Source organism: Bacillus rossius, chromosome 17 (assembly GCF_032445375.1).
Source record: "Bacillus rossius redtenbacheri isolate Brsri chromosome 17, Brsri_v3, whole genome shotgun sequence".
NCBI classification, from domain to species: domain Eukaryota; kingdom Metazoa; phylum Arthropoda; class Insecta; order Phasmatodea; family Bacillidae; genus Bacillus; species Bacillus rossius.
The window spans coordinates 22,012,845-22,084,933 of record NC_086344.1 but is presented as its reverse complement, the minus strand read 5'-3'; the positions used below and the strand labels follow the sequence as shown (position 1 = coordinate 22,084,933).

Genomic DNA, 72,089 nt, shown 5'->3' with positions numbered 1-72,089 from the left:
ATATATATATAGTAGCACTGCACTGCACGATTTACGTGGGAAAGCGACTGGGCATTCACGAACGGAATGAAATGAAATGATCCAGTAATGAACGATGTCGATGTTTTTGGACTTTTTTTTTAGTCGATGCATCAGCGATGTATCCGCTCTTCAAAAACATCGAACCTAACGACGATGTTCATAATCGATGTATCGATGTTTGCGTCCCTACTTGCACTAGATTCCCTTAAAAAAAAAAAAAAAAAAAAAAAAAAAAAAAAAAAAAAAAAAAACGCGCCGTTGAAGCTTTGAATATATATACTGTATAGAAGTCGCGAGTGGATAGTATTTACTCTACGTTTTTCAGAAGCTTATGATGAGCAGCTTGGGAACTTCACCGCTGCAGTGCGCTGCCGTAACGCCCTGTATCGTCTTAGTTGTTATTTACACGTTAGAGCGCAGCGCTGTCGCCCGCTGTCATTCCACGCACCCCCCACCCATCATTCACTGCAGCTCAATGTCGTTCAACAAGAGGGGGAAGGGGTGTTTGAAGAGTTTGACACTTGTCCGCTAGGGACCACCACAAGTCGATGCCCTAGAGATGGTGGCGATTGCGGCGGTGAATTAACCAACTACCTCAAAACCGTATTAGAAATCTTAACCTGGGCTGGCGACTTCTATACAGTATATATATTCAATGGTTGAAGGTTTGTCAGCCGACTACACAGACAAGCGGTCTCATCATGCGCCAAAGAAAACCACCGCGCGCAATACTGCATTCTTTCCAGCGAAACAGAGCCTCAAAGTTCTCGCGCTAAAGTGAACAAGGAAATGAATGAAAAAAAGAGCGTGTGTAACTCAGTACATATATTAGAAGTGAAACTTGTTTAGCAAATTCAAACCTCGACTCGTAAGAATAACGCAAGGGCAGAGAGAGAAGGAGAGAAAGTAAAACCTTCTTTCTAAATAAAGATGAACTGACAAAAATTATTACTCACTTCAAAATAACTGCTCAGGATATCAATACTTATTGATCAATCAGAAATAATTAATAATTACAAACAGATATTACATACACTCTGTTGAAATAATCGCAACATGAAATGTTACGTTTAAATTTTCAGGACCCTTACTATAGCATGAACACAATTCTAACTAAAATTTATAAACGTTTTAAAATGTAAATCAAGTTCGAAATTTTTTATTCTCAACCACATTTTTAATATGACATATTATTGCTCAGCAAAACTATTTAGACAATTTTATAACAGATAACACAGCGCGGGATGTTTTTTTTTGGAATTCATTTCTTTTTCAAGTAATAAATAAAACTAACAAATTTGTATTTTTTAAATTTGATTAAAATAGTAATAAATAAATAAACATTAAATAATGAAATTACTAGTTGCTTTAAAATAACAGCTCAAAATATAAATATTTATTAATGATCAATGCATATTGATTAATTAACAATAAATATTACTCACTGTTGAAATACTTACACCATAAAGAAAATTTGTTTAGAAAATATCCACGTTAGGTATAATTAGGTATATTAAATTAGTTTTTAATTTCTATTATATTACGTATATGTTCAATGTGATCAAGTATTCTAATATAATGATTTTGTAGATCTGCAAATATCATCTTAACAACAGGTTCTGCCAACAGGCTACATAGACATACTGGAATGCATTAATAGTAATTGATAATGTTTTGCTGTCGAATTAATGAACAATGACAATATGTCCATCGTTCTGTGACGCGTAAAATAAAATCCACGGACCTATTTCATGGTAATTCTTTACATTATAACCATATTGCCGCGAAGTGAAAATTAAAGCAATTAATGTCCCACGCACGGGATTTGTTGAAACACTTTTTTAATTAGCTTATTCGTTGATGGACTTAACAAGTTTACACACTCGTTGGCTCATAATTATTATAATACTGTTTGTAATTATGTTAATCAAATATTAGGTCGTGACAAATAATTACCCTGTCAAACTTAAGCGTGAAAAGCATTATAACAGCAAAAAAAAATATTAGTTACACAGGTAAAACAGCACTCATATAACACTGTAAGACAATACTGATTTACGCAAGTAATTAAAATTATACATACGTACTTGAAAGAACAACATTCTCTTGTGGATATGGCCCGTGGCGTGGTGCACAACAATAAGCTGAAACCTCTTTGTGTTGCCCTCTGCCCAAACACTCCCCTACTAGACGCCAGCAAGTCAGGTGCAGGCGGGTCACTATCCCTGCAGCATGGCGGGGTTCAACCTGAGCCGCACGCCGCCACGTGGAGCCCGTGGCCCGCTAGTTCTCTGCACCGTCCGCAACCTACTAGCGTCAGAACTCGTGTCAAATATCTTAGGCTAGGAAAAAAAAATAATAATAAAGTTTCACGAAAACGTTACATTTAAATTTGGTCTTGAAATTTAACCCCCATTTGCGCCCAAAGAAGATCCACTTCAAAAATTAGAAAAGTAATTTATTGAAATAAAATTTTTTAACCTCGCGACAATATTGTTACGAACGTAAGCAGGGCTGCGGCGCGCAGGTGCAGAGCTAGCTGGCTGACATCACGTGGCCGCCGCAACGTGAGACGTGCCGCACGCGTCTGGTAGATTACAAGGGTCGCCGCTTTCCCCCCCTCCTTCCCACCGCTCCCTGCGTGGCGCTTGACATGTGGCACCTGACAGCTGGGGAGTCCCGCGCGCCACCTGGCAGCTGCCGACGCGTGTCTAGAGAATTCTCGCGTTGGGTCGGCGCGGAATGACGCGACTGGGCCCAGCCGCGCTCGTGAATTCTAGAAGTGGCGTCTGTGATATATAAGCCCGGGACGCCGGCCTCCGAGTCAGTTCAGCTGGGAGCGGCGAAGTCCTTGGACGAAGGTTCCAGGGCGGTGAGTCAGTTCAGTGGAGTCGTGAGTTTTCCCGCGGCGGAGATTCCGGGCGATAGAGCAGCGAAGTGTCTGGACAAAGGTTCCAGGGTGGAGAGTTCAGTTCCGGGCGATAGTGTCACGAGCGCGGCGGAGTTCCGAGCGAAGTTCCGAACAAAGCGTCGAGTGGGATCTCGGCGAAGGCAAGTGCGTCGGTGGCGGTGGAGTTCGGCAACGGAGTCCCGCGGCGGAGGTCCACGAGGGGTGCTGCGGCGAGAGTTGCGCCAGAGGTGCGGCCCAGCGAGGTGTGCGGTGTGTGAAAACGAGTGACCGGGGAAGCAACAATTTTAAGTGCAATTAATTATTAGGCAATTTTGAAGATTATTTGTTAGTGACGTAAATAGTGGCAATAAATAAAACTGTGTAGTAAAATCTTTAATCGGGATATCCATTTATGAACCCGGTGGTTTTTTTTTCCCACGACGATTTATTATTTTATTTTCATTTTTAATAAATCGTAACAATATTAAGGCACTTGTATCGTACAACCACATTTGTACCCCATCCAATTAGAAATCTTCCACCTGATTCAACAACCACTGCAGAACTTCAGATGACGACAAAATCATAACACGTTTGTACTATTTCAACTTTTTGTCAACTTTCTGCATCATGTCATCAGTAAATACATAAGGTCACCCACTTCGCTCTTCATCACACAAATTTTTGAAGCCATCTTTAAAAGCTCAAACCCATTTCCGTAACATAATATTGGTCATCATTTTTTTCTCCATACACTTCACTGATCTGAAGATGAATTTCAGCCGCTGCTACGCTTTTCGCACTAAGAAAACAAATCACAGCGCGAATTTCACAGTCGGCGGGATTCTCAATCGGCGAAGGTGTTTTGAATATTCACAAACAAACGTAAACATGGCCGAGATTTTTCTTAATGGTGTCTGTGGCTTGACAATGGATGTAGGTACACATGTCGATCGTAGCGCTGCAGCGACCGAATTTCAAAACGGTACTTACTTTAAAAAAAAAATACCCCTCGTATTAAGCAACCCAGTGAAAGATATTTTCAATGGCCTCCACACACACACACACACAAACAAACACACACACACAATGCCTGTGTTAGCCAATCAGTTACGTGTCAGAACCAGCTGGCCCGAAGATCGATATTAAATCGATACATCTCGTTCGCGTCCGTCTGAAAACAAGAAGTTGTGGCTGTTTCTGTGCTGCTCTCAGGATTACGTAACAACTATGCTCCTGTCTCCAGAATATTTAGAAGAGAACAACGTTCATCGATTAAAATCTCATTGAGTTGGTGCATTTATCTTCTAAAAATTGCAGCAAAGAGTTTTCCGCTGTAAGAACATAGAATTTCATAAGATGTGATATGATTTAATTCGTACACATGACGGGTCTGAATGCGATTGACAATTTTTGACTGCAGGTTATTAAAAAAAAATTTAAATTTCATCGAGTACTTTCAAGGCTGGCATACGATTTTAAAGTTACAGCTAAATCAATAGATAATTGAAAACAGTAATATATTTAAAATGTAACACTTAGAGTGAAGATAATTTTTAAAGGTCTATGTCCTGTTCCAGATCAGTATAATTTATTTATGTTCTACAAGATTATCTTGCCGGCCTTTTTGTATGGCTGAACTTTAACGAAACGAACAAAATAAATTTTGAACATTTTTGCTTATTTAACTGGCAAAGTTGTGTCCTGTCGTTCTTGTACAGGATGGCTAAGGAGAGTTAAGTGGAATATAAAACTATAACTTTTTAGGTTTGAAGTCAATTTTTCTGTTTGTAATATGATATGGTTTAGTTTCTTTCATAAAAATTTTTTACTTTTACTTGGCCTTTTAAAATCATCAGAATTTTTATCATTTTAAAAGCCTATGAAAAATCAATATTTTTTTTTCTTAATAATTTTAATTTATACTACTCAGAAGCCATCAGCATTGCCTTTAAAAATCAAAATTTTGAGTTATTTATTCCGTCTGGTTCTCCTTATCCAGGTTGCACAAAAATGTTAAAACATTCTTTTTTACCAGCAAACTATGCAAAATATATGCACTATATTTATTTTTCATTTTGTTGGTGGATTTCGGTCACTCAAAATGTCCAAAATTTTAACCGTGTTACACATAAAAATATAATAATGACCTTAAAAGTGACATACGCCCTTAATTCTACTGAGTTTTCTATAATCATTGGAAAATTTCGATATTGTAAAAAATTTCATTTACGAATTTTTTTAGGAAAATGTTGCGACCTTTAGTTATGCAATAAAATAATATTAACGACAGAGCGAAGTTAACAATGGCTACATAACTTTGTTCAATTAACCGATATTCATACTCTTAGTGTTACGCCTTAAAAAATTATATTTTTTTATTTGCAATAAACTGGTTCAGTTCCTACTGCAAAGACGCAGGCCTATACCAGGCTTGGGAAGCAATTTATAACACAAGAAAAATAAATACATCAATTCACTTTATTCCATGCTTTTAAACATATACTCAAAGTTTTACAGGTGAAATCAGACTGAAGAAGTAAACTTAACTCAAAATATGTTCATACGAACGCTATTGCCCGACTACTGAAACAAATAATCCTTACTGTGCGTTAGTATATTTAATTTTTCCAAATGGAAGGCTTGGCCCAGCGCCAGTAACTTTTAATATCCAGTTGCCTCGGCTAGATAGCTGGACTGGGAAAACTGCAAAAAAATAATAATAATAAAAATAAAATTAAAAAAAGAGTAGGCTAATAACACCAAAAAAAAATTAACCTCCTCAATAATTTCATGGCAATTTCGTGTAATCTTGTTTGAATCCAATATCAGCTATTAAGCTAAAACGAAATGCAATTTTGCACTTGCACCAGTAGGTTAGTTAATGAAAATGAATATCAAGGACATTTATCTCATGTCCAATCAATTTTAGCTGATTGTGAATAAATCAGCAAGAACATTGTGTATTAAAAACACACGTTTCAAAGAAAAAAAATTGTATCAGATTCCTCTTGGAGCAAAAATCTCAAATTCAAATAAATATATTTTTGTTGTGGTTTATTTGACATATAACAATAACATTTCAAATTATTGCGGCTAATCATATTCAAATATTAATTAATAAAGCGTTTTTGAATAAGTGTTAATAGTATTTAAGATGAACGTGATAAAAGATAAATATATGTTTTTTTAATTTAAAGATAATTAATTTGGTGATGATGTTAAAATACAAAGCAAAATAAAATGTTACTAGTTTAATCATTAAAATAATATTAATAAATATTTTAACTTTAAGAGTGAATACTAAGATCAAAATAATTGTTTTTGTGTGCTAAAATTATTTTTTTATTCTAACGTAAGTTTTTTAATTGGTTTAAAAACGGGAAAACACAATGGATGGTAGATATTGTGGTTATTAATTTTACTTTATTTTACATCGCAAGTTATTTGCTTAAATGAGCCCCATATTTTCAAATGGTATTTTAAAATGTTCACAGTATAAGAAATAAAAGTTACCCGATTAAAAGTTTGCCAGTTAGGTTGTTAAATAGGCCCTTAATCCTCCCCCACCCCAAAAAAAAAATAAGTATAGCATGTTAGATTTTGCTCGTATTTTGTATTTTTATCATCAGTGGGGATTTTTATGATTGCGAAACAAATTATTTTTGTCTCTTTCTAATAATTTGATGCAGGGCGAGTATTTAGGAATTTCTGAATAAAAAAATCATGCAACTCAGAACTACACGTTTTAATTTTTTTCTTTCAAATTGTGGATCGTAAGTAAAACACGGTGATGAGGAGACGCACTAGAAGTTTCCATAATATCTCATTTCAGGGAAAAACTTGTAATTTGCAATAAAGTCAAATTAGTGGTTTTATGAAACATACATTACATATATTGCCGTATCTTATAGCAATCAAATATATTTTAATTTTATGTAAAAAATATTAATTTCAATAAATATGGTGGAAAGTCCAAATAGAGGCCTAAATTACTCTACTACCAACCTCCAGTAAGCCGATTATGACTAGAGACCGGAAAATTCGCGGATTCATTTCACGATATGATATAATCCAAACAACTGTACCTTAATATTGGTTCTCTGATTGGCTCACAGTTAATCTGAAGGTCTCGAGCCAATGAAAAACGTTCCACCACAAAAGTATCGAATCGAAAGCGTCCCAGTTGACAGGTGTCACGAGTCAGTAGCCAATGAGCAGGAGGAATTTGCCCGAGTGTGTAGGGGATTATGTAGTCTATCCTAGAGATCATCAAAAGCGCGAATTTTTGTAGTCTCTAATAATGACATAGTGACAACCATCTTGAAAATTTTAATTAATTGCAAGGATGTTGTCATAATTAAAAATGGTGGCCATTACATCCTAATTGTCGAGGTCATGACCTCGGCAGTTTATGGCAGCTTGCTTTTTAGGAGTCTTAAGCCATTTTTAAATGTAATGTTTCTTTCAAAGGCAAATGTATTTTGAGGCATTTCAAATTCCTAATTTTTGAGTTTTTTTGCGGGATTTTTCCGTCAATAATAGATTTTTTAAATTTCTATTTTTTTTTTTAGATTTTTTAGTGGAATGTTTTACAAACAAACTGAAAATTTTGGTTGATTTTGGCAAAATATGGCAATTTTTGGCTTATTTTAAGTAATATTTTGGCCAATTCTGAAGATCTAGATCAAAAATCAATATAAAGGCCATCCAAATGGCCGCCGTGGCGTCACAATCAATTATTGATATCCTGAGCAGTTATTTTTAAGTGAGTGATAATTTTGTAGATTCATGTTTATTAGAAAATTATCTCGTTTCTCTTTTCTTTTCTCGGTGCTATTTTACCCCTTGCGGAATACTTACAAGTCGATGTGGGAATTTCCAAAGACGTTTCACTTCTATCACGTGTCCTGAGTTACACGCGGTCTTTTTTTCGCTTTCATTGGGAGCATTATTTAACAATTCTTTCTGCTAATAAAACAATTTAATATTCAACGTAGCTGCTCCGGCAGCGAATTATAGCTGTGGGTGTGGAGATTACGTTTGACTACGTCAAGAAATGTAATTTTAAACACAATTTTTGTACGTTTATCACACTCGGCATTATTTTAATGAATTCTAACTTAAATTCATGTCCGATTTGTGCAATATAAGTGTATTTGGAACATGAGAACATATGAATTTTCTCGTCTGGCGAGTATTGAAAGACTCACTGACATTTTGTTTGTTTTTGTTCAATATTTCGATTTCAAAATACCTTTTTTGTTGACGACATACAATAAATACCAAGGGTGGCTTTCAATGAGCTATAAACTGCCCCTTTTTATCATTTCGCATGTCAGATTATTTTATTAAATGTAAGTTCCTTTAAAATCGTAAATTTGATGTATATTATCCTTTTATTGTGGTTTGACAGAAACGCGCTGAGAAAAGTTTTTTATAGTAATATAAAGATTTGATCACTTACATATATTTTTTAGAGTTTTTTTCTTCTTTTTTATCTGAAATTTAAGTAAAACAATATTTTCCTTAAAAAAATTTACGAAAATTTATTAACATTTGTAACAATTTGAAAATCACCAAAAATAAATAAATTTAATAACAAAACATATATTCAGAAGAATATTTTAAATGCCGCATTTAATTGTATATGATCAAATTTTAGTGGTATGGTTTGTCACTATGATTTCATGATGACATATTTATCCCCGAGGCAATTGACGCAGAAAAAAGAAACAACGGCGGGTGCTTTGAGTGTGTGTAACGGAAATGTTTATAGCCCCGTAAATTTCATTTGAATACCGACGTAAAAAGGGTTTATGTTCACAATCTTTCCTGACAAGACAGCTAGCAGTTACGTTTACGACGGCGCTGGCAATACATTTTCAGATCACTAGCTCAAAATGCTTCCTTGAAGAACAACAGCAATTCAGAATGATCAGAATACGAGGCAGTGCTTTCGTTGGTAGACGAGATGTTTTTTTTTGTACATTTTGGGCTTTTGCGGTGATTAAGCAATAAATCTTCTTCGCTCTTGATGTTAAACCGTTTAGCAGTGGTTGCGTGTGCGAACGTTTCGCTCTACATTGCAGCCAGAATCTTCAGAGGCTGAAGAGTTAACCGAGATATGAAGAATCTCAGGGACCTGTGCACAGTAACAAAAAAAAAAAAAACGTCAGCGAGTATTTCAGTATTCGCCAGAGATGTGTTACATCTAAAATAGGTAACGAGCTAACTCATGTGTTTTCATGTTTTCAGATACACTTACTATACGAAACTCGGACACAAAATTTAACGTACAGTTCTTTAAAATAATGCCCAGCGTTAAAATATATAACCATATATATTGTTACGAACGTGAGCAAGGCCGCGACACGTGCAGGTGCAGAGCTGGCTGGCGGCTGCCGCAACATGATATGCGCCGCGCGCGCCTGGAAGATTATCAGGATTGTCGCGGACGTTTCCATGATTAAAAAAATTAATTAAATATTTATGATGACTATTCGGGCTGAATCTACACGGAATGACTAACGCCTAAACACTACCAATGTGGGAAACATACCTTGTCTAATTTGATCACATCTTGAAAGAAAAACGGAGAAGCGTCCAGATCCGATGCAGTCAGTCCCAAATCGCGGCGCGTAGTAAGTTTGGGGCGGCAGAGATTCGTAATTAAAATGTGACGTTAAAGGAAGAAAGGGGGGAAGGCTTCGGCTTCTGGACCGAAAGGTTCCGAAGATTACCGAGGTGCTTGTCGAGAAAGGCAGACTTCGATATCTCGAAGTTGGTGGTACTGGCAGATGTCAGCGCGACCTACCGAGGTGTGTCTGAACCGAGTAGAGATCGACTCGCACGAGGTGACTGCTAGCAGCATGGGGCTTATGGAGTGGACTAGGCCAGCGCTCTGGTGGCCTGGGAAGGAACTACGGGGTACTGGTTACTGCGGGAGACGCCAGAGGGCAGGCGTTCCGCGGGCGTTCAAACTCCCAGGGGAAGTGGTTCGCAAAACTACCGCTAGGTGGCATAAGCATGTACATTTGGGACTAGTGTCGTGGCCTTGGGGAGAGGCCGACCCTGGCCGGGGTTAGTGGCCGGTCAAAGCTCTGGGCCGGTGTTGCCAGGAAAACTTGCGAGAAATGGGTGGGGGGTGGGGGGGGGGGGGGGGGGGTTAAAACTGCGATTCCATTGGGAAAGATGCTCTACAGGACCCGGAGGCGTGACTATACTTTGGTGAAGATGGTTCGTGATCATGTGAAGGAGTGCTCGCGTCAGGCGAGGTCTTGGAAGTAACCTGCCCTGAGAGCGTGCAGGACATAGCAGTTCTCGTCACGGATCGGAGGCGAATTACACGCGACGTCCGTGCGCCAAGGCGGGGTAAAACGATACTGAGTCTGACTGGTAAAGGACTCGACAGAAATCGGATCTAGTGCTGGGAAAAATTGGGGAGACAGGTATGACAAAGTTTTAATGGGAGTGTACAGAAGGAGGAACAAGTTTAAGTTCTTGCAGCAGAGGAATGACTGGTGACAATATTTAATTATAAAAAAAATTAATTTTATAATTGTGCTAAAAATACTAGTTAGCGGCACATACTTTAACCAAAAACATACTTCTCATAGTGCCGGTTTCACAAGGCTGGTGATGGTATGATTAGAATCCGATTAAAATTTAAGTTTTATTTTAGAAAATTTGACGTTTCTCAAACTGTAGTTAACTTTTAAACAGTGGTTAACAATCAGCTCACATGTGGTTATTTTAATCAGAATATCAAGAAATGACTGAATTAATTTAATGTAGATTGGTGATGATGTAAAGAAATATTAAATATATATTCCCAAACCATGAATATTGAGAGTCAAATACAATGTTCACGTTTTTTCTAACATACCATATTAAACCATCCAAACTTTTTTTACCATATTATTATTGTAGTTCATCTACAATAACAAACCGTTCACCAGATTTTACAGTGATTAGAAGACAACTAACGTAACATAACTGACCGTTCATCCAATTTTACAGTATTTACAATGTAGCTTAACTAACCTTACCTAACCTAACCGTGGTAAAGAAAATGTGAATTACATGTTGAAACACTAAGCACCTTTACAAAACTATTTAAATAATATTATCAAGTAAAAAAATATCATTTGTAATTATTAAAATTAATTTGATGGAAAAATAGAATTGTTACAGATTTACAGAAAACGCTCGTCTCAGATAAACTGCTACATGTCAGGAAACAAAATTTTACCTTCTTATCAGAGGCATACAAGTGTGAGAAGAGAAAATAAAAATTGTATTATTTGATGGGGAACGACTATCACTTAAAATATATTAATTGTTTAATCTAAAATTTTTGTTTATTTCGCTCAAACTCGTATCATGTTTTTGTGTACAAGGGAGAAAATTATCTTTTTGCAGTGTCTGTTGGTTCAAAAGATCATTTATAAAGCTGCAAGTTGACTTTTATTATCACCATGCGTCATTACAAAATGATAGCTTTCAATTAAACAGCTCTTGTTCTTAGCAACTATTGCGGAAAAAATGGGAAATATTTCGGAGTATTGGCTTCCGAGAAAATTACACATGTTAAATAAAAAATCTTCTCTCAGCTTTTATACTTTTGTCGTATTGTTTTTTTTTCATAATGTTGGCGTGGGTTTTATTTTTTTGTGTGGTTTTCATGGATATTATCCACATGTGTCTACCGACATGGCAGGAATGTAGGTTAGGTTATTGATAAAGGGAGGGCGAAAATGATATTTATTTTGACATTACATTGTAATTGAATTAAATTTGAAGTACATTTGAATTCGGGAATTCGTCTACATTTTTTAAGTCTAAATATTCATAGCTTATTTATAAGCTTGATGCAATTCAACACTTGACACATGTTTCAATATTTAGTGAGAAAACAGAATTGGATTATACGAAAACGACTTAATATTACTTACCGCAAAACACAGTTTACAAGTTTAAGCCTAATTCTACACATTTCCATAATTATGAACGGGAGGTAGCTTCGTAATTTTTTATGTATGACTTTTCTTTTATATATAATTTCTTATATATATAATATATAATAGGTGCTTATTCATGGAAGAGCAGCTGTTATATTATATTATTTTAATTTTGTAATGCTTTCAATACTGTTCTTGTACCTGTTTATGTGTTTGTATTTATGTTTATTTGTATTTTTTGACATATTCTATACCATTGTATGGTCTATTGAATGAAATAAAAAATCAAATCAAATCAAATCATTCCACAGTTCCATATTATTTTTTAAGTAACGAAACTGTATTGAAAAATTGAAAATTTTTACTTCTATCCCTTTAGTTAAAATTTAAGAAACTGTTTGACATTACTAAGCACATAAATCATTGTAATGTCCTTAAAATTTATCTTAGAAGCGTTAATTTTTTCGCAAGAACACACAAATATTTTTGGTAGGAAGGACACTCGTGTTGCAATTATTAAACGCAGTAAATTGCCCATATATTTAAACTCATCACATTTAAACTTAAATATTAATTATTACTCTTTTGGAATTAATTTCAATTTCAAACCAGTACAAACTACAAATTGGATTTTGGCCTACCTACATTTTATCACATTGCTACACTACTTGCACATACTACACTATTTGCACATACAAATGTTCAAATACAGTGGATGATTTGAAATTCACTTCAAAAATATCCAAAAAAAAAAGACGAAAATGGTTGAGCATGTACAAATTTCATCACAGTTGATATCTGATGTAGTCGGAAACACTATTTGAATAAAATTTAAAACTTGTAGGAAACCTTCCATAGAAATTCGTTCAAGACCAATGACTAGAGACTGGAAAAATTCGCGCTTTTGATGGTCTCTAGGATAGACTACACAATCCCCTACACACTCGGGCAAATTCCACCTGCTCATTGGCTACTGACTCGTGACACCTGTCTGATGGGACGCTTTCGATTCGATACTTTTTTGGTGGAACGTTTTTCATTGGCTCGAGACCTTCAGATTAACTGTGAGCCAATCAGAGAAGCAATATAAAGGAACAGTTGTTCGGATTCTATCATATCGTGAAATGAATCCGCGAATTTTTCCGGTCTCTACCAATGACCAAAACTTTCATGAAATGGTCACAGATATACAAATACTTCTGTGCATACTTGCAGGCATGGAAGCTTAACTATTAATTATTTTTCTCTGGAATAGTCTCGACGAGAATGCTAGCATCAATGTTTAACCAAGATTTTAAAAAAATATTATTAATAAAATACTAGTCTCTTTAAATTCATAGACCCATAACCAAGGCAATAAATACTGTATGTACTTGTGTGTGTGTTTGTGAAAGAGAGAGAATGACAGTATCATAATAAGAATTGTTTAATATTAATAATATTTTTCTTTTTAAAACAATTTTATGTTTCAGTTAAGTATTTATTACAACAAATTTTTTTATATTAAATCAAAAATTTTATTTGGTTAAAGTTTGTACTAAACTTTGAAGACAAATTGGTAGATGATTCATCATTAACTGCTGTAGTTTGTAATTTGTTAGTATGTAATTTTACGTTTGATTCCTAGATGTAGCTCATTATACGTGGTTTGTCTCGTTTTTCAGTGTAAGAGAAGGCGTACACGCCTTAACTGCCCCAAACATAAGTCAAGTGAATAAATAATAAAGTATTCCAAAGGTTTTCCAGATTGATAGTCAGTACACAGAGACCAAGTTATACGCTTCAGGTAACCAGAACATAACAACACAGCCAACAACTATTCACAACTTGAAACGTAACTGTATTGTTGCCATGTTTGCCATTATTTTCTGTCAATAAAGCGATTGAATCAAGATTTAAAGCACCCAAAAGCAAAGTAAATGTTATATGGAGTGGTTAAATTTAGATTTACGTTACTTGACCATTACTTGAAACTGACTTTGTGAAAACAACTCTTAGAAGCTATTATTTTGGTATAAAATAATTTTAGCTATCGATATATGGAATTTGGTCAGAAGTCAACGAACGGAAATGTTTAACCAAGATGGCGGACCCACGTGTAGCAACATAAACCCGTATATAATCACTTTCGTAAATATAAGGTTACATACCAAACGTAATGGTGTGCCAAATGAAACTATATGATAACGAAACTACCCTGGAATATATTCGGCCAAGTGAAATAGTTATCGTAAAAAGTAATCCCAAGTTTTAAAATATGAAAGAAAACTGGCATTGCACTGTTTAAAATACATAGTCTCCATTCCAAACCGTTACAGTCTACATAGCTAGCTGACATCCGTAGAGTAGTCGGGTGCACGCGGGTATACGGTGCGAGGGGTGCTGGGTTCGAGTTCCGGGTAAAGCACGGGTGTAAATTTGTAAATATTTAAATTTGTCATTAATTTGTAGAGACCTATAAAATTCGCGGATTCATTTCGCGTTAGTATAGAGTCGAAATACTTTTTACATTATTTTGCTGCAGTGATTGGACCACAGTTAATCTGAAGGACTCTGGGCCAATGAAAAATCTTTAAAAGAAGAATTAGCGAATCATGATCATTCCAGTGAACAGGTGTTATGAGTAGGTAACCAATTAGCAGATGTTATTTGCTCGAGTCATAGATGATCATGGAGTCTATCCTTTAGGGATTTGAAATCGCTAATTTTACAGGTCTCTATTAATTTGTCATAGTCATAAAACTGTCATATTAAACTGTCGAACAATTAGAAATAATAAGTAAATAAAGGAGGGATGGTTGCTTGGTTGGCGACTAATAACACCAGCTAGCCAAACATTAAAAATTAAATAATACTAAAAAAATAAATAAAATTAATATAGCGCATTGGGGAAGAGGTCAATTTGTATGTCTTTCAAACCTCGTTGTTAAAAAAAAACACTTTACTTACGGTTTTTAAATAAAAGTATAATGGATTATACAAATTGTACGTTAAGAAAATATATATGAATACATTTTATTTGTGTATCTTATTGTTTGAATTTTATTAAAGAACCATCTGAGTCTATTGGATTGATTAATTTATGTTAGGTAGTCCTAAAACCATGTCCGCGAATTCGCATATAAAATTTAAAAAATAAAACTTCATAAAACTACAACTAACATTTAATACTTTGCTAAAATTTATAATCAGCTAACGTGTGCAGAAATATTATAGAATTAACTGTTTCGTGAAGTTTAACAAGATGGAAAATGTTTTAATTTAATTATTTGTTGAATATCAGGTCCAAAGCCAGGATTTAGTAGTTTTAAAGTCTTTTTCACTTTTATTGGAGGCGTTTCTAAAAGTTAAAAAAAAATTCCATCTTTTTCGTGTTGTTCGGTGCTGCTACCTGCAACTGATGGTGGCAATCAACGTTTACGATCCAGGCAGCGAATTCTAGCGGCGGGTGGAGGAAGTACGTACTTGAAAAGCGAATATTAATCACGCTCGCCATTGAACAGCGCTATGCATCACCACGTGGTTTTTAATAAGGGCAGGTTCGTAAACTACGCAAGAAACGCAATAACGTAAGTAACTCATATTGTAAACGTATTTCCAACATGAGAACACGTGGAATTGCCCGTTACCAAAGCTTAGATATTTACATATCGCTGTAGAGAACCTGATGTGTGTTTTAAGCACTTGAAAGACATTTAAGGTGCCCTTCCCTAGTCAGGGGTGTATTTTTGCTAGTGAGGCGAGATTATAAGTGCGACGCTCACTGGTTCTTATAACGCCGTATCGCCTCTAAACGCAAGGATCTTAACTTTCTCATCGTGCCTACGCAACTGTGATATTTCAGTGGTTACCATTATAATAAATGGCGGAGAAATGAAGATAACTTTTAATGCGAGTCCCTTAAGTGTTTTAAATAATCTGTAGGTACCGTATGTTTTCATGCCTGAAAATTATTCTGAAACTACGCGTTATTTTAGCTGTTTTTCGCTCTTAAATCAAAAGAGTTTAAAAACAAAACAAAGCACGGAAAAAACCTACTCATGCACCCTCACAGCATCCCTAAATGCTTTTCGCTAACAAACCTAACTTAATCTCTGGAACCGTTTTCAAATCGCGTGGGTTTATTTCTGAAGCTCTGCATACTCTGTATGTGCGCTCAGCTAGTTGGACCCCGAAAAAGATTCTATGTGTAACATGAGCATCAGTGTTCCGATCTTTGGATCACGAACCATCTGCTCAGATGCTGCCTAGTATGCTTTTTGTTTATCTGTAAAAATGATCAGTAACATCGTTACGTCATTTCATCTCTATATCTTAAAAGGTAAGTTCCTTAATTTATGTTGGTTGTGCAAAGTTGTTATTGACAAAAAAAGAGCAAGTAGCATAAATATTTGGATTGCAAAAGGAATGAGATTATTAGAAATTCACTCACGAGGAACACTTAAAAAATAGTTTCGTGAATGTTCGTGGTTAAATCTGGAAATGCGAAAAGTATCCAAATTTTTAAAGACGTAATTTTTTTTTCAAGTTATGAAACAAGTTTTCAGTAAATTTATGAATTTTTTTTTGAAATGTTCTACAGTGAATGACATTTAATAATTATACTTTAATATAGATTTCAAAGAAAAACTCATTTTTGTAGCCGTTACCATAGTGCGACTTTAGGAAAATGTTTTATAGTTTTTGTTTCATGGTCCATAGATCCCAAAATCATCGTCAACTCTAAAATTTAGATATATTTATGTATCTATATATATCAAGTTATTATGGATACAACTTCTGTAATTTTCCCCAAATCACTTCCAAACTGATAAATAAAATATAGCAATGGAATAGGTCGGTCGAGTTCTTTAATGGGAGAAATTCCACTAAAAAGGTATAAATACGGAAGGTTTATTTAAAAAAAAGAACAATTACTTGAACTCCTATAGTATGTCAAATATCCCATTCTTTTTTAACGTAATATAACTCGTAGGAGTACTACCAAACCTTAAGTCTAAACAAATTTTGATATACCAATCATAACTGTAAGAGGTGGATAAAAAAAGGTTGGAGGACAAAAAAATTCATAACTCCCTTAGTAGGCACACTATCAAAATACGTTTAGGTTCTCTGTAAATCGTATAGTTTTTATCTAAAACCTTTGTCTGAAACAATTTTTGACAAAACGAAACATTGCAGTAAGGGGATGAAAAACACGAAGGTATGATTAAAAAAAATCGTTATTTTCGTACCACATACACTATTAAATTCGTTCTTGCTAATTATATAACTTTAATAATTACCTATAACTTTCGCCCGAAATGATGTTTACACATCGAAAAATTATATTTAAGGGTGGGAAAAAAAACAAGAGTTAAAGACCAGAAATTCCATAGTAGTAGGCACACTTATAAATCTGTTCAGATTAATTATTAATCTGAACAGATTTAAAAGTGTGCCTACTACTATGGAATTGTAAACCTTAAAAATACTTCATAACCGTTTGTCAAAAAAAAATTTGTAGTTCAACCAACTATTGCTGTAAAGGTTGGAAAATAAGGGTTAAAGAAAAAAAGCTCCCCTTTTAGGTGAACTAGAGAATCTATAACCATTGATTGTAAATTTTCAAAACATTATATAAATTATTGGTCTGCAAGGAGTTGAAAAAACCAGGGGTTGGATTAAAAATAAAATAAATCTTCCGTACCATGTGCACTAAATAATTCGTTCTTATTTATTTTTAATTCCAAAATTTGGTCAAAATTTTATATATTACAAATTTTCATGTAACTAACCTTTAATGCAGCGGGCGGAAATAACAAGCGTTAAAAGAAAAAAAGAAAATCTATTTTTAGTAGGTATTATCAAATCCATTATAAGTTATTTTAGTAACCCTTAAGATTATCTAAAACCTTTGGCTGAGAAATTTTTATGAGATGAAATATTACAGAAAAAAGGGGGAGGGGAAGTTGTTGTAATTAAAAACATTTCATACTTGGTTACTATCAAATTTGTTCGAATTTTGTTGAACCTTGTAAATATTATCCTAAGCCTTGGTCCAAAGCAATGTTTTTTACTCCCACTTATTACATCAAGGGATGGAAATTGTGTTTAAAGGTCAATAAATTTACTACTACCTTAGTAGGCATATTATGAATATTCTTTGTTAGTTATTCAGTGCTGGGTGCAGTGAGTTAATAACATTCGAAACAATTTTTGCTGCACGGAGTATGAGGAAATATTTTATCGATCATTTTGGAATATTTGATATAGGAAAACATATAGGATGTTATGTACAATATGTTTTAAAAATTTCCAGAAGTCCGTGGAAGTTCCCAGAATAAGTAGGTACTTCGAAATCTTCCTATGCCTAAATGCTGTGCTGAAAAAGATTTTTTTAATGGACTGTTGTCAGACTTGTAAATAAATTTCTGAAATTCAAATAAGAACATCATTTGTCTGTTACCTGTTACAATTTAAAACATAAGAGGACAAAAATTTTAATAGTTAAATGGCATACAGAGTGAATGAAATCACATAATACATGATTAAAATATAGTCTTTTAGATATTATAACTATATGTAAAGCAGTACGTATATCGTATTTTATTTTCTCTCTTTCGAGTGATACGTGTTTATCACCCAACTGCTAAAGACTACGTCTGGAAGACTGGGAGTGTGAACGTATAGTCTGTTTCACGTAAATTGCCTCAGATTTTGTAGATTTCAAAAGTAGTACCAAGCGGTCTACGTATTTTCAACTGCTGTTTTTCTGCGAACATTGTACGTAAAAAATTTTTATGATTTGTAGGCGACAGTTAGGAAAAAAAATAATGGGCTGACATTCGAGACAAGTTACATTAAACGGACCATATAGACGCTGAGATAAAAATAAAAAAGAGGAAAGAGCGGAGAAGAGAGGAAAAGAACCATCCCCCCTGGAGGGATAGGGGCTGGAGGCGAGGAGACAAATTGAATAACGCCACGGTGCTGTAGGTTTGTGGGGCGAAATGGGGGAGGCAAAAAAAAAAAAAAAGAAAGGGAAGAAGTGACGGGAAGACGGGCGAAGGAGGGATAGGATGCAGACCCGACTGGGCGCCGAAGAGACGCCTTCTACGATTAAAGGAAGAGGGAAGGAAAGAGAGAGAGAGAGAAGGTTAGACGCGGGGGTTGGCGGAAAGACGCCCTGGGTAATAGACGCGCGGAGGTCGGCATCATCCCCCACCCCTCTTGTCGTCGTAGGCGCCTGGAAATTATCCCGAAGGCGTCTGCTTATCCTGTCTGTTGCCGAGGATTCTTTTTTTTCTTCTGTCGGACCTCATTGAGTGCCTCGACATTCCGATTTCCACAGGAAACGCCCCGAGGGGTTAGCACCCCAAACAATTTCGCTTCCATGATTACATGTTTGTTTTTGTTCAATAAATTAAATATAATTCATAAATAAAAGTATCTTTAAATGTTTGTTCAGTATTGTATAAATTTAATACATAACTATACATATATTTATTTATAAATATTCCATTATAAAACTGTGGTTTGTTTATTTGTTTGTTTGTTCGAGGTTGACGCAAAAAACTGCTGCACCGATTTTGACGAAAATGCTGTGTTTAATAGCTTATGATTAGACGTAAAAACTTGTGTATATTTTATCTCCTTACGACGACAGGAGCTGGTAATGTATAACAAAAAAAATAATAAACACAATATTTTACAACCAAGCGCAACAAATATTTCAAGTTCATTTATGTTATGTGGGGGTTCAGTTTCAAGTGGCCCTTGCACCAGATGCCACGCGGGCCAATGAAAATGGCTTTGGCGACTACAGTGGCGTACCCGCGAGGAGGAGCATGTGTGTTGAGCAGTGTTGAGTGTGCTCTAACTGCAGACTGCCGTAACGAAGCACGGGTACTCCGACTAGTAGTTTCACGGAACTTTAACGCCTGAGTTTGTGTCAACTCTGCCATGAACAAATCGTGTAATCGTGTGGTATTCTGTATGAAATGAATCGTTTGTGAGTAACAATTGTCATGTATTTTAATTTTTTTATATAGTTCATGAATAAACTAAAACTTTTATGTCCCATAAAACCCCCTGAAAACCTCAGGATTAACTTGCAGGATTGTGAGAAAACCATAATTTTTTATCTGTAAAATGATATAAAAAAAAAGTAGTACATGTAAAAGCCACACTAAAGTGATTAAAACTATGTATTATGGAACACGATTACATGCTCTTGCTTCATAGATACTAGGGTTGGCATAGAATTTACCATTTTAAGTTTCTAAAACCCATTAATTGAATGTATATTTTATTTTTAAAAAATTAAAAAAAAACATATTCTATATCGATATTAAAGATTTATTTTAGATATTGAACCAAAACACGAAATTATAGAAGTAAAATAATTTAGGATAATACTTCCTGAAAGTAGTATCCTAAACATATTTTGATTCAATAAATTTTTCTCATTAATGATTTCAAATAAATTTGTTTATAAAGTCATCGATCATCTTTTAAAAAGTACTGAAATTTGTTTTATCCTATAATGAACAAAAAAACACGTAATCGTGTGTTATAAAGTTTTAAAGTAACCGTCTGGGTTTTTCCTAAACTCTTTATTCGTTATTTCGTTATATATTTATTTCGGAAACTCTTTATTGAGGATAGTATCAGCAATTAAAATATTTAGTATACAAAATTAAAAAAAAAACCTGGGATTTATTTGGTATCCGACATTGCTTGTATTTTTTAAAATAAATTTTAGTTTTACTGATAGTTATTGTAATATTTGAAAATGCTGTATATAATGGACTCTGACAATAAAAAATATATATTTATTTTCAAATAAAACATTATCTCAAAAAATAAATTTAATGTTCTTTTATATGTTAAAAATCTCACATTCTAATAAAACATGTTAAAACACACATCTCTATACAAAATAGATTTGACACAGCCAATTCATGCACTTGAACAAAACATTCAAAACTTCAATTAAACTGATGGTATACTTAATTTATAAGATCATTAGCAAGAGTTAAGAATGACAGATGATCCTGTCTGAGGACCATGCATATTTTCTGGCAAAACAACCAGTGCATTAAAAATTTCTTGAAGCACGTAATTTTAGTCGTATTACAATAACACATGATAGTCATGGTCAATTAATTATAGTATATTAAGAGTAAAGAGTATTACATTTCAAAAGGTACGAATTTGTTGAAAAATTCATTAAATATCTTAGCTTAAAACAAAGATATTTTTTAACAATTTATTTTGTCTACCTGATTAAACCACTGTTAAACAAAACAGCTGGCAACAAGCAAAAAAACTAATGGAGCCTGGGTACTTTAGCTTCAAGCCATACGGTGAGAATGAACAGTATATGTTAAAAAAAATAAGACAATTTTACTTTCATAAAATAGCAACACTGATCGTTGCAAAGAGAAAACATTGCTTTAGCTGAAAATGTAAACACACATTTTTCATTGGCATAATGCCAAAATGTCATAAGCTCCTATGTTCCTAGTTTCAAAAACAGAAAACAACTTTGAGCAAAGCAAACCTATTGCATTATTTCTATACTTTTTCGTCTGTAACAATGTTCACCACATTGCAAAGCATGTTCCTTCTTGTTTTGTCTTAAAAACCTAAACATAGCCATAACTCAGCGAATGAATAATTTAAAAGAGGTCAGGTCTGTTACTAAAGAATAATTTAAATTTTACAATTCTTGTCGAACACCTATCTGTGGCAGTATCTCAGCTCGTCTCGCAACACAGTCAGTGGCGGCTATTAAATGATTATAAGTCTTGCTGGTTTAAACTGAGGTCTGTACCGAGTATATTCCAGGTTGAACGATACCGGAACCCGCATAGCATGTAAATTTGCGGCAAAATTGGCACATACTTGAATTAGGCTTCCTGTGCAAGCCTTCTTTGAACCATGAACCACTTCGGGAAGCTTGTAAACATGTCGTGGCAGGCTTGCTGCAAGATTGTCATGTGTAAACTAGTTAGCTACAATAAAGCTTGATTCAAGATAGCACACCTACCATGGCAAGCTTAATTCAAGCTTGATTCACGCCGTTATATTTCTATCTAGGGAAGATGAAGGAACCGAAATATGCTTTATTGGTTTCAGCTATTTTAATTCAATAACAATTTGTTAGTCATGACTATTAAAAATTCTCCTTCGTTTAGGGCAGAGATGACACTAAAATAGATTATTTAAAACATTATCGCAGTGTCTACTTACATTATTTTAACAATTCCCTAAATTTAAATACACACGTCAATGACTCAATAAGTTACAATAGTAACTTCAGGGATTCCTTTTTACGAAGCCAAATTTTGATAAATTAGCCGATAAAAAATTGCTATGGCCTAAAAACTCTTAAAACCAAGATAGCATCTTAATGTTCCCATCTCACAATATCAAAAAGCCATAATCAGAGACCGGAAAAATTCGCGGATCAATTTCGGAATATACTAAAATTAAAAATATAAATATGTAAACATTTTTGCTGCTTCTGCTATTGGTTCACTGTTAATATAGAGGACGCTGGGGCCAATTAGAGACCCTCAATCAAATAAGTATCGAATCAAATGTTACCAAGTTGAGACGCCTCACAAGTGAACAGCCAATGTGCAAGTAACGTTTACCCGTGCATTCAGGGGATTGTGGAGTCCTTCCCGGAGATCAATGAACCCGCAAATGTTTCCAGTCATTAAGGCATAAAGGAACGCAGATCATTGTCCAACGACACTCTCGCCTCCGCTGCTTCGTCGATGTTTGGTTGTGTGCTGGGAGTCCGGAATCCCGATCGGTAGCCAGGAAGTTGTGACTTTTTTTCTGAAAGAGCAGTCAGTAACGAGCTCTACCAAGCCGTCATCGAGTGCGATCATCACGTCGCGGCGGATTACGTCAGTCCGAAGGAGACCGCGCTACGTGCTCGGCCTATAGTAGGAGATGACCGACGACCTTCCCTTCTCGACGTCCTTCTTCGACGGCTGATCGTCCGTCGACGGGTCGTCCCAGTGCTGCCGCACACCCGAGCCGCAGATCACGTACGTGGTGGCGCACACGATGTACACCCCTGACGCGATCAGGAACACCTCCCTCCACGCGGCGGCCGTCGGCTGCGAACAATAAGGCTACGGTCACAGAGTCGCCGACGTTGGTCGTCAGATTATTTTAGTCATACGTACACCGCTGACGCTATCAGGAACACCTCCCTCCACCCTGCTGTCGTCGTCGGCTGCAACAATAAGGCTACGGTCACAGAGTCGCCAACGTTGGTCGTCAGATTATTTAAGTCAGACGTACACCGCTGACGCTATCAGGAATACCTCCCTCAACACGGCGGTCGTCAGCTGCGAACAATAAGGCTACTGTCACAGAGTCGCCGACGTTGGTCGTCAGATTATTTTAGTCAGACGTACACTGCTGACACTATCAGGAACACCTCCCTCCACATGGCGGTCGTCGGCTGCAAACAATAAGGCTACGGTCACAGAGTCGCCGACGTTGGTCGTCAGATTATTTTAGTCAGACGTACACCACTGACACTGTCAGGAATACCTCCCTCAACACGGTGGTCGTCAGCTGCGAACAATAAGGCTACGGTCACAGAGTCGCCGACGTTGGTCGTCAGATTATTTTAGTCAGACGTACACCGCTGACACTATCAGGAACACCTCCCTCGACATGGCGGTCGTCGGCTGCAAACAATAAGGCTACGGTCACAGAGTCGCCGACGTTGGTCGTCAGATTATTTTAGTCAGACGTACACTGCTGACACTATCAGGAACACCACCCTCCACATGGCGGTCGTCGGCTGCAAACAATAAGGCTACGGTCACAGAGTCACCGACGTTGGTCGTCAGATTATTTTAGTCAGACGTACACCGCTGACACTATCAGGAATACCTCCCTCAACATGGCGGTCGTCAGCTGCGAACAATAAGGCTACTGTCACAGAGTCGCCGACGTTGGTCGTCAGATTATTTTAGTCAGACGTACACCGCTGACACTATCAGGAACACCTCCCTCCACATGGCGGTCGTCAGCTGCGAACAATAAGGCTACAGTCACAGAGTCGCCGACGTTGGTCGTCAGATTATTTTAGTCAGACGTACACTGCTGACACTATCAGGAACACCACCCTCCACATGGCGGTCGTCGGCTGCAAACAATAAGGCTACGGTCACAGAGTCGCCGACGTTGGTCGTCAGATTATTTTAGTCAGACGTACACCGCTGACACTATCAGGAATACCTCCCTCAACACGGCGGTCGTCAGCTGCGAACAATAAGGCTACGGTCACAGAGTCGCCGACGTTGGTCGTCAGATTATTTTAGTCAGACGTTCACCGCTGACACTTTCAGGAACACCTCCCTCCACATGGTGGTCGTCGGCTGCAAACAATAAGGCTACGGTCACAGAGTCGCCGACATTGGTCATCAGATTATTTTAGTCAGACGTACACCACTGACACTATCAGGAACACCTCCCTTCACATGGCGGTCGTCAGCTGCAAACATTAAGGATACTATCACCAACGCCGACATTGGTCCTCAGATTATTTTCATAACATGTTGACCGATGTATTCGGCGAAATGTTTACACAGTGCCTCTGAAAGTTAATCACTTTGTTTCGGCGAGTGTAGGCTAAATACCTGTAATTCCATTGTTTTTTTTTTAAATTTATTTTTTTATAAGAAGGGGAAATGACACGTCAGTGGCGTTTTTCTGATGATATATAATAATGGAGAATCGCATAAGTTATTTTACCAACACCTTTAACAGGATGACAAATTTTTTGAGTATATGAAAATGAATAAAGAAAGTTGTTACTACATATTGGAGGATATAAGAAATAACATTTATCTGGAACGACAATTTTACATTTCACACAATCCATACTTTCATGAGAATAATTTCGTTCTTAAAATAACTTTGTCGAACGAATCGGTAAAAAAAAAAAACAGAATTGATATTTGCTCAATGAGTACCCGATACCGGTGTAATCGGCAGATCCTGTCGAAGGTACCTGTGTACCTTTTGTTTTGTTTGAAATGATCGGGTGAGTTCGGTGATGTAGGGCATTGGTCCAATTCTCTAATATCGGTTCCATTGTGACGATACCCTAACATTCACCATCATATGTACGAACGAAGGATCTTGAACATAAAATTCATCGGAGACGCAAAACGTTTGAAAGCATTGTAACCCTTCTTCCTCCTTAATTGGAAGAGGGGTTGCGTCCCCGACTCACTCTGGGCGCGAAGGGAAAAAATAAATATTAAAACCAGGCATAAAAAGCTAAACAATATAAATTCCCCACACCACTGCCCAGGGGTCAGGCCAAAAAAATTCAAAGGATATAATAGTAGAGTAACCATTAAACAAACAAGAGGCAAGACTTTCGACGTATGTTATTAAAAAATAGAAATTTGCAAAAATAATTTTTACTATACATAACCATACAAGCTTAGTTACAAAAGCTGACGTTAATAATGGCAGCATCTTATCCCCATTTGCGATACTAACAATAACCTTTAAAAAATCGTAAAAATATAAATACTGATAACAACAAGTATAAAAATATATAAGGGCGTGAGGCGTGGCCACTATAAAATATCAAAATATACTGACTGCCCTAATACCAAAAATCAAACAAGACAATCAATATAATATATAAATATATAAAAAAATATTACAATAATAAAACTGAAGTACAAAAAATTTATTTAAATAAAGTTCTTAAACTCTCAATCAACGGTTTAGTCTTTCTTCAGATGTTCGTTGCTAAAGACTTGCCAAAAAAACAAAGTTAATATCCTAGGCGTGCGCTGGCTTCCTGACCTTCCTCACCAACTCCAGAGTCTAATGCCACGCCGGGCCATAGGTACGAATTCACAAAGGCGTGAACGATGATCAAAAAAAAATTATCTTATTTTTTTGGGAAATGTAGCAAAAACTCTTCACGTAACATAACCATGTTACCACAGAAGTATTTATCATCAGCTTCAAACAAAGTCTTACTTCTTTATTAACTTGCCAATGATTTTATTAAAACGTAGAATGGCCGCACCAACCAACATCAGGCTGCGCATGTAGTCCAATACCGATCGCATACATTTAATAATACTGCACAAGCTGATATATTAGCTAAATGCCAACTTTACGTATGCAAATTCCGATGACAAAGTCTCAAAAACAAATTGCAAAATGTTCGTTTCTTCCAAACTTATACTTTTATTGCAACTACAGGCAAACGGGCGACCTTTTTTAAAAAAATCCCACACTGGAACAACGTGTGAAAACAAATGGGCCTCTTCACCAAACTGGCTAATAAAAGTTCCGTCCAAATAAAATTTAGTATGGGAAAATACACAGTTCACTAGGTTTGCCAAAAACCACTGCAGCACCACGAGGGTAAAAATCAAAATTGCGGCCTCTCTTTACCTTGATAAGTTCAGTATCACAGGGCAATCCATTGCCCTGTCACCCAGCGTGGAGCCTCCATCCCAATACTCTTCGTCGCCCGTTGCCGTCCGGCACACCAGTCCGCGCCGTCACATGGCTCTGTCCTCGACGGTCGCTCGGCACGCACTCTCAGGGCCCCAGCTGATTTTTTTCTTCCCGGCAAGCCGAATGTCTGACGTCATCAGCCAACCGCCGGGCGCTCGCCAAGTGGTATTTACGTGAAACACAATCGATGTTCTTAAACTCATAATCGATAGCTACCAAACGGCATATAACTAATTAACAGAAACAAATATAATTAAAAAAATTTACAGATAAATTAACATTAATTAAAAAAGGCGTAAAAATACGTGAAATAAAAAACCATATAAAACTAGAGACCAGCAACAAAAATAAATTACAAGTAAAAATGTGGCCCTGCCGGCCACAACCTCCGCCTTGAACAAAAAAAAATTTAAACAGCAACCTTAAAAAACTAAAACGTCAAAAAAAACCCTTGGACTTGGAGACAAAGTATTCTCAAAAACTTCTAATCCAACAAACCAGCCCAAACTCAAACAAACAAACCTGCAACAAGGAAAACTTGCCTCCAAAGCCTCAGTCAAAATTTCAACGCTCAAAAAAAAAAAAAAAACAAGAGAAGGATTTTCCAACAAGTAACGGAAAAGACAAACTAAACTCACAAACCGAACAAACGGGATCTAAGTATGCCAAAACAAACAAACAAGCTCCAAAGTCAAGTCCGAAACGTATTAAACAAAACCTTCTCTTTTAAAAACAAAAAAATCAAAAACTAAAGACCACTATAATTCCTGGTGCTGTTCTTGCTCCCGCTTCTTTTTAAAGCAAACTTTTTCGGAATGACCATTTTTGCCACAAAAACCACAAACAAATTTCTTAACCTTCGAAACCGAGCAATCCTTAGCAAAATGCCCTACCTTATTACACTTAAAACAAGTCTAATCAAATTTTTTCATTACCCGGCGTTTTAAAACAAACCGGTTTAAAATTGATTTTGCCTTTACACTTATCGAATTCACATTTAGCGTAAAAAATATTATCAACCTGGATAGCCCAAGTGTTGAGTTCCTCCACACTATTAGGTCTGCCAATAAATGCGCATTCGTGTCTGATGGCAGGATTTAGATTTTCCAAAATAATAGCTACAAAACGGTGATCATCTAACTGCAGACCAAATACATTAACGTGATTTCTAATATCCTGTATAAATTCTAAGGTGCTTTCATTTTCCCGTTGAAAACGGAAAATCAATTCCTTAATTAGATCGTCCTTCACCCTCTTAGGGCACAAATATTCCCACAAATTCTCTTTCACTACCGACCATCCAACAGACTTATTTATACCTGACGTAATCACGTCTCTAGCGATCCCGCTACATTTAGTCGAAATACACCTTAACAATTCTTGCTCATTTTGTAAACAACAATTAGTTTTCAAACTATCTACCCCCAAGCAAAACTTTATTAAATCTCTTGGCCCACCGGAGCATAAAGATGGCAACCTATCCAGTTCCTTAAAAAGCAATTTACTTTGCATAGCAGTATTCAATGAATTTACTTGGCTGATCTCCGAATTCTCCACATTTTCCTCAACAGGTTTTTTCCTCCCTTCTTTAATGTGGGTACTTAATTTCCTGCGTAAGGTATCAATGTCATCCTCCAGACCACTCTCTACTCCCGCTGCTTGCAAATTAGCGTAAACCTGTTCTTTGGGAAGTTTATAAATCCAAGAAACTGCCATTATTAAAAAAATCAAAAAAGTCAGCAAAATCGCAAAAGTCCAAAGTCTCTGCCAAGCAGAGTGGCGCAGGTTGTAACCCTTCTTCCTCCTTAATTGGAAGAGGGGTTGCGTCCCCGACTCACTCTGGGCGCGAAGGGAAAAATAAATATTAAAACCAGGCATAAAAAGCTAAACAATATAAATTCCCCACACCACTGCCCAGGGGTCAGGCCAAAAAAATTCAAAGGATATAATAGTAGAGTAACCATTAAACAAACAAGAGGCAAGACTTTCGACGTATGTTATTAAAAAATAGAAATTTGCAAAAATAATTTTTACTATACATAACCATACAAGCTTAGTTACAAAAGCTGACGTTAATAATGGCAGCATCTTATCCCCATTTGCGATACTAACAATAACCTTTAAAAAATCGTAAAAATATAAATACTGATAACAACAAGTATAAAAATATATAAGGGCGTGAGGCGTGGCCACTATAAAATATCAAAATATACTGACTGCCCTAATACCAAAAATCAAACAAGACAATCAATATAATATATAAATATATAAAAAAATATTACAATAATAAAACTGAAGTACAAAAAATTTATTTAAATAAAGTTCTTAAACTCTCAATCAACGGTTTAGTCTTTCTTCAGATGTTCGTTGCTAAAGACTTGCCAAAAAAACAAAGTTAATATCCTAGGCGTGCGCTGGCTTCCTGACCTTCCTCACCAACTCCAGAGTCTAATGCCACGCCGGGCCATAGGTACGAATTCACAAAGGCGTGAACGATGATCAAAAAAAAATTATCTTATTTTTTTGGGAAATGTAGCAAAAACTCTTCACGTAACATAACCATGTTACCACAGAAGTATTTATCATCAGCTTCAAACAAAGTCTTACTTCTTTATTAACTTGCCAATGATTTTATTAAAACGTAGAATGGCCGCACCAACCAACATCAGGCTGCGCATGTAGTCCAATACCGATCGCATACATTTAATAATACTGCACAAGCTGATATATTAGCTAAATGCCAACTTTACGTATGCAAATTCCGATGACAAAGTCTCAAAAACAAATTGCAAAATGTTCGTTTCTTCCAAACTTATACTTTTATTGCAACTACAGGCAAACGGGCGACCTTTTTTAAAAAAATCCCACACTGGAACAACGTGTGAAAACAAATGGGCCTCTTCACCAAACTGGCTAATAAAAGTTCCGTCCAAATAAAATTTAGTATGGGAAAATACACAGTTCACTAGGTTTGCCAAAAACCACTGCAGCACCACGAGGGTAAAAATCAAAATTGCGGCCTCTCTTTACCTTGATAAGTTCAGTATCACAGGGCAATCCATTGCCCTGTCACCCAGCGTGGAGCCTCCATCCCAATACTCTTCGTCGCCCGTTGCCGTCCGGCACACCAGTCCGCGCCGTCACATGGCTCTGTCCTCGACGGTCGCTCGGCACGCACTCTCAGGGCCCCAGCTGATTTTTTTCTTCCCGGCAAGCCGAATGTCTGACGTCATCAGCCAACCGCCGGGCGCTCGCCAAGTGGTATTTACGTGAAACACAATCGATGTTCTTAAACTCATAATCGATAGCTACCAAACGGCATATAACTAATTAACAGAAACAAATATAATTAAAAAAATTTACAGATAAATTAACATTAATTAAAAAAGGCGTAAAAATACGTGAAATAAAAAACCATATAAAACTAGAGACCAGCAACAAAAATAAATTACAAGTAAAAATGTGGCCCTGCCGGCCACAGCATAATGGGTCACTACATGGAGAGAGTAAATGAGAAAGCAACTAGAGCAAGAGACCTCTTCTGATCATTCTACTATCCTATATATTGATGAGCTTTCCATCAAAAAAATTCCATAATGGGACATTTCAGTACAGATGTGGCTCCCAGCATTCAATGTGCAATTGTGTTCGCCACCGTGCTATAAGAAAATATTTGAAACAATTGTGCAAAGGCATTTTTGAAATAGGTACAATGTTATTTGGAAAAACTTCGAAGCGAGAAAAATTTTCTCATTAGCTGCCTGTTCCATGTTTCTGTTTCTACAGATTTCACTGTTAATCTTCACACAATTTCATTTTCGCAGTAAAAATCTACAATTATAATAGTTTCTGATTCGAACCACACCATCTTCTTGAGTAAACTGAGCACCACATGTTTATGAACCAGCTCGCTAGTTTTCCTCTATTATACTGCACATATTCACACAGGTAAATTACATGGGCTGGTGAGTGTGTAGTGGAAATGCAATGGTGGGTGGAGGAAAGTGGGCCAGTTACTTTGCACATGTGGTATCTAATTATACTCTTCCAACTTCTAGCTTTAATACTTTCCCAAATTCCTACACGAGGATAGTAGCGCGAGTTTTCTCACTTGCTCAAGTAATTTTTTTTTCATTTACTCTCCCATTGTAATCGGAGAATTTAAGAAAAGAGGGTATGCTGTGACACAGTATAAATAATTTTCCCCTCACCAGTGCTGTGTTATATTTTCAAGCATGAATTCTTCAAAGCTGTTTCTATAGATGCGAATAGCACATTGTTGCTTATGCATAGCAACAGCCGCTGATGGGGTAATTAATATAGAAGTATCCATTAACTCAGCCCTTCACATAAGGGAGTTGGGAATTGTCAGGAGATGTCATGGTGTTAGATGTTTAACATCTTTTTCCACTTCGCCATTGCCAAGCTGAAACACCCAAATCATTGCGGAATATGATGCTTGACCATGCCTCATAATAATTTATTGGTTTTAATTCGAATTTCCATTATTAAACTTGACCACTTCCAAAAAAGCTAAGGACCTTTGAAATTGCTTCCACAATTCAGACACTTCATTCCAGCCAATGTTTTGGGTGCTACACAAAACATGACCATTAGACCTTAAGCTAGACACAAAGCGTCTGCACGGAATGTCCATGTAGTGATTCGTGCAAGATAAGACCTTGTGCGAGACGGCGATACGGAGCAGAGACGGAATGTACCGATGGTAGGGTGAAAGGAGGCTCCTGGTAGCATCCAAAGCATATTTTTCCGCATGCCAAGTCTAATCCGGGTTTCTACTCGGATGGGAATCAAAGGCGATTGCATTTGCCAACCACCACAGCACTCAAAGCCTATGGTTTTTTCCATACTATGATGATACAGCATTAAACGACACAGCTTTAAAATTCCAGGCATAGTCTCCTAGCTGTATGTTTTAGGGGCCCGGCTCGTCAGGGGTGTATCTGTGTTAGTGAGGCGGGATGATAAGCGCGACGCTCGCTGGTGCTTCTAGCGCGGTATAGCCTCAAAGCGCAAGACTATGAACTGGCGCGCAGTCTTCTCATCATCACAGGATAACTGTGAAATAAGAGCGTGTGACCGTAACATTATATTGCGTAGAAAAGAAGATAAATGTTTAATGCAAGTCTCTAAGTGCTTTCAAGAATCTTTACCGGTTGCTTTACGCCTAAAATTTACTCTGAAAACATGCGTTTTAGCCATTTTAACTGTTCTCAAATTACGGTTTTAAAAACTTAATCCAAAATCAAAAGTACTTTTTAGCCCTCAGCGAACTCTTACATGCTTTTCGTAAGCAGACCCCACTCTGATATCTCGAGTAGTTTTGAAATGGCGTTGTTTTTCCTGAAGCTCTGCGCACCGTGTGTGTGCCCGGGCAGGCGGAGCCGTTAACGCACCCGGTCGTGAATGATGTAGCCGGCGGTGACTGGCGCCAGCAGGCCGGCGGCGTTCGCCAGGCAGTTGGTGAAGCTCATGAGGATGCCGGCGAAGCGCGGGGAGATGTCCAGGTGGTTGATCTTGAAGCCGGAGAAGATGCCGCCGTTGAGCCCAACGCCGACCGTCAGCAGGGCGACGGTCAAGTGCGCGTTGTGCGTGGAGTAGGAGGCTGCGATGAGGCACACCGCCGGCCCGTACTGGCCTGAGGGACAGACACAGGCACCTTGCTTGTCAAGAAGATGGTACTGCCATTACCATGAATATGCCATCAAGGGGCCCACCTCGTCAGGGGTGTATGTGAGTTAGTGAGGTGGGATGATAAGCGCTACGCTCGCTGGTGCTTCTAGCGCGGTGTCTCCTCTGGACTGGCGCGCAGTCTTCTCGTCGTCACAGGATAAAAGAGGAATTTGAGCGGTGAACGTATCACTATATTGCGTAGAAATGAAGATAAAGGTGTAATGCAAGTCCCTTAAGTGCTTTCAAGAATCTGTACTGATTGTTTTACGCATAAAAATTACTCTGAAAACATGGGTTTCAGTCGTTTTAACTCATCTAAAATTCCAGTTTAAAAATTTAATACACAATCAAAAGTACTTTTCGGCCCTCAGCGAACTCTTAAATGCTTTTTGTAAACTAGGACCGCTTGGATATCTCGAGTAGTTTTGAAATCGGGTTGTTTTTCCTGAAGCTCTGCGCACCGTGTGTGTGCTCGGGTAGGCGGGGCCTTTAACACTTATACAATGATTATCTGTCAAGAAGATGATTCTGCTGGCACCATAGTTGTACCATTATCTTATACGTTTATGTCCTGTCAAAGAGATGGTATTTCTTGCACTAAAAATGTGTCATTAACTTATATTATGATGCTCTATCTATAAAAGGGTACTACTGACACTATAATGTGCGTTTTGTATTTAAATAATGGTCTCTCAGTGAGACAATTCTCCCGGCACCATTAACTAGCCATTTTCTCCTATGTGATGATGCTTTGTCAAGGAGACATTTTTGCTGGCACCATAAATGTGTTAGTTGTTTTAATATAAAGATTCTCTGTCAAGAATATTATACTACCAGCGTCATGAATCTGCCATTATCTCATAAATAATGTTGTTCTGTCAAGAAGACAGTACTGCCAGTACCATTACCATGACATTTACTGTTAATATTATGATGCTTTATCGATATTACGATACTCTCAGCAACGAAAACAGGCCTTTTGTTCACACATGATTATTAATCTGGGGATGATAAAGGTGGTGATGGTGACGATCTTTAGTAACAATTGTGATGATGATGGTGGTGGTGATGGTTGTTGTGGTCATGCGATTTCGGGAAAACTCTGACATACAAACTCAATATAAACGGTCTTGAGATCAAACCAATACTTCTTGGAATGAAAGTCCAATATATTATCACTATATAAACTTGCTCGTTATCTATGAAGATGATCATCTTCGTGGCATAGGTGAGAAAGTACACATATTAATAAGACTCAGTAGATGCAGATTACAAAATGTTTCGAATGAGGTGAAGAAGTAGAATGGCTAAAAAGTGTACCAAAAAGTATCCCATTTAGAGATACTTAAATTAGGAACCCATTAAATAGTTGAAACGTTGACTAACTGAACTTGAACCCCGAAAGCTAGTACTTGTCGATGTATTGTACCCATTTTCCATGCATTTCTTGCTACTAACGAATAGTTTATGTCCCAATAACTCAAAAAGATTACCTGTATATGTGTGGCATATTATCTGAATTGTGTGGCATTACCTGTATATGTGTGGCATATTATCTGAACTATTTTGAATTATTGTTGTAGTTATATTTGACGAAGAGGCATGCGTTTAGTTAGTTGAAACTGATATAGGAAAGACTCAGTCGTTACTCCAGTGGTAAACTGTGTGTTTAAGCTACGTCGAAACATAGAATTATAAGTACAATAGTACACAAGTAATTTTTTTTTAAATTTAGGATTTAATTTACCAGCTTACCTATTGAATTTATTATCTTCCTGGCCTGGGTGTGTGTAAACTTCTCGCTGGTTATCATCCAATCAGCAAGAACACTGGCTACCATAGAGAACAGCCACATGGCCAGGTACGGTAGTGCCGACAGAGTCCCATTCTGAAACAACCGCAAATAAAAAGCTTAGATAATAATAACAACTTTTTATTTTAAAATGATTAATTTTTTTAAAATTATGAAACTAATTTTAGCTTTTCATGGCCTTAACTTAACTAATGTGTTATTGTTATGCCATTAGGTGTTCTGAGGTTATCAAGAATCAGAAGAAAAAAAAGCGTTCCTTTCATTCCATGATGACCATAGAAATACTTGAATTAGGCATACTCTAAAGTATGTTTCAATAGTTACTGATTCTGAATTTTTCAACTACATGTTTATGTTAGCATTATTTTTATCCCGTTACTTTACAGAACTAAGTTATATATTATTATATTTTTTTTTCAGATAGTTTTCTACAGAGTTACCAGTTTGAGAACTCCAACAGGCAGACGGACTAACCTCTTTGATGTCGAAGTGAAGAATTTGCTTCATGAAGGTTGGCAGCTCAGTCATCAAGGTCTCGTAGCCGTAGTTCTGCCCCATGTGAGCTATCAAGATAGCCCAGAAAGGCACGGACTTCAAGATGGACATCCATGGAACACGTGGTGTCTGTTGGTACATATTTATTTGTACTAGTATGATTTTTATGGTAAACAAAAAAATCTTCACAATTTGTTTTAAAATTTCATACAACTTAACAAAAGAAATATTTCATGATACTCTAGTTTACAATTAAATTTCTCAAAATTTTTGAATTATTTCTTTATAACCGATACTGAAGTTACATCATGATTTTTACTTGCATTAAAACACTGAACACAATTAAAGCACTTTATAACAAATATGTTAATTTTCTTTAAACATAATGAAATGTAATGTTTTATTAATGCTAAGGTTTTATAAAATAAATTTTTATTACAATTTTATAAATATATGAAATTTATTTATTGGTCTTGGGAAAAAATAAATATTTTGGTTTATTGTTAAATAGTGGCAAACATAGGTAGGTTATCATCATGAAAAATAATGAGGCAATCAAAAAATATTTTCCAAATATTATTTTTATGAATAAGCAAAATATATTTTTACAAAAGGTGAATTTAATTTCAGAATTAATAGACTCAGTAAAGTTATGACAAATATAGGCATGTATATGAATATTTTATAACTTTCATGTAAACACCACTTTATACTTAAATTCCTATGAAATTGTATACTATTGTAAATTAAAATCAATAACATTAAAACAGCTAAGTAACTAGAATATCAAAGTTATCATTTAATATGTCACAAAAATAACTATTTAATGAGCTTACTAGTATGGTAGAATAAAGTCAATAAACCAGTAAAACAAGAATATGTAAGTGGTAAATAGATCCCAAAAATATCTCAAGTTATAACTCAATTTGTATTTTCTTACATATTTGCGCACTTGTATACTTGCGCTTTTTTGTAGTTGCTTATTTGCATGATTGATCGGTTTTGCTGCAAAACCAGCTAAGTCAAAATTAAGTCAAAAGTTAGTTAGATTGTGTTTTACATACAACAGCTTTCCTGTTCTGGTGCAAGAACCAGAACTGTGCACACTTATCTGAATGAGATATGTCTCTTTGTCAATAAAACCTATCATGTGTTTTAGAAAGGGTTAAACTAAAAAAAAACAACTTTGCCACACAAAAAGGTACAATTCTGGACTTAACTGGGTCTTGCAACGAACTTCACAATCGCTCATTCACACACTTCCGCACTCGGATACTAGCACGCATTCTTACACACTTCGCCCACCTGAAGACTCGCTTGCACTCTGGTACGGTTGTGAAATTATGTACGTGTTCCCCTCATTGTTCGCGTACCTTGCACAGTAAGACGCCCTTCTGGTCAGGGGTGTACCTGTGTTAGTGAGGTGGGATGATATGCGCGACGCATTGTGGCCACCAGGCCATATTTATATTTTTTTATTTTGGCTATTCTGATTTTTCTCAATTATTTCTATTTTAAATTACCGTTTCAATCTTTAAAAGTCAGTCGCAGTATTCTTAATTATTTAATTTTTGTGAATAGTTCTTTATTTATTTTCCATTTGTTTGGTTTTAATCAGTTTCTTTAATACTGTATGTCGATATTAGTTCTATGGCCGGCTACTGGGCGCGGTATCGTCGCTTTGAAGTCTGACGTCACCAGCGCCATAGCGCGGGTGTTGGAGTCAGCTGTTAGCCTCGAGGAGTGATGGACTGCGAGTCGCCGCCGACGGACCGCCGCGGGCAGAGGTGTACAATGCTTCGACACAGCGCCAGGCAGTCCGTGCCTGGGTTGGCGTGGATGGAGCCGTACCTTCAGCTGCTACCAAAGGAAGTGCCTCGCAAGAGAATACTTCGACAAGGTAAAGAGGCGACACGTAGTATTGTTTGGATTTGGCACATAACTAATTTTCATGATAAGTAACAGTTTGGTGCAAAACGTTTGAACGAACTTCCATCTATGGAGCACTATTAGTTCACGTGCGTGTGTTAATTAGAAGATACTCTTTTTGTTTGCAAAACTTAACTGTGTCTATTCTCTTTACAATTACTTTGAGCAAAGTTAAGCTGTCCCGCAATTTCGCACGAAGTTAATCTACGTCAAGAATCTTTAAAATAGGAACTTTGTATTTGGAAATAAGTTTGTCAACGGAACTAAATATTTTTGTCTCGGCCCCCTGCATTTACTGTGGCGGCACACGGCACTTTTGACTGGACAGTGTTATTTTGGTGGTCAGGGACACAGCTGTTCGTCTCGTCATATACCAGGAAGGCGAGAAATCGCGTATTTGAGTGTGTCGACGATTAAATCCGGCTCCAGTAGGGCACAAACTTTATATATGTATATTTAGGGATTTTATATAATTTATCTTTTTATATCATTAGGTGTTATTATTGTATTTTTATATTAATCAGCGCTGACTTATAATGTTTCAGTGTGGTTGTTTATAAGGGCGTTTAAAAGGGTATAAATGTTATTATCTGTGTAATTTATGGTTAAGCTCATACTAAAATCCAGTAACTGTCATTATTACCATCTGAAGCATCGTGATAAAGTTTAATTCAGTAAAACTCTGCATATTTGTACTCTGCATTTTTATTACTATTGGCCAAAGACTAGCCTATAATTTGTTTGATAAGATTTCCATTTTTGTTTCGACACCGTGGGTAAATAGAGGGGTTGATTTTTTTGAGCTCTTTAAATTTTTTGGGTATTCCATATTTTTAATAATATTTACCCAGACTGTGTCGGGGACGCAACCCTCCTTCCATGTTGGACGGAAGGCGGGTTACAGCATGCTGGTGTTCTAGGGGGCGTCCATTCATTACGTGAGGCGATTTTGGCGATTTTCTAACACCCTCCCCCCCTTCGTGAGATGTCGTGAGGTTTGGCTTGACCTCCTTCCCCCCCCCCCCCCCATAATTTACACGTGATATTTTTCAAAATGCGAATTTTTAACGTAAATACGTTAATCTGTGCTTGATTGCGTTGTATTTATTAAAAAAACATAATCTGCTTGATTATTATTATTTAAGATTAGTTAAACCTATTATTTAAGACGGAACGTATTCTAAAATCAGAGTGAGAAAATCGAACAGTAAAATACTGAAATAGGAACTACTAAAATTCTTTAAAAAAATATTCATTGGAATTAAGTCCACAGGGGAATCGCGTGTGGTCCGAAGAGTGACTTTGTGGCGTTCACATATCCGCGATAAATATTATTGTGAAGGAGTTAGCCGTATTTAAGTGGATAAGCATGTTTCACTTAATTTAACCCAGTTTTTTTTTCTCGCAATTTTAGACTGTTACTTGCCGGGAAAAAAAATTACGTGATATTTTCCAAGACCCTCCAAAACGTTAGATTGGGTGATATTCGGCTCGAGCCCCCGCCACCCTAAACCCCTCACGTTATTTATGGACGCCCCCTAGCGCGATACCGCCTCTAAGGCCCTTCCTACAATGACACGTAAACGGAGATAGGCTAAGTATCAATTAAACGGAGAAGGATCTCATGGCACGGAGTTTCCACAACGGCACGCAGACGGAGACGGACCCGTAACGTATCAGCTCGGCAATGCTGAGCTCTTCCGTTTACGTCGCTCCGTGCGACCAATAGAAGCCGAGTACTGGGCTGCGGTGGTAGCCATGTTTGTTTATGTTCTAAATACGTTAAAAATTGTTTCAAGTACAAGAATATCTAGCGTTCTGTTTCTTACTTTATTTTCACTATATCACATATAAAAATTCTGCCCATGCTATGAACTCTAAGCATTAAGTATATAGGCTATTTTTTATTAAATTTATATTTCGTTACCTTGAATTGTAATTTAATTTGTTATGTTTTCGTGCATTGTGGAAGCAGCAGAAGAGATAGTGAAATGTTCCCGAAGATTCGTTTTCGTTTCCTTGCCATTGAAAAACTGTAAACTGGCGCGGATGGGGTAGCTATGAAATTATATCGTTGACCGTTAAATGAAGATGAAGTTGTAATGCCATGTCCTTGGGTGATTTCAAAAATCGTTACCGGGTGTTTTGTGTATATAGATTATTCTGATAACACGCCTTTAGACCTTTACTCTCCTAAAAATACATTTAAAAACAAAATACGGAGACAGAACTACCAATTCGCCCTTGGGGCGTTCTGGAATGATTTTCGTAAACAGACGCCACTCTGATTTCTTGAGCAGTTTTCAAATCGCGTGTTTTCTTCCGAAGCTTTGACCTCGCTCTACAGAATGGGGCGAAATGTATGTATCGGTTTTGAAGGTCTATTAAAAGAAACGGATCTACTTACAGAAATGAGATTTATTTTATTGGAATCAGTAGACATCCCCATTTTTTTTTATCAAGTTCTAAAAATGACATCAGGAAAATGGGGTCCATCAGGAGCGATGTATTGATGAGTTTGATTTTGGAAATCTTCGACCGCTTTTCGGCAAACTTCGAGGTGTATAGCAGTAATTTCCTCCCGAAATCGCATCTTCAGCTCTTCCAAGGTTAGACAAACGATGTTTGAAAACCTTTTCCCTTGTGGTAAAACTCCACAGGAAGAAGTCGGAGACCTTCTGAGGGGGTGAAATGAGTTGGCTCTCGCTTTTCAACGGATCTGAGCGTATTGCGGGTTCTTCCTGTAGAGTTACCTCAAGGAAAAAAGGTTTCCAAACGTCCTCTTCACACACAAGAAGAGCTTGAAACGGCCAAATCGGGAGGAAATCACAGCTCCAACCCTTCTGAATGTGCCGAAAAGCATCGCTGTTTTTGGCCACCATCATCCTGATGTTATCTTTAGAAATTGATAAATAAAAGAAAATGGGTATGTATACTGTGATTCCAATAAAAAAAATTGTTTGTGGCTGTGTCATGGACACGGCCGTGTGTTGTTAGTGCATACGTGTACGTAACACATAATGTTATCTATACAAAACATAAAATACGTTTTTTTATGTAAATTATAATCACGTTTGAACACTAAGACATGATATTTTTCTGATTTTGCTTTTATTTAACACCATATATAATCACTGTAACTATTTTACAATAATGTTTTAAATATGCAATCGATAGATTTTGAGGAGAGCTGACGATTGAAACTGAAATGAATGTCGAAGCTTATCCGTGTCAAACGTTATACCAAATGTAAATCTTGAAACTTCAGCAAAATGACCTCAAAATGGCGGCGCTTCCCCCTCCAAAACACGTGACGCGTCACAGTTCTCACTTAGCGTTACGAATTCTTTGATCTTTTAGCCATCCAGTGGTGCAATTAAAATTTTGGACTGGAGACGATAGATAATATGTAGCTGTTTCTCCCGGTTTTTTATCATTGTTTTTTTTTTAATTGCCTCCCACTATGGAAGCAATTTTAAAGACGTATTCGGGTCAAAAACTCATCTCTGTAATTTCCTTCTTTTTTAAAAAAAAAATAAAGGCATTTAAAACAGACACGACACACCTTTTGCCCCAGACTGTATCATCTTCCCATGCGTCTACGCAAACTGTAATTTGTGAGGAGTGGGGATGGTAAGGGGGAGGTTAAGGGGTATTGGGAGGGGGAGTGTGGTGCGGTGAGGTGTGGGAGGGGGAATGGGGTGGGTAAGGTGGATGGGGGAGGGGGAGTGTGGCATTAGAGGAGGGTAAGGGGGGAGGGGGAGTGGTATTGGGGTGGGGTAGGCGGAGGGGAGTGTACGGGTGGGGGGGAAAAGGTTGGTAGGAGGGGGGAGGGGGAGGGAGATGATAAGACGGTAGGGGGGGAGTGAGGCGGTGGAGGAGGGTAAGGGGGAGGGGGAGTGGGGTGGGGTGGTGGAGTGGGATGTGGTTGGGGAGGGGGTGGGGGACAGGTGACTTGGGAGGGGGGAGGGGGAAGGGAGTTTAACGGTAAAAGGAATAGAGTAAGGGGGGAAGGGGGTTAAACCCACCGACACTCCGGCCGCGCCCCAGACGCTGCTGACGATGTAGTGCCGCTCCTCGGCGGAGATCCTCGGGTGGTCCTCGGGGCTCTCGTACACGGTGAACATGTAGGCGACCACCCAGACCACGCCCACGGTCCCGAACACGTAGAATATGGACGGCCAGCCGCCGGAGAAGCCGTACTCCGACAGCAGCCCGCTCAGCGGCATGGAGACGATCGTGCCGAACTGCGCTCCTGCGCACAGTAGAGAGCCGCGTGGAGATCCGCGCTGGGAACGAGGACGCCATGTTGGTTTCAGAGTTTCTCCCGTCTTTACCAATCGTTCCTTTGCGAACCAGTCGCCGAGAAACAGTTTGTATTATTACTACAATAATTTTTTTAACTTTGTGTAACACATGGCAATGGTTATTATTGCATATATGAAAAACGTTTTTTTTTTCGAGATAATACCAAGTAATTAGGTAGTATGGAAATTGACCCAAAATTTAGGATTCTAATCTGTGTTTCATCCTACATAATTTTTTTTTTCAACAAATGGAAAAGATGATCGGATAATCCATAATTGGACCCTTTTTTCTAAGTAAGTTTAACTATTGGCGGTACTGGGACAACACAAAGCATAAATACTCGGGTAATAATCCGTACTCAGTATTAGGTACTGCGAACACTATTCATTATGTGATTCATTTGTTTTCGTGTAAACGTAAAAAAATTAACACCTCTCTGTAATTTTACATGAATATTTCTGTTCCATTTACAAAAAAAAAGTTGTTACAGTGCAGAGTTTAACATAAAGTACGACGACGTGGTGTGGGTGGCTCGACGACATGTTTGGGCTTATAGCACACTTGCATATTTGCTCAGTTTGCGCACTCTCATTCTCGTACCTACTTGCTCGCTCGCATACTTGCACTCGTTCTTAAACTTATATCGGTGGACTTCCACCACGAAACAGTGTGTTAACGTTAGTTACAATTGTGTTGGTCTTGGAAATTTTTACTAATCTTAACACCGGGTGCCTGTCCTCAATAAACTCAAAGTAACTCTTGTTAGCAACCAGTTAACAAAAAAAAAAAAACTTAAGATTTATAAAGGACACTGCTATAAGCTTGGCTAAATCGAAACAATATTTCGTTGAAAATAATCGCCAAAATATCATTATTCATCATGATTTGAGTGATTACAAACAAAGACATTTACATGGAAACAGTCATGCAAAACCTTCCTTTGGACACACGTACTTGTTTGCTTTTTTATGTCATGGAGAAAACCAGAAGAAAGTACAAAGATATATGAATACACAAACAAAGAAAACCAGTCAAAATAGGTAAACCGATTTTGAATGTGAAATGTGTACACACAGAAATAGTTTGAACGAACTAGTCAAAACTAAATCACAGCCCACACGAACACTGAGGGCTGAAAACGACGAGACAGTTAAAAAAAAAACCGAAAATACGGACAAACAACCACCATTGACAACATAGCGACAGACAGGGAAACCCAAGGACGATACTTAACAGATAATTTAGAAAAAGTACCGACAATACAGCGACGCATAAGCAAACCCAGTATTCGACATCAGCTGATTTTGGCTTGTGTTCTTTGTTTTTGTAAACATCTTCCTTTGTTTGTTCTTTGGGTTTACTCCGTGAAATACAACGTAAGCTAGCAATGTCGTAAGTATAAAATAATGATTTGATTAAATCTTACCCATTTCATGATTTATTTTAACAATGCGTTATTGGTAAAGATCGCAGGCTTTCACGGCCATTGTCTGAAGTAGCTTGGCTTCTTGGTTGTAGCCACGTCCAAGGCGAATATACCACCGACGTTTCGGTCGATATTGCAGTCGCCATCATCAATGAGTTACACATTCTTATTGTCTTGTACCTCTATTTCTCAAGTTTCTCTTCTTAGGCGTAGGCTAAGCACAGTTTTTTTAATCTATAATTTTTTTTCAACTTAACATTTATTAAAGAAAGTAAGAAAAAAATGGAGTTACTTGTATATAGAGTGAGTATATATTCTAAATTTAAAGTAACTCTGATTTGTAGCCAATTAGCGAAATACATCGTGGTTATGTAAATGCTACTGCTATAACTTTGTTTAATATCTTGAAGAAAATTCGTTACAAAGAATCGCAAGAATGTCAAAATTCATCATAAAGTGGATGTTGTTTAACTAATATGTAAAAACACATCAACAAGGAAATAGCGTAAAGTTGGATTATAAACTATACGGTGTTTTAATTTTTAGATGAGAAATTTTCGTAATGGGTTGATATGATTTTGGATTCGATTTTAATTAAAATATCTAAAAATTACACACACAACTCACACAAATCTCTTAATCATGGTTAGTCCTAGCTCTTTTTGGAATTTACTTAAATGAACCAATAATTTTCTGAAAAACTTCAAAAATAATTTCTATTTAGTTTAACAGGGCAAATATACTTCGCTTGCTCACATATTGAAGTCAGTGTTTAAAGAACAATTGTAACCGTTATCACAGTTGTAGTGAACTACATGGAATAAAATTCGACGCTATTTACTTAAGAAAATAATAAACATAATATATGTTTAAAATGTAAAATCTCCGAAATAGTATTAAGTAGTTTAGGAATGGGCATACGGCGCCAGGCTTCAGGCTGTGGTGTCTGTGGTATTTTCCGCCATCTTGGATTGTGACGTCACAGCGGCCATCTTGGATGATTGTGACCTTGACCTTTGACCTTGACCTTGACCCCGGCGGCCATTTTGGATCCGCCATCTTGGATCCGCCATTTTGGATGACGTCATTGTGTTCTAGAATATTCCGGCGATGTGTTTTCCGCCATATTGAATGATGACGTCACCGTTGCAATTTCCGTTACGGCCGCCATCTTTAAATTTTTTATTTATTATCCGATTTTAATGAAATTTTTTTTTTAAAATTATAAAAAAATTCAAATAATAACATTTTAATAAATTATTTATAAAAATCATACTTTTACGACACGGAGCTCGGAGTCCTCGGTTCGAACCCGGTGAGGGTAAAAAAAATAAAAAATGGTGACCGATCCTTCCCCCGTGGTGGCTGCAGGCAGACTGACTCCCACCACTTTTTTTAAAGCATATATATATATATATATCGTCACCTAGTATGACGTCATGTCCGCCATCTTGTCTTCGTTGCTGGAGACCACCATCATGTTTTCGTCGGCGAGAGTGCGCTGATGACATGTTAGTTTAATTCTTATCCGCTAGAGTGCAGTAAACATTTATTACCGAGGTATCCCCGCCATCTTGAAATTTGGACGCCATCTTGGAATCGTGTAATTATTTAGCTAGAAATTCGGGAAAAGTTCCAAAATTCATTAAACAAATCACTCATTAATTTACATATTGATTCTATGGATTCCTGTCCTCAGTTCGATACCCGATCGATGCAATAATGTTTAAATTTATGTAAAAAATAATAATTTCAATAAACCATGTTCAACATTCGTAAAGAGACTTTAAATCCTCTACTACCATCATCCTATCAGACGTCAAGACTACCATATTGGAAATTCGTAATTTTAATGCTTTAGATTCGGGAAAAAGTTCAAAATTCATTAAATAAATTTGTAATCTATATACTGATTGATAAGATCGACTAAGGTCCTTGGTTCGATCCCTTGTCGATACAAAACAACATTAATATTTTAAAAAGTACCACTAAAGTGTAAGGTTTGAGAAAATAAAAAACACTGCAAGTTCTTTTAAAAAAACTTTTATTACATACATACTACACTACTACAAGTACAAAAAAAATACACAGACAAATTACTAAAGTTTTTTGGATTCCTCGATTTCCGCATCAGCCACCCAGGAATTAAAGCGAGGTGGAAAGCCCCACCACTTGACATAGGACCGTCCATTTCTTCGTTTTATAATCTTCTCCACCAAGTACGTATCGGGATACAACGTAGGCTGAATCTCTTCGGCATAGAAGACTCCATGGATAGGTTTGTGGTCCAAATCTTCGAGGTAGTAGGTCCTAGGCTCTGATTCACGAACATGTGTCACACGGAAAAGTTCGGAACTCCAGTTTGCAGTGAAACCTTTCTCGAAGATACCTTTCTGCTTGGAGATTCGCACAATGTCACCGACGTTAGCTTTACGCTTTCATGGATCTTTCTTCTTCGTGTTGGAAAACACTGTTTGAAGCAAGCGATTGTCCGTTACGTCCTTTGGCTTCATTTTCGTGGTAGAATGCACCGTGGAATTATACTTGCTTATTAGTTTCGGCAAGATGTCAAGCCACTTGTAATTTCCGTTAGCCGTGAACTGCCGCCACATCTTGGAACGCAAAGTTCTGTTAAACCTTTCGACAACGGAGGCTTTGACGTTACTAAATGTAGAGTAGTGTTTGATGCCATACTTCTTCATCAAAGCCTTGAAGGTTGCATTGTAGAATTCTTTCCCGAGGTCCGTTTGCAGGTGCGACGGTACACGTCCATCACGCAAAATATTGTTCATGGCCTTGGCTACGTCAGCTGCAGTCTTTGATTTGACAGGTCTTGCCCAAGCGAACTTGCTATAAACATCGATGACTGTCAACATGTACTTGAAACCTTTATTCAATCGGGAATACGGTATCATCCCAACAAGGTACGCCTGGAATAAATCGTCAATTCCACGAACTATGACTTTGCGATGTTGGTATTTCCGTCTAGCAGGAGCATGAAGTTCGCGAGCGATTCCGGTTCGACTCATTGCATGTAGCCAGCTTCCCTCAGTTCTTCAAGTATGGAGACTATTTCGTTGATGTGCGAATAGTTTCCTACGCTAAGTGAAGCATGTAGAATTCTAAGGCGATCAACTAATTCATTAGGGTCGTCCCAATATACATAGTCAAATATCTGACTACTTTCTAGCTTTTTTAAACCTTCGCCATGTATTGTTAGTTCACTGAAGAGATTAGCGAGAATGTCGATTTTTTCATGATCTACGTCTTTATATACACCACTATCTGGATCGTTATCGCGAAAATATGCGTTGGTTAGCTCTAGCAGTTTTTTGTACTCTTGTAAGTCTTTGTGAGAATATCCTTTAGGCTCCCTGCGAAACAGCAATTCGTACAGACCCGGAGTCCCGCGCGTTTTGTACTCTGCTACGCGTACGATGTTTCCTGGTAGAAAGTCTATTTCTTTAGCACCGAGGAACCACTTATTATATTTTCTGTACACTCCATAAGTCGTGTCATTATTCCGGCTCGTAAACGATATCAGGTATGGTCGGACCATTGCATTAACTTGATGTCCCTTTTTCGGTATTTTTTTCTTGTGCATGGACTCTGTACTTGTTAAGTCCTCTTCTTCTCGATCCGGTTCATACTTTCTCTTCTTTACAGTCGGCATTTCATCTTCAACTTCTGTCTTCACAATGATGGCTGGTTCTTCCTTGTTTTTAAGTTCGTCGAGGCGACTAGTGATTGGTTTAAATATCTCCTCATTTTCCATCTCACGTGCAAGTCTGGTTCGTCTAGCAAGTAAATATTTTTCACGAACAGACTGTATAGCTCGATGAAGGTCACTGGCCAGGTCCGACATTGTACTGGCTGAAAACTTATTGCAAGACCTCCTTATATACTTTTTTATTCGATCGCAGAAACTTCTTTCTTGTGTTTGGCCAAATCTGAATTTGTTGACAAGTGAGATAGTGATGCTTTCAGACTACTTTGAAAAGTCCTCAGATCGTCACGTCTTTGTGCATTCGATACTTCGATCATGTCGCGAATGCGAGAATCCGAGGCTTCCACACGCTGGTCGATGGCAACGAGATACTCTAGTAATTCGTTTTTCACACTTTCCACCTTTTGAGCCAGTAGCGAAATGTATTTGCGAATATCGCTGTCAAGAGACTTGAGAGCAGTACGTAAGTCTCGACTGCTGCGTCCAAATTTAGAAATGCTATGACTCATGTTTGGCGATAAACTGATCGAAACCTCGTCTGTACCTGCCCTTATATAGCGGCCAGTCCTTTACAATGACTAGAAATCCGTGCTCGTGTTTCCAACACAAGGAGCACATGTCTTTGAATTCCTGGAACGTCATGTCGGTGTTTACGTGATCGTCATAAGCGTGGCGTAAATTAAGTTCGTCCATGCGAAAAAGTACTATGACATTCGCGTTGTCTCGTAGGAGATGTTTTGGTATTCTACTGTAAGTCTGACACAGGTAAACGCAGTCTACCTTGGCGTGTCTGCCCATGGAAAAGTACTCTTGTATTATGCCTTGTTTCTCGCACATTACATCGTCGAAAACAAACACGGAATTGGCTTTTGCTTCGCTTGGAGGTACAACATCGGTATTATCGCTAAACGGAAAATACTCCAGACCATCCACCGAGCGTAGAACAGTTGCTAGGCGCTGGTACTTTGGCTGTTGCAACGACTTGGAATACAAGAAAACGTTCTCGAACCGAAGACCGTTTGGCTCCTCCAGTAAACTCAGTAAAACACACGTCTTGCCGCAGTTTGACGGACCCGCCATTATGCAACGTACGGTGGACGGTAATAATATACCATGTCGTGATTCACGCGCACTAAATACATCGTCTTGCGTAATGCGTACGGGCAAACAAACATCCTGCTTGACGACCTGCATTGTACTAAAGTAATTGTATAAAATCAAACACATTTATACTTTCTGGTCAGTTGTGCGTAATGACTCGAAGAGGTAAGAACAAAAAATACGTCGGCGCGGGACTCGTAAACTCGCTGATAAACAACCTACCATTCGAGCTACACATTCCCGGCTACAGATTCTGCGGCCCCGGCACTAAATTAGCGAAAAGGTTAGCTCGCGGTGACGTGGGCATTAATTCACTCGACGAAAAGTGCAAGCAGCACGATATCGCATATTCATTAAGCAAGGATCTGGAATCCAGACACCGGGCCGACGAGATATTGGCACAGGAAGCCGAAGATATAAGTAAATCGTCGAACGCGGGACTCGGAGAGAAAATCGCAGCGTGGGGCGTATCTAAGATCATGAAGGCAAAGACGAAATTAGGACTGGGTGCTCGTCAAGCCAGCTCCATCAAGTCAAAGACTAACTCACGCAAGACCAAGAAGCGCAAGACTGGTGCAGGCGTGCAAAAAGCCAAGCAAAAATTACAGACTCTCGACAAGAAGATTATAGGAGGATTTCTTCCTTTGCTTTTGCCTGCATTGGGTGCTCTCGGCGGCCTCATCGGTGCAACGAGCGGTATAGTGCGGGCAGTCAACACTTCGAAGAATGAGCGCAAGCAGTTAAAAGAAGCACAGCGACACAATGCCAGCATGGAAGCCATTGCCATGGATAAAAAAAACGGCGCAGGACTCTACTTGCAACCTCACAAGACAGGTCGTGGCATGAAAAAGAAACGAATGAAAAAATCATAAGTTCCCTACCGAAACGACCGCTCACCAAAGTAGATTTAATAAAGTACGCACGCAAACTTAAAATACCAAATTTCCGCGGTGTGTTTATGCGAGACACTTTGCCCAGCAAGCCAAAGACACGTGAGTGCGCCATAATTAATTTAGACACGTCGTCGGGTCGCGGCACGCACTGGGTGGCGTACATAAAGTCTGGAAAAAAAGCTACTTACTACGACAGTTTCGGTAATTTACGCCCACCGCCCGAACTGCGACAGTACCTGGGCCGGACCACTACGATGTTTCACAATTACGAAACGGAATAGAGGCCTAATCAAACAAACTGCGGACACTTGTGTCTTCGCTTTTTAACAAACAAAAATTAGCTGACAGATAAAAATTGCTACTTAAAGGTTGTGCAGTGATGATAATTTATTAGTCATGTCGATAACACTTACATTGACAGGTCACGCATCTGAGCTGCGGGCGGTTCATTTCCCGCCTCTGGATTTAGACGGAGAATGGTGTATCGGACTCGTAGATTTTCAAACGTATAATGCCATACCGAATATCGACGAAGAAAATTGCAAGATCCGCTTCCTGAAAAGCGATGGGACCGCTCATTAATTACAGTTACCTGTTGGCTCTTATGAAATTGCCGACATTGCAAATTACATCAGGGATATGTTACCACAGGATGTAGACTTTCAACTGCGTGGAAATCCAAACTCTCAAAAAAGTATTCTAACATGCAGTGAAAATGTCGACTTTACGAAACCCGGGACCATAGGTAAGATGCTCGGATTCGAATCAAAGGTTTATGATACGGGAAGAACGTACGAATCTACGCGCGCAGTAAACATTTTGCCTGTGAATGTCATAAGAATAAACTGTAATTTGGCAAGTGGAACGTATCTCAACGGAAGACTAAGCAACATGCTGCACGAGTTTTGGCCGATGGTCCCGCCAGGATAAAAACTGGTCGAACAACCGCAAAGTATATTTACATTCCAGTCGTCGTGAAGTGCGCACACGAAGTCGTCGTCCGAATCGTTGACCAGCGAGGACGATTGGTGAATTTTCAAGACGAAGAAATTACATTACGTCTGCACTTGAAGCGATGGGCATAAAGTTCGTAACACCGAACTATTATAAAAGAAATCGTATTGCCGTGAATAAGAACAGTTCTCTACCAGACATCGGTGCATTAACACCTGACAACATAAAGTATCTTCTCAGTATTGGACAAGTGCCGAATAAATATGGAAGACGAAATCCTCAACGTGGAAGATCCGGTCATTTTTGATGACAGCATTACGAAAATGGAATTGCACGAGTACCAGCCTTTCCTGCTCGGACCGTACGCACTACCATCGGAAGTACGCATTGCTGTACAGCACCAGGATATTTGTACTTTACCTTCGCAGTCATTTCTACGTATAAGAGACACGCTTACAAAAGTGGATGGTACGCATCCGACAACGACGTCAATATCCTGCAATGGTATTCTTCACCTAATCGAGCGCATTACATATGTACTCAATGGCGTCGAGGTAGACCAGACGAGAGATATAGGCATAACATCTGCTATGAAAAATTACCTTTCGCTCACGCCAAATGAACTGACTGCTGCAAAGATGGCCGGTTGGGCTCTCGAGGATGAATATAAGCTTCCGGTTTATGCCGAAGGGAAGTTCGAAGTTTGTGTTCCTCTGTCCATGCTTCTTGGATTCGCTGAGGACTACAAGCATATAATCATTAATTCGAAACAAGAGCTCGTACTGCTTCTAGCCAACACGCACATTAATGCAATTGTCGCCGCTGCAGAAAACCCTCAAGATGTCTCGCTAACACTACAGTCTATCGAGTGGATGCTGCCCCACATCCAAATGAGCACCGTTGAACGAGTCAAGATGTTGAAGAACATAGAAAATGGCAAGAACTTCGATGTACCATTCCGATCCTGGAGCCTGGAAACTTATCCTGTCTTGCCTCATAGTCAGCGTATCAATTGGATAGTAAAGTCCAGCTTCGCTACGGAAAAACCAAGATAAATCATCGTTGGGCTTCAGACCGGAAGACAGCTCAATGCAGGAGTAAGTCGCTCCGTATTCGATAACTGTCAAATACGTAATGTAAAAATATTTTTAAACAGCGAAAGTTATCCGTACGTTGACATGAACATAGACTTTGAAAGTGGAAGATTCCTTCTAGCATTTCAAATGTATGCCAAGTTTCAGCAAGCTTACTATGGGCAGAGACAGTCACCGATACTGAGTCCTGACAGTTTCAAGAACAAGGCACCGTTAATGGTGTTTGACGTTTCCAAACAGGATGATCGAATAAATTCAAACATCATCGACTGTAGTATCGAGATAACGACTAGCGGAAATATTCCGCCAAACACCTATGCTTTTTGTCTGATACTTCACGATCGGCTTGCATCGTACAATTGTCGAGACAAACTTGTGAAAATCCTGACATAAATACTGTTTCGTTTTCGATAATAATTTAGTTACGACCGAGCATTGCTAGCGACAACATGTACTGCAACCTGCAAGGTTTCCAGAGTCAAAATGGATTCGTGCTCAAGGAAATTAGCGTCACCTCCGGAGACAAGACTCGAACACGCACTTTTCGACCTCCGAATCCGTGGAAACTACTAGACGAAAAAAGTAAACAATCGAACGAATGGCTATGTAAATACTACCATGGCCTGGAGTGGGACGAAGGAAAAATTCCGTACCACCAAGTGAAAAACACTATTGAAAATTTACTAGTTCAAAACGAAATAATCTACGTTGCCGGACCGGAACAGAAGAAATGGCTGAGCAAGTTGTGTGATGCGTCAGTTGTAATTGTAGACCTACAGACCGACTACGGCTGTCCTTCCCTGTGCAAGCTTAGTGCAATATACGACGTGCAGCTACGTGACAAGTTTGAACGTGTATGTGCCTGCACAAACTCGCAGTTAATGCAGAAATGGCACACACAATGTTAGAAGGAGCCTGCATATATAAATGGCGTACATACGTACATGCCTTCAGTTGACGTTCGACCTGCAAGAAAATGTTTACGTTTCATCCTGCTAACGTGTACGTGAGCGCAAGACCTAGCTTCAGCAGTGTCGAGTACAGCTACTGGGATTCCGGGTAACTACGTACATATACAGAAACCTGTGATGGAGGTGCTCAGCATTGGCGGTATGCGCACTTTCCTGTGTCCTACGAACCGACTCAGCAGCTGGTAGATTGTTGCGAACCTGGAAACTGTGTCGTCTATCACATGAGACCACACACAATCCTTCCTGCTAGCATCGCTGAGGTAGTCGCCTCGTCTGCATGTGCAACACCAAACATGGAGGTGTTGCAACCTGTTGCGACCTGTGATGCATCTACGCAGACGTCCAAACGGTGTGCGTCTCGTCATCGCAGTTCAGGCAGTGAATCTGTCCCAACTAGCACTGAGCCAAAGCCCAGGCGTAGACGTGGTCACAGACGTCATCGACCATGTCTTGTCGGAGTTGTCAACGTCGCAGAAGATGACCAGCTGGAAACCTGTGTTCCTGATCCTGTGGCCTGCGAACCAGTTGGAACCGGAGTCAACGAACCAGTTGGAACCGGAGTCGACGTGTCAGTTCGTGCGGCATTAAAGACTTTGCTTGTGAAAATGCTTGATTCCTTAACCTAATATGTATTTGTGTACTCTTTATAAATAAATATGTAAAAGTTGAACTCGTGTGTTTTTATTTCTACAATTTTTAGGTACCTAATAAAAAATTTTTAAATACGGACAATATTTTGACTCATGTAGTATACCAGAAGACCACGGGTATATAAGCGAGGTTCAGACGAATGGACCCGCAGTTCACCTCTGGCCGCGGTGCAGTACGGACGTGCTCTCTCCATTAATTTTCGTGAGATTTAGTTATGTCGACCGGGATAGACTGTTTACCGACAGCAGCAGGGACCTCGATGACAGCAACGATGATGGAGTCGGAGATCCCGATACCGACTGCAGAGGAGACCACGACAGCGGTGGAGATCCCGATACCGACTGCAGAGGAGACAACGATACGTGCTGTTCCATCATCAGCTGAAGTTTCACCATCTGCATTCCAGACTTCAATTCATGAAGAGCGTGCATCGCATCAATGCAAATATTGTGACGCATCATTTACTAGAACTTCAAATGCGCGCAGACATGAAAGGAGCAGCTGTCAGAATAATGCTCAAAGAATACTGTTTCAGTGTATAAAATGTAATAAACTAATTTCACGTCTCGACAGCTTACATATTCATTATAAAAAATGCTCCGAGAAAGTAAACTGCGAGTATAATGAACCTGGTTATTGTTTTGACTCATGTGTTGTACCGGCTAATGAGACTATGTAAGTGATATGAACTTCAGTCCGTCTCTGGCTGCGGTGATGAACGGATCGGATCGACATTTAAAGTCATGTAAAGGACATAGTCCGTACAATAAGAAGACTGTTTGAATCGAGGAATCCAAAAGGCTTTAGTAATTTGTCTGTGTATTTTCTTTTTGTACTTGTAGTAGTGTAGAATGTATGTAATAATTTTTTTTAAATAGAACTTGCGGTGTTTTTATTTTCTCAAACCTAACACTTTTTTAGTATTTTTTTAAATTAAAGTTGTTTTGTATCGACCAGGGATCGAACCAAGGACCTAAGTCGATCTAATCAATCAGTATATAGATTACCAATTTATTTAATGAATTTTGAACTTTTTCCCGAATATAAAGCATTAAAATTACGAATTTCCAATATGGTAGTCTTGACGTCTGATAGGATGATGGTAGTAGAGGATTTAAAGTCTCTTTACGAATGTTGAACATGGTTTATTGAAATTATTATTTTTTACATAAATTTAAACATTATTGCATCGATCGGGTATCGAACTGAGGACAGGAATCCATAGAATCAATATGTAAATTAATGAGTGATTTGTTTAATGACTTTTGGAACTTTTCCCGAATTTCTACCTAAATAATTACACGATTCCAAGATGGCGTCCAAATTTCAAGATGGCGGGTTTACCTCGGTAATAAATGTTTACTGCACTCTAGCGGATAATAATTAAACTAACATGTCATCAGCGCACTCTCGCCGACGAAAACATGATGGTGGTCTCCAGCAACGAAGACAAGATGGCGGACATGACGTCATACTAGGTGACGATATATATATATATATGCTTTAAAAAAAGTGGTGGGAGTCAGTCTGCCTGCAGCCACCACGGGGGAAGGATCGGTCGCCATTTTTTATTTTTTTTTACCCTCACCGGGTTCGAACCGAGACTCCGAGCTCCGTGTCGTAAAAGTATGATTTTTATAAATAATTTATTAAAATTTTATTATTTGAATTTTTTTATAATTTTAAAAAAATTTTTTTTATTAAAATCGGATAATAAATAAAAAAGTTAAAGATGGCGGCCGTAACGGAAATTGCAACGGTGACGTCATCATTCAATATGGCGGAAAACACATCGCCGGAATATTCTAGAACACAATGACGTCATCCAAAATGGCGGATCCAAGATGGCGGATCCAAAATGGCCGCCGGGGTCAAGGTCAAGGTCAAAGGTCAAGGTCACAATCATCCAAGATGGCCGCTGTGACGTCACAATCCAAGATGGCGGAAAACACCACAGACACCACAGCCTGAAGCCTGGCGCCGTATGCCCATTCCTATACTACTGTATTAAATAACTTATTATAACAAACCAATTCAAGAACAAAATCTCATAATTGAATTTACTACCTAAATTGTAAAAATGCAAAGCAAGTTCAATATTGTTTTCTAAAAAATATGAATTATTCCTTTGTAATGACCTGTATTTTTGTCTTTCTACTGTTCAGCGATGAACTGTAAATTTTTGTTTTTAAATGGTGCAGAAATTTTCGTATAAACTTACCGATAGTTATAAATTTATAAATTTATATGTAAACCAATTTACCACTACAAAATACTTGTTTCGGATTATTACTCGGGCATTTATACTTTGTATTGTCCTCGTACCTCCAATAGTTTAAGCTATTTGTATAACTTTACCCAAATAACATTCCAGAATTAACTACGCATATTAATATAATTGGTGAAACAAAATTAAGTCAAATTATTAACTATTCCATATAATTTTTTCATTGTTTAAAATAAATCGTTCTGGTGTGAAAAAGCATTTAAAACATAAAAGTAGGTATGCTCCAAGTTTCGTAAGAAATATTCCTGTTATTTTGAAAAACGTATTACATAAATGCAAAAATAACAAATTTAATTATGTTATTACAAATTATTTCTTGAGAATTTGTTTCTAAAGAAATCTTTTCTAAAACTACATAGTTTTTTTTATTTGTGTGGAGTCTAAGATATATACGGTATATGCATTTAAAAACAATCTAATATAGGTCCATCAAAACAAAGTATTAACTTACCTGCATAGACAAATGCCCCCATTCTGCTTCTTTCGTTTGGTGGGATCCACTTGGCCAGTAATGCGTGGGTACAAGGCACGATTGGACCCTGAAAGAAAAATCAATTAATAAGCAAAAAAATGAAAATTATGTGAGTGAGTCTTTCAGTACTCGCAAGTGATGTGTACTACCGATCTTCGGTAACGAGAAATTTCGTGTGTTCTTATGCTAAAAATATACTTACAATAGCGAAACTCAAACACGAAATTTTGCATTGAATTCTATAAATGCATGCTGACCATGACTAATGTACGCAAATTTGTTTTCAGCTACATTTCTAGACGCGAATCATACGTACTTTCAACATCTGCCACTATAATTCGCTGCTGGTGCAGCTTCGTCGACTATCGAATCATTTATTTTGCAGGTAGATATTTTAATCCACATAATAAAACGGCACTGATACAAGAGAAATAAAGAATCGAAAGAAAAAAAACTGATTTTCGATAAGAAATTTCATGAAAACACTGCCAATATTGTTAAAATTCAATGCGCAGTTTCCCATTGTTTCGGACCATTCAACAAAGATGGCAGCACTGTGTTGGTTACATATTTCCGTTCCTTGGCTTCCGTCGCATTCACGAAATCACTCCTACCAGATGTCGTAAACTGAAAACTAAGATATTATACTTCAAAAATAAATCTAAAACATAAGGAAAAGTAATAAAACTAAAGAGAATTGTGAAAAAAACTGAAAACATCGATTAAACCTGGGCAACAAAACGAAAACAGCACATATTAAAACAGAAAACGCATTAAAAAATGTTATATATGTTTTTTAGGCCAAAAATTTGTTTCAACGATACCTTTGTAATATTAACGTGATTGTAACCTTTCTCGCACGAAACATATCAGTATTTCAGAAACTGAAAAAAAAAAAATTGCTGTGACTTTACATGTAGGACTACAAAACATTCTAAAGCCTTATTTTGGTGGGAATGATAGGGATAGAAAAATGCAGGGACCGGAAAGTTACTTTTAAAAAGTAACTCAATTACAGTTACAAAATACTCCATTGGAAATGTAACCCTGTTACAACTACAAGTTACACTACTGAAAATAAACCAGTTACAGTTACAGTTTTGAGAAAAGTAACTGTAAGTTATTTTAACAGTTACTTTGTGAAAAACTAAAAATGTGATATGTAATATTGTTATAATTAAAAGCTAATAAAACATATTGTGTTTAGTAAAGATGTATGTTTATTTAACCTGAAAAATTTTAAATTAGGTCTTAAATTACATTGAGTAATTAGTTCACACTACAAAATAATGAAATATACGTTCGTTCGGATCATCTTATTGTTCGCAACAGCACACAACATGCACTTCATAATAAGGTTATTTTGATCACTCGACCGAACTTCGAAATAATTAGAATATGAAGGCCACGGCAACGAAAGTTCTGGACTGCTTTCTCGGCTTCTCGCTTCATTAGATTCTGTCATTTCTTTCGCGCATGTGCACAGGTAAGTTAATTAATTGAACAGAACAGCAGTAAAGCCGATTTTTTTCCCTTACCTAAATTAAATCTAAGTGTGTTGGGGAGGGTTCCGGGTTAGGGAGGGAGACTAAGTGCGTCTCAGGCCGAAGCCCATACGCTCTAATCATGCAGGGTATTAGCCATGCAGGAAGGGTAGCATGCATCATGTGCTAGGAGGGGGATTGGCCAGCCATGACTCAATCCCCTCACTGACTATACTAAAATAAAAATAGATAAGTTGGGCCCAGGTAAAACCTACATAGACACAGGGAAAACCCTGGGCTCTGACATGCGGGATGCAAAATTTCATGCATTAATATCAAGCAGGAGGCTTACGGGAAAACAGAAGGATGGTTCTGGAAGAAGAGTTGGACAGAGTAGAAAAGAGTCCACCATGCGGGGGGGGGGGGGGGGGTGGAGGGGGGTTGGGGGCTGGGACATTGCTGTCCGCATTGTTTTGGGTGGCACTGGTTGTTTCAGAGGCGACTTTAGTCGTTTCCCGCCAGGCTGCCAGCCAGACCACTTAAAATTACGAAGAAGCAGTAAAGCCGCATGTTGCAAATATTAAATAAATTACAATCAAAATACGAGCGCAGGCTAGCCAACAGCAGTTTTACAAGTACAAGAAATACCATCGCAAATAATATGCTTGTCGGGAATTTCGTTCTGGGATTGAAAAAATTAACAAATCGTTGTTCGTTCAATAAGAAATACATTTAAAAAATGTAACGCAAGAAGTAACTACAATTATCGTTACTTTAAGGCGGAAAAATGTAATTCAGTTACAGTTACAGTTACTGAAAACTTAATATATTGCGTTACCACGATCGTTACCATAAAAAGTAACTGTTACAAATAACGTCGTTACTAGTAGCGCGTTACTTCCAGTCCCTGGAAAAATGTCATATTGGTGTAAAAATTTTAAGCGATAAACAAAACTTTTTGTTTGATTTTTTAAAATTATCTTAGTTACAGCATGTTATTAATTAAATTAGATGATTGACGGTATTAGTGGCTGACAACTACAAAAAGTGTCCCTGTTGGAGTCATTGGCATATATTAGTAAACTAATACAATATTTTAATGACACCAACTATAATATTCTTCCATTCGATACAATGTTATTGTCTTTGAAAATATCGTACTAAACACTACTTTCCTTAATAAATCTCATTTTACAATATCATATCAAATTTTGGATAACGTATACGCTAGCTGTTAAAAACTAAACATTCTACATTGGTTTCAAAATTATTTTCATTGAAATTTTTTTCAATTTCGTATTGAAATTTGTAATTTTTATGGAAGTCATAACACAGAAGACGTTTTTCAAACAAAATAACATTTTGTCTATTGAGATTATTTAACATTTGAATTAATTTATAAAAAATCTGAAAAATACTTAATTCACAGGGAATCCTGTAATTTCAGACATTCCATACAATTATAATCAATTATTTAACGAAGGAATATTTTGAAATTTAGATGAATGATTGTTATGACTTAAAAACAGTTCAAAACAAACATTGGGAGTTCCATGCAGGCATGGAATGATGAATTGTCAGAAGATGGCATTCTGTGATGTATTGAGTCTCTTTCTACTTCATTATTGCTTCATTGTCACATGTAAAATATTTGTCAAAAAGGGATTCACAATGCCCCCTTATGGTAAAATTACTATGAATTAAAATTTCGGTCATCAAATATAGTAAATTACATAATTTAGTATTTTAAATATTTAACCAAATTTGCAAACACTGCATTTAAACCAATGTTTTTGGTAGTCCAGTATACATGGAACAAAAAGTAAGTTGGAAAAAACTTAGCTTTACAACGTTTTATCAATGTTATAATGCATACATGACCATTCTCTGTTTCTATGCCAGGGATCTTAACTCGCCGAGGAACTTTTTGAAAAATTTACTACCAGCAATCGATATAAAATTGATAACTGTTGAAACCAATATGGCGTCTATAAGTTTTCAGTATCATCTCTCTACTTTAACTAGTTGCATTAACACGAGTAACTTATTGAAGGCGACCTCGCCTCGCCGAGGCCCTGGAAGAACCTGACGATTATGAGCAATCGATATAAAATTGATAACTTCTGAAAACAATATGGCGACTAAAAGTTTTCAGTACCATCTCTCTACTTTAAATAGTTGCATTGATATAAGTAACTTATAGAAGGTGACCTCACTTCACCAAGACCTTTGATGAACTGCACGACGACCAGCAATCGATATAAAATTGACAACTGCTGAAACCAATATGGCGTCTATAAGTTTTCAGTGTCATCTCTCTACTTTAAGTAGTTGCATTAATATGAGTAACATATTGAAGGTAGCCTTACTTGTTCGAGGCTCTTGATGAACAACACAACGACCAGCAATCGATATAAAATTGACAACTGTTGAAACCAATATGGCTACTATAAGTTTTCAGTAGGTACCATCTCCCTACTTCAACTAGTTGCATTAATACAAGTAACCCATTGTAGGTGACCTCACCTCGCCGAGGCCCTGGATGAACCTGATGACGACCAGCCAGCCGTACCCCCACTCGGCCGAGATGGGCACCAGCAGGCTGAACACGGAGTTGACGAGCATGCCGACTCCCAGGAAGTAGCGCGAGCCGTACTTCTTGGCCGCGATGCCGAACGGTATCTGCGTGAGCACGTAGCCGTAGAAGAACCCGCTGAGCAGGTAGCCCTGCTGCACCGAGTCCCAGAGGTACTTCCCGTCCTTCTGGCCGGGTCCCTCCGCCTACGGCACAACAGGAAAACCATGGTTTACAATTTATCATTCAGGTTTTAAGGACAGTGTCGCGCCGCTAATGCAACATCTTCCAGTACAACTGGTCAAATAAGGTTGGAGGTTTATGACGACATAATTCTTTGACAAGTTTAACGACTTACTGTCCTATCGTGGATAGGTAAGCTTCATTGTGGGAACGATTGGTTAGGTTAGCTACATTGAAAATACTTTTAAAAAATGTTTGGATGGTTTGGTTTGATTACGTTAGCCAATTAAAAAATTTTGAAATTGTGTTAACAGTTAGCTAGGATATGTTAGGTTACCTATAATACAGTTGGTTGGTTGTGTTAAGTTAGTTACATTTTTATTTTGTAATACATAAACACTTGTTGAAACAATTTTACAGCATTTTTAATATAACTTGTCTAACCCAACTAACCATCTACACTATTTTGAAATTTTTTTTAATGTAACTTACCTAATATAACCTTACCTTTTCTAACATAATCTCAACTTAAAAAATGTTAAAATTCCTACGGTAAAATTTTATTAGTATTGCCTTAATTTTAGTATTTAAATGTCTGGTTTACAAAATGTACATTTTAAATTAAAACTTGTAATAATACCTATATTTAATCGAAACCAAATTCCAGAAATAATCCATACTAACACTTTATTAACAGCTTCCAACTAAACATTATATAAAACAATTTAAATTCTCAAAAAAAAATTAATTTTACAAAAATTATTGTAAATAAAAAATTTAATTTAATTAAAAATAAATTTACATTGCACTAATTGATTAGCCAGAATCCCGCAGCATTTCGAGAGATGCGTCTTTAATTAAAGTGTGAGGCTTTGACTGCCTAGATTGACTGCGGATAGCCAAACGTTCACAGGGGTGAAAGCCATAACCACCACCCGAACAGTTTCGAAGTTTACCGAAATGAAATGTTAGGTTAGGTTAGTTTCGCTCAGTGTAATACTTTAATTTTTTCCGGGTGGGTAGGTTAGGTTGGGTAATAGCAACTATAGTGAAAGGTCAGTTAGATTATGCAAGCGTCATTTAAAACACCCAATGTCCGTAAAATATATTAAATACTTGCAGTGTAGTGGTTTTATTTTTTTCCACGAGAGATCGGCAAACTCCGGAGAACTCCGGGACTGCTCGGCTGTGTCTCTCAACCATGTGAACTGTAGGCTTCCCGATAGCAAGTCCGTCTTGGCTGGAAAACTGCTCGCGGCTCTACCCAGACACCCCCAAGGTTTCGTTAGTATCGCTGTCAGCTCTCGAGAATGGATCGTCTGATGAAAGGTAATCGAGTTTCCCTCGCTCGGTCGCCAGACTCGATTATAGGCTGTTGTGTCTGACCTCGTTTAGGGAGGTACTAGGCTCGGTGTAAACGATCATCACAATACAATTCGATTATCTTCTTAATGAATTCATTATCATTTACAATACAAAATTACAAATCAACTTATATTTTATAGAAAATATGCTTAGAAAATAATCATACTGAATTCAACCCCCAAAGAAACAATTAAACACCAATAACAGAAAAAAAAATAGAAAAAAAAAACAATTACCAAAATATGTTTTATATTTTGAAACAAAAATTATATTTCTGTTTTTTTTTTAAATGAAATAATTACATTCAAAGGCTCTTTAGTAATAATTTTTCTAACATCTCTTCCTAAAATTTCAAATAAAACAAATATTGAACTTAAAGAAATGATAAAAAATTCACAAAGTGAAGTAAGAATAAAATTTATAATATCAAACCGTTTGCTTCCAGATCCTGACTTACTGTAGTACAGAATGTTTGAATACTTCGCACAAATGCTAGAAAGTTCGTGAAATAAATTAGTCAATCAAATATCTATTTCATGGAATGGTGAACCAAGTTAATAACATGAAAATTTTGTAATATTTAACTCAAGTTACACCAAAATAAATTGAAAGTGATTACTCTGCAGTTACATAAAAAATTATTTATTTTTCTTTTTAGAATCTGAAATTTTAATTCGCAAGTATTTGTGTATATAATTTTTTTTAAACTAGGTCCTTTATAATTGGTGGATGTCTTTTTTATAAATTATTTGAAACATCTATAAAAACAAAGACTATCTTGAAACTGGTTGATTTCTCTAGTCTGATGTATAAAACGGCACATAATAAATTTTAGTTCTTTTTTGTCTAGAACAAAATATATTTAAAAGCTGTGTAATAACTTGTGTGATAAACTCTCATTTTTAATGTAAAATTACAATTTATACAATTTTTCAACATAAAATTTACACTAAGTTTATCGGAGCCAAGTGTTATAGAAGTATAGCTCTGGAATACTGGTCTAGTCATATATTTTGGCTTTTTGTTACTTTTGAATGATAAAATCAAAACAAAACAAAATATGCAATTGACTTGAAATGCGAAGAAATTTTGCGTGTCCATCCTATAACTAATTAAGTGTTTAAATAAATGTAAAATTTTAAATGGTACCAATTATACAGCCATAATAATATACCAGAAAGAAGTTTTTACTTAAATTTTCTCATATACTAGCTGCCCGACCCGGCTTCGCACGGCTATGCTAATGGAAAAAAATTTAAGCCACATCTACCATTATACAGTAATGGTAAATAAAAAAAAATTAGTGAAAATTTCTTACAATGCTGTATAATGTACCGGAGAGAAAATGAATAGCACCGATGGTTTCCCGACTCGTGCACGCAACGTACAACTGATGTACCCGTACTTCGCTACGGCAGTCTACAGGCAGATCACTCTTGCGCCGCTCATTATACATGCCCCTCCTTGTGGGTACGCCACTGCCGCGCGATGCCCGTTGCCATGGAGACGCAGAAGGCATGAACAATGCCAAATCCTGTTCTCATGCAGACAAAGTACCCACTGTTGCCTGGTTTTAACCACCCATGGGATCTAATTTTCGGATAATGTCATCCTGCGTAACATAAGGAACATTACTGTGAAGTTTCAAGTCTGTAAAATATATATACTTGAAAAAAAGGACAATTTTTGATATTTAAAGTACCCGCAAAATTTTAACAGTGATGAGTACTTCACTAAAAATGAAATAGTCGTTGCCATAGATACGAATGAAGCATCAACAAAGCAACAGCCGTTGCCATGGTGATTTCCTACCAAAAACTGGAAATTTTGATACATTACGCCCCCGAAACTCCCCTTGGGATCGGATTTCCTCAGAATCCGTTCTTAGTGAGCGTCTACATCACAAAATGAGTAATTAATAAAAATCCTTTCTTAGCGGATGCCTACGTCATAACATCTACTTGCATGCCAAATTTCAGCCCGATTCGTCCAGTAGTTTGGGCTGTGCGTTGATAGATCACTATGTCAGTCAGTCAGTCACCTTTGAGTTATATACGAGGGCTGTTTTTTTTTCAACCTCCAAAAGGCTATATAAAAAAAGGAAATTTACGTAACATAGTAATTCTACCACCAAATGTACAGTAGGGTCTTACTTATTTTAATACATAAAAGCCAAAACTATCGAGGCATTTGTCATATCGTAACACAAGCTTATCTACGCATGTTTCGAAGAAGTTAGCCGCCAGTTAATAGAGATAACAGGACAAGTGCCTTGATCTCCCGCTCCCTCACGACAACGCTGTAAGGCGGGTAGACTAATTGTGCGGAGTATTGTGCCTCATTATTCATATTATTTAAATTATTTAAGGAGAAAGTGACTGCAAAGTTTAACTCCGAAAAACTGATAAACAAAAATTAAAACAAACCAAAATAAATAAAATGTGTTAATTTTCTATTCTTTTTATAACTTATTCAATGTGTATTGTGGATTTTGAAACACATAATTCTTAATGATTCAAAAGTTCAAAACATTTATAGATGTTTGAGTCTCCTAGTGTACATTAGAGCGTTAAAGTTAATTTTCAAAACTAATAAATAAGTACCTGGAATAAACTTTAAGTACTCCAACTTGTATTACAATGTTGAACTACACGAGACAAGTAATACTTTTTTGAAAAATAAATAGTGCTAGGTGGCTCATTCTTGCAATAAACCAAATACTTTACATATAAAATTCTATCTCCACTTACAACAGGACATTAACGTTGCAAATTTCTTATGAATATAGTAGTATTTTCTCTTGAAAATTTACTGGGTAGGGCGACTTAAATGTATCACTTCACGCTTTAAACAAGTGAACCTTTATTGTTTGTAATAGGTGTGTGTAGCCCTCACATATTTACGCGATCACATATAAAATATTGTTTCTTTTAGATCGTTTCAGATGATTTTAAATCAGACGGGTTTAAAACGTTTCAAAACCAACTATTGACAGTACGTTGAATTCTTAACACTACTTTTGATAACTCAAATAAAATACTGTTCTCAGGCTTTCACGGCCATTGTCTGAAGTTACCTACTCCTACTCCTACAGTTACCTACCCTGATGATGGCGACTGCAATGTCGACCGAAACGTCGGCGAATTATTCGCCAAAGACACGGCTGCAAATAATATGATAATACCCCACGGAATAAATCAACAGTAAATATTTTAACAGTATTTTTTTTAAACAAATATTCCCGTGAAAATTCAGCTGTTAAGCAAAAAAAACTTAATTTTAAATTATATTATTTTATTTAATGCCGTATGCTGAGAGCTAAGATAATACACATAAAATGAAACAAAATTAAACTCTGGTGCAACATTTTCGCAGTTACGCCTGCCTCTCTTCGCTCGGTTGCAGACCTGGAAGCACTCACCTGTGACGTGTTGCCGACATGGTGAAGGCCTTGCAGCGCCGTGTGGTTCACCATGGCGACGATGGCGACAGACATGTTGGTGCGCATGACGTACGCATTGGCCATGCCCAGGAAGAGCATGAACGTCGTCAGGTGGCGCACTCCCAGCCATCCTGCGAGGGAAAAAAAAAATGAGAAACCATAAACATGTAGGTCTATATTTTTTTGTAAATGGAACTGAAATAAATCATGTAAAATTACAGATATTTTTTTGGGCTAGCAAAATTTTGTTGAGTAATGAATTGTTAAACCCAAACAAAAATACAGTTCAGTTGAAAAAAAATTATTTTGTTGTGTAAACAAAACAGTTCCTTCTACCAAAAATATTTGTTTAATTCAACAAAATATATAATTTTGTTTTGGCTTATAATAACATATGTTTTGTCGAGGTAAACCAACCATTCCTGTCAGTGTGTGACATGGGACACTCGTTTATTTTCCTGGAGTGATTTCGAGAACAAAAGAAGAAAAAAAAATTCTTCCTTTGAAAAGTCCGTAAGTATACAGTTATTTCCAACAGTGTAGCTACATTTGAGACATGTTATACGAGACACGACTGTAAACAGGTAAAAACGAAAGTGGTTTGTATGGCGAGAACAATAATTATTCTTAATTCAAAACTCTTAATGGGAGGAGGGTCTCATTACTTCGCATGGATGTCGCAGTGTTTATAAGGTATTTAGATTCTTTCAAAGCGAAAAAATACCAAAACACTAACATATAAATAAAATATTAAAAAATATATGATCAGCTTTTTTTTTCCTGTTTCATGTGTTTCTACCTTGGAGAATGTTGAGGGGTAACTAGACCTATTGTAAGCCTTCTTCAAGCTCACCCCCTTTTCCCTTTTTTTTTTTTTTGGATTCACTATTACTACACACAAAAGAAATTATGTGGTTTTACATGGGATTTTTTTTGGAAACTAGAAATAGTTTGCTATACCACAGTAAATATATTGTAACTTTGTACAACACAATCCTTATTTGTATATTCTTATCAGCTTTATACCTATCAACAAAAAACATTTTTCATCCCACTTTTACTTAATTTTATGTTGATATAGTTTTACAATATGACATAACTAAGAGCAACGGAGTAGTTGTTCATTAAGCTCAAGTTATAGTTTAATAATGAAAATTTTGCTAGGCTGTGGTAGACAATTTGATTCTTATCTATTTATCTGTCGATTAGTGAGATGAGACTATGTTCAAGTTTTGAAGGGGCAGAAAATATCCTGCCGAAGCATGTTTAGCCACCACTGGTATAATATTTAGAGATACCTCTCACACTGCTTTAAGCAAACAGTTATTTTTCAAATACATAGTGAAAAACTGCAAAAAATGAAAGAACAATCCAATACCTCAGAACTGATAATAAATAGATATACATCGATACTACAATTTTTTCCTATAGGTTATGCAATAATAATATCATCATGCAAGATGTCTAATGTTCAACAGTTCTCAAAAGAAATACCAGAGGTACTTATTTCCCAATAACCCCTCGCCAAGCATTAAAAATACTGTAGACAGAACAAGAGTGGAAGGAAGGTGATGTTGAACTGATTAAAAATAATATTATGGACATTAGCCACTGCAGTTTTGCACTGATTGTCATGGAAAAATTTCAATAATGCAGAATAAGAAATAAAAATTAAAACATAAACCCACAGAGAACAATCCTAAATCAGCTGCCGTCGAACATACGGACCCAACGATGAAACTAAAAAAAAAAGGTATTATGGACAAAACAACGATGAAAGCACAGACGAATACAACAAATCTCAGAGAGCACACGAATTCTGTGGATGTAATTTAGTCATAAACGACGAACACAATGGGTTAGCGACGAAAGAGATCCAACAAGACCAGTAAATGCAGACAGACAACAGACCTGTACAACGCAGCAAATATATGCACACAACGATGAAAATAAACAGGTATTATAGACAACACAACGACGACAGAAACAACGAACACAGTAGGTTTCCTGTGACAAAACAGTTTCCACATAAGATGATTTAGGCTTGTTTTCTGTGAGTTTATGTTTTCATTTTTATTTCTTAATTTGCATTCTTAATTTTTTTTCAATGACAAACAGTGCAAAGCTGTAAAGGCGTAGTATGTCCAAAAAATTTTATTATATAATAATTGTTAACGTATTAGTTAACAATTGGTATACTTTTGAGAAATATGAATTTTGAGACAAGGCACAAGACACAGACTGAAAGTAGGTATTCATTAAAGATCCTTGAGACCAATTTTAATTTTCTTAATTTTTTTTTTAATAATTTGTAATTAAAATTCTAGCTATTAAATTTTATTCTTCAAAAAAAAAGTCACTGAATACGTTTCTTTGTTTTCCTACTATGGCACGATATCTGTCCATCGTGATAATTTTTTAGTAGATAAATTATCATCTTAACAAATATATTCGTGAAGTAACTGTACCTATAAATGGAACAGAATCCCTGTTAAGGAAATTGAATATTCATCACGTGAGCTGCAGATAATAAACTTCCAAGTTCACCTTTTTAATAGTTTTTTTCCCTCGCAGTTCCTCTTCGTAACGGTCCAGGAAATCGAAAGGCTGTTGAGACACACCATATCGGAGGAGAGTGGTGTGCTGTCAAATATTTACGAGAAGTGGTAAAATTATGTTATAACTAGGCGGAACGCTCACGGTCTAAGTTCAATGTTAAGGTCAAAGTTAAATGCTAACAGTCGAGGTCAAAGGTATGGTGAACAAAAAATTACACTAACATGACATCAGCGCACTCTGGCAGACGAAAACAAGATGGTTGCCTCCAGCGGACGAAGACAAGATGGCGTACATATATATACCATAGTAGATATTCATCTTCCTGTTCATTCCCGTAGAGCCTTGATAAACTGATATCCACCAGCCTTCGTACGTTAAGAGGTTGCGACACGTGCGATATATATGAAACACATTCACACACATATAGATACAGCTGCATAGGAGATGCTTGTTGACCAGAGACTTAAATTAAAATAGTTTTAACTTGACGCTGCTCCTGATATCGACTTAAAAAGTTTATCTGCAGGACTCGTGGTCAGTAAGAAGCTTTAAATTGAATGAGTATAGAATCAAAGTGCTGCCCAGCTGAGTCGTTTCGAAAGTCAATCACCAAAGAGCTAGTGTCACTGGCCCGACTATACAGAGTGCTATGACGTGTATCATAGATATCATTTAACCCGATTTGTTTCCAGTCCTTACTAATGTCGTTGTATAACGAGTCAATTATACCGGTTATTTGATAATATAGCAAAATAATAATATGCTATCAGCAGAATAAAAATGAACTAAAATTGTTCAGTACACTGTGTTAAAATTATGTAAGTGATGTAATTAAATACTTTACTTTAAAAAAATGGCCATTCTCACCATCAATAAAATTCAGCTAATGTTCTTATAAATCTAAGTTATTTTAAAAACTGCCAGAGAATTACTAAAACTTTCTCACCTATAACTCGAGTCATGGGCGAAAACGTGAGAAAGTTTGAGTAATTTTTTTCAGGAATTATAATAACGTACAGGAGTGAGTGAATCGAAAGCCTTGTTAATTCAGTAATAATTATTCTCCAGTGGAATGGAATTTAAGCTCTGCTTCCAAAAAAAAATTGAAACTTGTGTGTTTCATCAGTCTGAGAAGACGAAGTCGTAAGTAAAAGTTCCGTATCACGTATCCAAGTTTATCCCTTGGGCCCTAATGGATTGATCCTATATACAGTGATCATATGGTATGTGATGAATGCTGTTTCAATTAAGTATGTCGAAAGATTCTGAATATTAAAAATTTATAATACAACGATGAATAATGATCGTTATTCGAATACGAATGAAAAAAATTTCCACAGGACTTGATATGATTTGAAGTGTGCTATTCAAGTTTTTATTTGGCTAGGATCAATCGATGTAATAAATTAAAACAAAGTATCATGTACGAAAGAAACAATATATACAGGATCAAATCATCAGGATCAAGGATAAAATTGGTTAACTGATACTACCACAAATAGTTTGTGGATTCCTCCTAAATCTTGTAGAACCTACTTCCTTATGCATTTGTTAGAGAGAAAAAATTCAATGTTTAGCCTTGACAATTGAATGAATAAATAAATAAGGATCGTAAATGCCAATTTATTGAAAAATATGTTTTAAATGTACTATTATTTTAAGGATTATACTCAACTAACCCCTAAAATTTGATATCACCTACCAATTTTAGAAGTATTACGTAGTGATTTTCAGGAATAATAGAGACAGGCCAGTTAAAAATTTAAAAATAAAAAATGAAGAATTTATTAGTTTTACCATACTTACAGCTATGATTATTTTTAGTGTAAATTTCAGTATAAAAAATTTGGTTCAAAACATCCGCGCTCTTACTTTTCGGACGCTCTGGTTCGATTATTTTCTCGCAGCTGCTGTTCATTTCAGGTTCGTCGTTGGTCTGCGAGGATCCGCCCATGTTGAACAAAAGAGGCAAATATTCTTCCAGGCCGGACCGGCGTGAAGTCCGAAAAAAAAAGTGCCATTGGTTTCCGAACGTGCGGCCTTTTATTATAAACGACTCACCTTCCATTCCGCTTCCCCCTCCCCATTTCTCCCCGCTCCTAAGCTCGCGCGCCAAGCCGCGCCTTCGCGCCTGGGCGAATGGGCGGCGCGTGATCTCGCCTCCACGGGGGCGCGGCGTGGCGAACGCATGGGCCGTCCCGCCAGCGCACACTCTGTCCGCCGTGATGCGTCTGTTTGTTATTTCATACTAGCCTGCTGAGCTAGTAGAGGTTGGATAGGCCTCGGCTGGGTCACGAGTAACTGGGCGACCGAGGGGGTCCCAGGGATGTGAGAGGTATGGTTCCGTGTCGTAGCTACTCAGATCCTTCAGAGGGGACTGGCTCTGCAGGTGGTCTGGGGGTTCACAGCGGAGCTGGGGGCGGGTCGGTGGGGCCGAAGTTGGGATGGGTCTCCTCAACATCTCGACCTAGCCGTGCGCTCACCGGCAACATGCCGCGATTGTAAACGGCGAATCTATTTCCCGGTTCTCGGAACCCACGTTGGACACTGGCAACAGTGTCAGGCATGTAAAAGACCCATCTTTCTCCTAACCAGGACCACACCCTAACGGGTTCATATGCCTGGGTGAGTGTTGATGAATTGTATGAGGTGTGAACCTAAATTACATGTTTGTTATTTCATGTGTAAACATCTTAGCTCTCGGTACACGGCATTTGGTAGGGATGATTTCGTTTAAAATTGACTGGAACTCTATGGACGGTGTACCCTAGTGCAGCAACATGAACCCGTGCATAGTCACGTTCGAGAACATTGTATTGGTGTGTCAAAGGAAATATTATGATAGCGATTCTAGTAAAAAGCGATATCAAGTTTTTAAAATTCCTAAGAAAACTGTCATTGCAAAGATTATAACACACATCTTCCTTGTTTTTAAACATTTTTGGAGCACAGCTATAGAAAGCGCGCTCGATAGCCTTAAGGGAAGTAGTAAAAATCTCGTTACTGGAAAAATTATCTTTAAGTACTTTTTTTTATTAACCTTATTTAATACTTAATATTGTTAAATCAACTCAATAATGTTCGGGTTTGTTTACAGACTGATTGCAGTCATTTAAGCAAAAAGCCAACATACAAACATATATTTAGTGTTATAAATGTTTTTTTTAAAGGTTTTAGGTTAATATTTTAGTAATATCATTCAAGTATATTTCTACCATGTGGAGAAATTTTATAGTAATACTTTTTGGTGGACTAACAAGACGGGCAAAATTGTAATAAAAAATTTTGTCGAACATCAGTTCCAAATCTGCGGTTTTGCATTTCTTCAAGTCTTTTACTGGAGTTGTGCAGTTGTGCTGCCATCTCTGAATAATGGTGGAAAGAAATTTTTACGAATACTTGAGTTTGCTCATTACAGAGGTTAGATAGATGTTAACACTTCACTGAAAGACTGGCTCATATATATATATATATATATATATATATATATATATATATATATATATATATATATATATATATACTGTTATAGAGAGAAATCCTGACTCGCTCGGAAGAAAGTACCCGTCACTTGAGGTGTCGGAGCAGTTGTCGGCACTGGTATCAGATAAAAAAAGAATCCAGCAAGATCGCGGAAAGGGTGCGTTAATGCGAACACGTAGCCTCTCAGCACCAAGGTAACTCACTACCTCCTCGCGATACCGAGGGTGTTTACTAAAGTGAGCTCTGCCTGAGAGATCTCGTCCCTCGACATCGTCAGGAGTCGTGAAAGAGATACCTGGAAACTTTGCCAAGGAGGTCAGCACTACCAGGCCCTCAAGCCGTCGGGTCCCGAAAGACATTGGTTCCCTGTGAAGACCGAAAGGCATAACGGCAATGGCTAATATGGGCACGTCTTCAGCTCTGGAAAATAAAAAAGTTGTGGATTTTACCAAAGTTTCGCTTTGCAGAGTGGCTGAAACTCGAAGGCCAATATTCTTGCGCTAGGTTCTTATTTGTAACTTAGTGAGAAAAAAACTAACTACCTCATACGCATGCTGGAAATGCACGTTTGTGCATACTTATAATGCATTATCACTTCGTGGCTTACCAACTGTAAGAATCTTACGAGTTAGAGGTTCTTTTTTGCGAAATTCCATTTATTTTGGTAATTTTGGATTTTTTAAAACCATTATTTAATCTCGACTCGGGGATGTGCGTAATAAATTTGGAGTATCATGAAAATAAGTTTGTGCTATACCATCTTTGATAAGCTAAACTGATTATTTGGAGTTACTAATGCAATGGTAGTTATTTTACAAAAGTTTATCGTCTTATATTCGGCACCTGCAAAGACGTAAGTCTATCAACTAAACAAACTGGTAGACATGTGTTATTTTTATGATGGATTCTATTAAAAGTGTTTTATTTATAATTATTTAATACTTGTGTCTCAGATCCATCATCCCAGATAACTTCACAGTGATGAAATACGAAACAGGGAGATTATACGATGGTTTGACACTGATTTTTACAGTTTCGTGGTGAAGGGACGAACATAACACCCAGGCATGGAACTAGGAAGGAAATTTTCCATAAGCATAAAATAATTGGACTTACTGGTGATCAATTCCGGAACCATAATCTCACCAGCCAAGGGTTCTATTCCCTTATCCAACGGATCGTGCAAGCATATTTCAACTGTTATATTAACTCACTGTCAAAGAAATCTGCATCTCAAGATAAATACAAATCTATTGTTAGTAAAAAAAAAAAAGTCTTAACAGCGAATCAACCCAAAAGCTTTATCATCAAATCCCTTCCTGGCTCAACTTATGAGCACCGAATCATAACTCAAACTGTTCGATGCCCGACTAAATTATTTTTAATAGGTTCTATCGCGTGGAACTACAGTGCGAAACAATATGCGGTGGGTAAAACCAAAGTTTTATTATACAACATGTACCTATATTTGCGTCCTCGGCGAATAATTCACAACATTGGTGAAGTAATCGCCAAGGACGCGGCTACAACCCAGAAGCCAAGCTGCTTCAGACAATGGCCGTGAAAGCCTGCGAACGTTATGAACATGCATAGTTACTTTTCGGTCGCTCTGGTTGAATTATTTTTTCGCAGCTGCTGTTCACTTCGGGGCTGGCTATGGTCTCCGAGAGCCCGCCCATGGCGACTTTCTTGATAATTACTTGCTCTTTAACTTTGCGCGAGGTGTTTGTGGACACGGCTCGACCGTCGGGGCCTCTTTTTTATAAACGTCCCCGAACCTTCCTTCCCATCCCTTTTCGCACCTCATTATCCTTCGTGCGTCTCGCCGCGCCTGCGTGGCCTGGGCGAACGGGCGGCGCGTGATTCCCGCCTTCACGGCGGTGACTCGTGCAGAGCGCATGGGCCGGCGGTCCCCGCCCGCGCACACTCTGTCCGCCGTAACATGTCCGGAAGAAAAAAAATAACTACACCGATGAACCTGCAGATCAGCGGTTCCCAACGCGACACCCCACTTGTGGGTCGCGACCCGATCCTAAAACCATCAGAAACCATCGAATAAACCATCGGAAAAGATAAAAGAAAAAAAAATCGAATTGTGTTTTTATTGCTTTCTTGTTTTTCTTGATTATTTTTATTTTGGCATCTGGGAGCGTGGTGCACACTCTGGCAACGTCCCCGCCCCCTCCACCCTTTCCAGTTCTACCACCACACTGTCGTAGGTCACCGCCACGTGGGCATTATTGTTTTACTAACCTCAACCACTCAATCTTACTGTGGACATCGTGCAGTGAGTTGCATATTTGTGTTTTATATATATATATTTATATATGTATTTTTAAATAAATAACTGTTTTGCTACAAAGTGCTTATATTTTGTCAAACATTTTGAAATCAGAACCTAAATGTTTTATCAATAATCAATCTGTTTCTTCAAAAAAGCATATGAATAGATATATATATTTACAATATTTGATGGTAAATTATATATATGTACGCAAGGAAGGGATACGATACAAACAATGTTATTTACTCCACCATGGACCGATGGACCGTGAAGGTATTCCGATAAGGAAAGGTGGGTCACCAGCTGAAAAATGTTGGGAACCATTGCTGTAGAACATCGTAATATTATATACATTATTTTAAAGTGTGACATCGGAGCTCTCGGTTTACGGCATTTGTTAGGAGTAACTTCGGAGAACGGGACGGAATTTCTATATAATGGAAACGTCCAACCATAGTACTGCCATTTGTAGCGGATGGTACTAACCAAAGTTCACAAAGACAAA

General features: G+C 37.5%; 1 protein-coding gene across 1 annotated transcript; it reads right to left on the bottom strand.

Annotated features, from left to right (window-relative positions):
- Window positions 1–21,010: 21,010 nt before the first annotated feature.
- On the bottom strand, window positions 21,011–63,357 carry LOC134540711 (putative inorganic phosphate cotransporter). Its single transcript, XM_063383594.1, has 8 exons — window positions 63,190–63,357; window positions 58,220–58,456; window positions 54,189–54,276; window positions 40,354–40,580; window positions 34,376–34,525; window positions 33,844–33,976; window positions 31,812–32,053; window positions 21,011–22,997 (listed from the first exon to the last, which is right to left on the bottom strand). Exons 1-8 carry the CDS (start codon window positions 63,355–63,357, stop codon window positions 22,803–22,805), a joined length of 1,440 nt encoding a protein of 479 aa, XP_063239664.1. The 3' UTR covers window positions 21,011–22,802.
- Between the last annotated feature and the right edge of the window lie 8,732 nt (window positions 63,358–72,089).

What these genes read in the sequence shown, in the direction of transcription:
- LOC134540711 (XM_063383594.1), bottom strand. Translation starts at nt 63,357, where the DNA reads ATGCTCTTCCTGGGCATGGCCAATGCGTACGTCATGCGCACCAACATG. An exon ending in GGGGGCATTTGTCTATGCAG is followed by an intron (nt 40,581 to 54,188) that starts GTAAGTTAATAC and finishes TACTGTGCGCAG; the next exon opens with GAGCGCAGTTCGGCACGATC. An exon ending in GCTACATCATTCACGACCGG is followed by an intron (nt 22,998 to 31,811) that starts GTGCGTTAACGG and finishes TATTGTTCGCAG; the next exon opens with CCGACGGCCGCCGCGTGGAG.